The 72,089-nt window shown below is 37.8% G+C and overlaps 3 protein-coding genes across 10 annotated transcripts in view; 1 reads left to right on the forward strand and 2 right to left on the reverse strand.

Annotated features, from left to right (window-relative positions):
* Nucleotides 1–323: 323 nt before the first annotated feature.
* On the reverse strand, nt 324–26,466 carry LOC106868685 (alpha-L-fucosidase). Of its 3 annotated transcripts, none has more exons than XM_014914071.3 (8): nt 26,429–26,466; nt 17,598–17,704; nt 15,522–15,649; nt 12,951–13,084; nt 7,615–7,712; nt 5,169–5,301; nt 2,648–2,818; nt 324–1,737 (listed from the first exon to the last, which is right to left on the reverse strand). In XM_014914071.3, exons 1-8 carry the CDS (start codon nt 26,458–26,460, stop codon nt 1,485–1,487), a joined length of 1,056 nt encoding a protein of 351 aa, XP_014769557.1. In that variant the 5' UTR covers nt 26,461–26,466; the 3' UTR covers nt 324–1,484. The 3 variants fall into 3 exon arrangements, with proteins under 3 accessions (XP_014769557.1, XP_014769556.1, XP_089202854.1); XM_014914070.3 differs by having other exon boundaries at nt 26,092–26,466; XM_089346728.1 differs by having other exon boundaries at nt 24,466–26,466.
* A 6,963-nt stretch (nt 26,467–33,429) lies between these two features.
* LOC106868686 (bcl-2 homologous antagonist/killer) lies at nt 33,430–54,022 on the reverse strand. 5 transcript variants are annotated; one of them, XM_089346588.1, is made up of 6 exons: nt 53,309–54,016; nt 52,168–52,453; nt 48,557–48,741; nt 40,040–40,180; nt 37,228–37,390; nt 33,430–34,309 (listed from the first exon to the last, which is right to left on the reverse strand). In XM_089346588.1, the coding sequence occupies exons 3-6, from the start codon at nt 48,685–48,687 to the stop codon at nt 34,208–34,210; spliced, it is 537 nt and encodes a 178-aa protein (XP_089202714.1). In that variant the 5' UTR covers nt 48,688–48,741; nt 52,168–52,453; nt 53,309–54,016; the 3' UTR covers nt 33,430–34,207. The 5 variants fall into 5 exon arrangements, with proteins under 5 accessions (XP_089202714.1, XP_089202711.1, XP_089202713.1 ...); XM_089346585.1 differs by having other exon boundaries at nt 33,430–34,741; XM_089346587.1 differs by lacking the exon at nt 52,168–52,453 and having other exon boundaries at nt 53,309–54,022.
* A 4,982-nt stretch (nt 54,023–59,004) lies between these two features.
* Nucleotides 59,005–72,089, forward strand: part of LOC106868688 (uncharacterized) — a 19,141-nt gene continuing 6,056 nt past the window's right edge. Inside the window, exons 1-2 of one of the 2 annotated variants that reach the window (XM_014914075.3) lie at nt 59,005–61,111; nt 68,695–68,801. In XM_014914075.3, the coding sequence (XP_014769561.1) occupies nt 60,975–61,111; nt 68,695–68,801 (244 nt within the window). In that variant the 5' untranslated portion in view covers nt 59,005–60,974. Of the gene's footprint in view, nt 61,112–68,694; nt 68,802–68,864; nt 68,978–72,089 lie in introns of both variants that reach the window. The other variant, XM_014914074.3, reaches the window with a different exon arrangement.

Raw genomic sequence — 72,089 nt, forward strand, 5'->3', positions numbered from 1 at the left:
TGGTGTCACGTAAAAGTACCTTCTGTATGTTGGGCCTTATAGAGGCAATGAAGCCCAGTGTATAAGTATTATAGTTCTTTATTTCAAACACGAAATTACAGCTGTAGATTTTATCATTTATGAATCAGCACTATCATTAGTTTAACAAGAACATTACAATCTCACTGAAATAATTAATAAACACATTGAAAAAAAAAAAATAAATAAATAAACAGAATAAAAATGTATAAAACATATACAAAATATGGACCAAAAGTAGTAGAAATCATATAACTTTTGGAACTATAAGTGGTGTTGAAATAATAACAAAAATGTATATAAAATTACTTTCAAAATAATATTTAATTGATAAGAAGGCAGTGAGCTGGCAGAAACATTAGCACACCGGGTGAAATGCTTAGCGGTATTTTGTCTGTCTTTACATTCTGAGTGCAATTTCTGCCGAGGTTGACATTGCCTTTCATCCTTTCGGGGTCGATAAATTAAGTACCAGTTGTGTACTAGGGGCAATCTAATCAACTCCCCCTGCTCCACTCACAAAAAATTTCAGGCCTTGTACCAAGAGTAGAAAAGAATATTTAATTGATAAGGAATTTATACAGCAGGTAATTTTTTTTTTGTTTTAGAAATAATACTGAAGAGTTATCCCAGGCAAGAGTAACAGAATTGATAGAGTGCCAAACTAATAATAACCTTGTAGTATTTACTTATGATCCTGTATGTTTTGAGTTCAAAATTCTACACCTGCTTCCCTTAAAATTATCTCCTGATGCCTATGTTAGATATTACTACTACTACAACCACCACTTAGCTGGCAGATTCATTAAAGTGTTGGAAGCATTCCTTCCAGCTCTTTATGTTCTGAATTCCCATTCTGCTTAGGTCATCCTTGATTTTCATCCTATGTATATATATTATATTTATATATAAAACCTAAGACAAGATGAAGTTTAGCTGAACACAAAAAAATGTTCATCATATATTTATATTTATATATATACAGAAGTTAAAAAGTTTGCAAAAATTTTTTGTTACATTTAATCAGTTAAGTAGTTAACTTACAAAATAATTTGCCAACAATGTATCTTTCCATTATTAAGATTTGTTTATATTTGCATATACATATATATTCTTTTCTGCTCTAGGCACAAGGCTCGAAATTTTGAGGGAGGGGGGCCAGTTGATTAGATTGACACTAGTATGCAACTGGTACTTAATTTATCAACCCCGAAAGGATGAAAGGTAAAGTTGACCTTGGCGGAATTTGAACTCAGAACGTAAAGACAGATGAAATACCACTAAGCATTTTGCCCAGTGTGCTAAAATTTCTGCCAGCTCACCGCCTTATATACATGTACATTTATACACACATGTGTGTGTACACACATGTGTGTGTACACACACATACATTCATTATGTAAGGCACACATACATGTTTATTTGTATAATACACGGTTAGCTTAAGGAATGTAATTCAATCTTCTTTAAAATTTAGCTCCCATGAATTTAAATACCCAAGCTCTTTTGCTTGGCATTTGATTAATTTGAATATTTGGAATCATTAACAGGATACCAAATGTTGTCTCTTTGATTACAATATTTCCACTATAGCCCAGTAAAGAGACACTGATAGATGGCAAGTAGTCAACTGATCCAAGATGGATGAGGTTTCCTTTTGGTCTGTCTAAGACAATAGCATAGACAGCTGTACCATTGCTGGCTTTATTGGATGTATACCTAGAAGAGACAAAAAAGACAGAATTTTAACTGATATTTTTGATTAAACATAAACAGAAATAATATTCAGAACAAGTAGTTTAGCCAACAAATTTAGTCAATGATGATTTTTAAAACTGACATATTTCAACATAAATAGATTTTATGTTAGTTTCAACAAATGATAGTTTTACTTATTAAGTGAATAGACATAAATGTGGCTGTGTGATTGAGAAGTTTGCTTCCCAGTGACATGGTTTAAGGTTCAGTCCTACTGCATGGCACTTTGGGCAAGTGCTTTCTATTATAGTTCTGAGCAAACTTGTCAGTGGACTTAGTAGATGGAAACTGAAAGAGACCATCGTACATATATGTGCGTATAATTTACCTTTTACTTATTTCAGTCATTAGACTGTGGCTATGCTGTAGTAATATGTAAATGCATGTGCGTGTGTGTGTGTGTGTGTGCGCGTGCATGTGCATGATTGTATGTGTGGGGTTTAATGCCTCCTTGACTCGACATCACATCACAATTGAATACAAGTGTCAGCATTACACAAGAGGTGTCATTTGTTTCCGTTCTGTGAAAATATGTCTGGCTATGGGAAAATATTACCTTACTTGGAAACAGGTGAGGGTAGCTGATGAAGGGCATCCAGCTGCAGAAAATTTGCCTCAGTGAATTCTGTCTGACCCATGTGAGCATGAAAACATGGATGCTGAAATGATGATGATAACTATCTACTTACTGAATTGTAGTACAAATGCCTAAACATTAAACATTCTACAGATACATTTAGGCTTAAAGTAATCCTTGAGAAAACTCTGTATAACAATGTGTGTGTCTGTGAGAGAGAGAGATGTTGGCCTTCATATTGCATGTACAGTCTATATGGTCAATACAAGGAATAAACAAACTGCTATAACTTACCATACTCTTGGAGTAATTGTATCATTTTGGTGAAGCCAAGGTTTGGAAGAGTAGATTGCCTCACCATTGAGCTTTAACCATTGTCCAAATTGTAACAAACGTTCCTCAAAGATTGGTGAAATACGGCCATCATGAGTTGGTCCAACATTTACAAGCAAATTGCCACCACAACTGAGAAACAAAAATTAAACAGATTCTTGTAATTTTTTCTAAAATCTAGAATTGTTAAAAAAATAAAATGAGTACACTCCAACATTTCCTTGACCTTTGACCCAACCTCACACATCCACACTCCTTTGTCTGGTCAAACTTGTCCTCTCACTTAACTGCTTCTCATTCACAGGTGATTTTTACCAGCAAATCTCGGGAGTTGTCATGGGAACGAGAATGGGCCCTATGTATGCAAACCAGTTCGTTGGCTATGTTGAGGCCCAAATATTCTCAAGTTTCACTGGTCCCACTCTCGAACTATACAGTCATTATATTGACAACTGTATCACACCTACTTCCTCCCACCCACTTCCCCTCTTCACTCCTACCACCTTCTCCCTTCATCGTCACCCCTCCCTTGTTACTCCACTCTTACACATTCCAACCCCACCATCCCTTACACCCAACCCTTGCTTCCCCCACACCCCAATACCACACCACACCAGCCCGCACACACTAGCACTGACTACTTCCCAGCACCCACGCTAGCACTGACCACTTCCCAGCACCCACACCATAATCCATACACCTACAAATGCACACACGCACACATCAAGGTCACCAGTCTGCTTCCACATGCACATACACGGTCTCACATACACACACACGTGCACCTTTGTTTTGGGATCACCACTACTTTATTATCTCTCCTTCTTCCTAGCTCTCCTGTGTGTCCCCTCTGTCTGGCATTTGCCATGATACATCGCTAGCCACTAAACCTTTTTTATTTTCTCTCCCTGTTTATTTCTGTGTTCCATTCTGCTGAAGAGCGTAGGCTCGAAACATATAAGACTTTCTCACTTCCCAAACATTAAACTAATACATGTTTGTTGTTTACACACCTGTCTTCGTCTTTTGTTTTTTTTGTAAATTCTCATTATATATATATATCATCATCATCGTTTAACGTCCGCTTTCCATGCTAGCATGGGTTGGACGATTTGACTGAGGACTGGTGAAACCGGATGGTAACACCAGGCTCCAGTCTGATTTGGCAGAGTTTCTACAGCTGGATGCCCTTCCTAACGCCAACCACTCAGAGAGTGTAGTGGGTGCTTTTACGTGTCACCCGCACGAAAACGGCCACGCTCGAAATGGTGTCTTTTATGTGCCACCCGCACAAGCCAGTCCAGGGGCACTGGCAACGATCTCGCTCGAAAATCCTACGGGAGCCAGTCAGGCGGTACTGGCAACGGCCACGCTCAAAATGGTGCATCTCATGTGCCACCCGCACAAGAACCAGTCCAGGGGCACTGGCAACGATCTTACTTGGCTTGCCGGGTCTTCTCACCCACAGCACATTTCCAAAGGTCTCGGTCAGTAGTCATCGCCTCGGTGAGGCCCAATGTACGAAGGTCTTGCCTCACCACCTCAGCCCAGGTCTTCCTGGGCCTACCTCTTCCACGGGTTCCCTCAACTGTTAGGGTGTGGCACTTTTTCACGCAGCTATCCTCATCCATTCTCACCACATGTCCATACCAGCGCAATCGTCTCTCTTGCACGCCACAACTGATGCTTCTAATGTTCAGCTTTTCTCTCATTAGAAGCATATATATATATATATATATATATATATATATGTGTGTGTATATATGTGTTTTTATATTATTAATAAATTCATAAACTCATCAATAATATACTCAGGAAATCAATATTTAATATTTTGAAAGACATACATCCAACATGACACGGCAACATAATAAATTTTAAATTTTAAATATAAATATACGAAATATAAATATCAATATATATAAAAATCTGAATATAGATAAATATATGTCTGAATATATATGCGTATAAAAATTTATGTGTAATTAAGCATGAATATTGTAAAGTCTAAAATATAAAATATAAAGGAACCTAAAATTTAAAGAGTTAAATATCTTACGATCGTTTCGCGGATATTACTATAATCACAAAGTGATCTAAAGATCATCTTATTAACAGTAATTCCGCTCTTCAGAGATGCATTAAGAACCAATAGTATATATATATAATATTAAAACATTAGAAATATTTTTAATTTTTAATATTAGAATGTATTTATCGCCAAATCAGATTGGAGACTGGTGTAGCCATCTGGTTCACCAGTCCTCAGTCAAATCATCCAACCCATGCTAGCATGGAAAGCAGATGTTAAACGATGATGATGATGATGAGTATATACATTCATATAAAAAACTTGTTCCCATGTAGTTCCAATTTATCCATTTCATATAAAATCTGATTTATTTCATGTAGAACTTAATATATAAATATTTCATGCAGAATCAAATATTTTTTTTAAGCTAATTACATTAATTTTACCTACCTGACAGTTTCAGCAAGTTCAGCAATCAATTTATCAACTGTCAGTAAATCTTGAAGCCTTAAGTTGCGTCTGTAACCCCAAGAATATCGGTCGATTGTCATGGCATTTTCCCACTTCTTCTTTACAAGAACACCTGCAAAGAAATGTAGAACAAAATGATAATCCAAAAAGATACAAAGCTGATGTAGAACATAATGATAATCCAAAAAGATACAAAGCTAATTGTTGCCCTTGAATAAACTCATATCAAACCTGATCAAATAGCCCTATGATCAAGGGCTTTCCTTCCAAGACCATCCTTTCTTTTATCATTCTAAGGAAACATTGTCAAATGTAAAATTAGAAATATAATATTTCTAAATCTCTCAGAGAGATTTAAGCAGTAGTGGAGCGATAAAGTTGTAGTATATTGTCAACTTAATGTGACAATCCCAATAAGGGAATACACTACTGCCGTTTAGCCCTAGGAAGCTGGAGGAGTTTGTCTCCCTCTCGCAAACATAAGGACACAGTAATTGTGTCAAGGCCGACAGGAAGCGGTCCAGCTTCCTAGGGCTAAACGGCAGTAGTGTATTCCCTTATTGGGATTGTCACATTAAGTTGACAATATACTACAACTTTAATTGTCAAATGTGTCTCTTTTCCAAAATGGAAGGTGTAATTTGAGGAAAATTTGACTGTTATTTATAGCAGGTCGTGCAACCATTTAAAGATCCTCTTTTTGGCTCAGGGGTTTCTAAAGCCAGTTTGTTTTCACCTTTTAGAATACTCTAAAGTTAACCTATTGTACACTATTTGGAGAGCTAGATGATGGCCACCTAAGACATTTGATACTTTTCATGTATATTTTTAAAACTAGGACATTAAAAAAATATAAAAACATAAAATAAATTGGTTCAATGGTAGAACATCTGTCATGTTTATAGATGTAGGTTTGAGTCCCACTGGCACCTTTTGACTTTTTCTATCCAAAAGTTTTTTTAACCCAATACCTATATGCTATTATTTATAACTTTATCTATTTTGAGTTCTACTATTATGAACGAATTATCTCAGGTCTCTAGGAGTTTCTAAATTCACGTGATGCAAACAACATACAATTCTTGCTAGTAAAAACGAATTTTCTAAAATAGACAGAGAAATCTAAAGGATTGCTTTGGTCTAATGGTAGAACGTCCATCAAATTTACAGATTCAAGTCCTACAAGCAACCTTTGACTTCTATCAAAAGGGTTTCTTTCCACCTGATATTTGCACACTATTATTCATAACTTTATCTACTTTGAGTTCCCCCATAAAAAAAATAAAATGAAACTGTGTCATCTTTATCTGAGTTCTAACTAGAGATAAAGGAAAAGCTATAAGTCGAAATTAACAGATGTTATTGTAAGGGATGTTGTACAACAGAATGCAGAGATACAATCTTTGGTGATGCAACAGTACCAACAGTAATAAGGATTTCTAACAGGCACAAGCATGGTTGTGTCATAAGAAGTTTGTTTCCTAATCACCTGGTTCTGGGTTCAGTCCCATTGTATGGCACCTGGGGTGTTTTCTACTTTAAGCCTTGGGCTAACCAAAGCACTGTGAGTGGATTTGGTAGACAGAAACTGAAAGAAGCCCATTGTTTGTAACTGGTGTCGATATGTTTTCATCTCTATAACTTGGTGATTCAGCAAAAGAGACTGACATACTAAGTACTAAGCTTAAAAAAACAATAAGTCCTGAGGTTAATTCGTTCAACTAAAAATTTTTCAAGGCAGTGCACTAGCATGGCTGCAGCCAAATGGTTGAAACAAAAGATATGCATAAGACCACAAATTTGGGGAGCAGATTTATTTGATTAAACTGACTCCAGTACTTGAATGGTACTTTATTTTCTCACCCACCACCTCCACAGAAAGTTAAATGTTGAGCTTCATAGAATTTGAACTAAGCATGTAAGGAGCTGATATGTTGTTCAATTCTGCCAATCTAATCAATTCTCACATAAAGACAAGGCCACAAATTTTGGAGGAAGAGGAGGTGTGAAGCTGATTTCATTGACTTCATTACTTAATTACTGGAATGAGATGATGATTTGGCATGGTTGACTGCTTAGGTTGATGGTATGTTTTGGCACTCGAGGCAAACATGCACATGTGTGCAGAAATATACAAATACAGATAGAAAAAGTGAGTGTATGTGTGTGTGCATGAGAGAGAGACAGAGACAGACAGAGAGAAAGAGAGAGAGAAACATTACAATTTACTAATTGAACCTGATTGACATGAACCCTTTCTCTCTCATACACATAGACATGCCCAGAGAGAGAGGAAGAGAGACAGAGAGGAGGGGAAGAGAACAAGAGAAACATTAAAACTTGATGTCAAATACATTAGCATTGAATCAGCAACATCAAATAGGCTATGCCAAAACGGCTGTGCCAAATTGTTGTATACCCTTACCTGGATTGTATCTGTCATTACAGTTGAGAAATCCACCATGTTTGCATCGAACATTTTTACCCCATCGGTCATTCACACATACTGTGTCTTTCACAGGACTAAAAAGTAAGTGAATGAATAAATAAATATATAAATAAAAGGAAAAACACACAAGTATTCTTATTAACTTAATCGACTGTCAAGTGATAATACATTTTCAAAACTTCTGATTTTGATGTCTTATTAAAAATCCATTTTGGCCATCTTACTCCACTCTTGATACAGGTATTTCTCATCAACTGAACCTCTACTTTATTCATCCCTGACTATAATCACTTCTACCTCAATCTGTAACCATAGGTTACTACTCTCCCCTCACACTCTTATGAAATTACCCTATCTCCCTACCCTGATCCCTTGTTTGTATCTTCTCTCATACTTACCATCATTTGTCTTGAGATGCCTTGGCATCTCGTCAAAACCATCTTTATCTTCTTTCCAGCTACACCATTATACAATGCGAGGTAGCCATGGACCTCCTGTATAGCAAGCCACCTGGGTTTGTACCTCTATCATTCTTTAGCCATCAACAGCTAGCATAAAACCATCTCTCCATTTTCACCACTACCCCCACTTCATAGAGGGAGCTTTTACCGGCTTTCCTGTTCTTTTCTTTCCTTACAAGTTACTTGGCAACCCCACAAGTGCCAACAGGAGGAGAAAAGCAACTAGTACATACTGTAAACTGATTGGGATTAGGGTGGGCATCCAGCCATAGAAACCATGCCAAAGCTGGCATCAGATCCCAGCGTAGCCCTGCAGCTCACTACTCACTAGACCCTGTCAAACTGCCCAACTCATGCCAGAATGGAAAATGGATGTTAAATAATGATGATGATGATGATAACAACAATGACAACGATGATAATGATGATGATGATGATGATGATATTTTCTACATGAAGGACACCTAGTGAAGTTTCCTCCAAGACTCTTAGTGTACTGAGTAAAAAATGAACTTTTAATCAATTAAAATCAAACCTATAATGACAGGGATTCATTAGCATTAATGACAATTCTATAAAATATGAGATACTTTTAATCAAATGATTATATACTTCTTCTACCTCTAAAGTACCATGTACTAACATAACTATAAAATATAGTTATGACTCATATACATCCATTGTATTTGTACAGTTTGAAATGTAAACATGTATTCTACAATCAATACTAGGTTAATGCTAACCTAATTTAATGCCATTGTGTAATTTATAGATTGTAATTGTAGCTATATTTGTATTCCTTCAACTGCTTGAGCAAACTGAACAAAGGTCACCAATCTTGGTGTTGGAGAATATGGAAGCTGATTCATAAATCAAAGCTTGTAAATAAGATCTAAGGGCACATCACAAACATAGATACAAATGGGTTTTAATGTTGAATCCCATTACTAAATATTCAGCAACAAATGAAATATAGATTATAATTTTCCAGGAAATCTTAGAAAGTATATTTATATATACTCTACTTTTTGATCTTCAATCACCATCAGGTGACTTATTCCAGACCCAATTTGAACAAGGAAATTTATTTTCTACGACACTGGCACATGCATTGCCTTCATGGATAAGTACATTACTACTACCCTTAGATTACAAACAGAAATTCTTGTTCAAATTTGACACTATATATACACAGGGTGTTCAAGTTAAATTTGACAGTTTGCACAAAAAGGAAAAGAAAACACAATATCTCATTCAAAAATAAAAGTATTTAAAAAGCTCAAAAACATCAACTAAATTATTGTTGGGAGATAACAATTTACTCAAAGTAGTCACCCTCAGCTTCTACAACAGCCTCAAGACAGCTCCAGAACCTAGTGCATGCATTCTTCACTGTGTCATTGGGAAGATCTTTGAACTTGGCCACCAGTTCAACCTTAGTATTGAAGGCAGAGCAGTTAGTGCCTTTCTCAATGGTGCCACCCCACACTTAGTAATCCAAGTGACAACAGTTGGGGGAACTAGGTCAGAAATTGGGGGCTGGTAAAGTTGCAGAAATTCTCTGACAACTTCTGACTCTTTCTAGGTATGACAAGGAGCCAAATCTGGCTGCCACGCATATGGCTTCCCAGCAGCAACTCTCTCCAGCAACTTCACGTTGCCATCTGAATTGAGCCTAAGGACGATGTCACCCTCACAGGAAACACATCCAAAGAGCATCACAGTTGGAAGGAACTTGGTTTTCATGATACATGGAACATCATATAGATAGTAGGAAAACCACCCTTTCTGGGTGTTGTACAACTGGTCCTGGTAGAAGTTCTTTTTACCTAAGAAGAACCAGATCATCCTTAGCTCAACAGTATGCATCAGCTTTTTCAGGAGCTTCTTTATCTTGGCTATCAGAATTTTCCCTTGCACCTTTTATATGAATGGCAAAGGTCTTCATTCACTGTCAGCTTCATAGAGGTGCAACGATATCAAAGGAAGGCAAACTAGGAAGATAGTTTTTGTATGTGGCAGATGCTCAGGAGCAATAAACACTGAAAATGTGCAGAGAACAACTTCTGCCACATTCCAGGGAGAAAAACTAGAAGTAGTTGATAGCTTCCGCTATCTAGGTGACCAAGTTTGTAGCGGGGGAGGGTGCGCTGAAAGTGTAGCTGCTAGAAGAGAATAGCCTGGGCAAAGTTCAGAGAGCTCTTACCTCTGCTGGTGACAAAGGGCCTCTCGCTCAGAGTAAAAGGTAGACTGTATGACGCATGTATATGAACAGCCATGCTACATGGCAGTGAAACATGGGCCGTGATTGCTGAGGACATGCGTAAGCTCGCAAGGAATGAAGCCAGTGTGCTCCGATGGATGTGTAATGTCAGTGTGCATACTCGACAGAGTGTAAGTACCTTGAGAGAAAAGTTGGACCTAAGTAACATCAGTTGTGGTGTGCAGGAGAGACGATTGCGCTGGTATGGTCACATGGCAAGAATGGATGAGGATAGCTGTGTGAAAAAGTGCCACACCCTAGCAGTTGAGGGAACCTGTGGAAAAGGTAGACCCAAAAAGACCGGGAATGAGGTGGTGAAGCACGACCTTCGAACATTAGGCCTCACCGAGGCAATGACTAGTGACCGAGACCTTTGGAAATATGCTGTGCGTGAGAAGACCCAGCAAGACAAGTGAGACCATAAATCGTGGCCTTTACCAACCCACTTATGTGTACCTTTCCTTCTATGGACACAAAACTCTGCTTGCGAGGACCTGTTGAGGCAAGTGAAATCGAAATCGAACCAAATCTGACGACGGGCACCTTCATTGGACACTAAACTCTGCTTGCGAAGATCTGTTGGGGCAAGTGAAATCGAAATTGAACCAAATTCAATGACTGGCACCTGTGCCAGTGGAGCGCTAGTAGCACCATCCAAGCAGGATCACTGCCAGAGCAGTTGTCTGGCTTCCGTGCCGGTGGCATGTAATAAGCATTATTTGGCACGTGAACAAAACATTCAAGTGAGGTCGTTGCCAGTGCCGCTGGACTGACTCCTGTGCAGGTGGCACGTAAAAAACACCATTTGAGCGTGGCCGTTGCCAGTACTGCCAGACTGGCCCTTGTGCCGATGGCATGAAAAAGCACCCACTACACTCTCGGAGTTGTTGGCATTAGGAAGGGCATCCAGCTGTAGAAACTCTGCCAGATCAGATTGGAGCCTGGTGCAGCCATCTGGCTCGCCAGTCCTCAGTGAAATCGCCCAACCCATGCTAGCATTCACAAGGTTTTGGTCAGCCTGAGGCTATAGAGAAGACACCTGCCCAAAGTGCCATGCAGTGGGAATGAACCCAGAAGATTGTGGTTAAGAAGCAAACTTCTTAGCATGCAGCCATACCTCTGTGTCTGTGCATGTATACATACATAAGTATGCACATATGTATGTATGTATGTATGTATGTATGTATGCATGCATGCATGTATGTATAGGGGTGTCACCAGGACTAAGTAGTCAGTCTCCTCCTATTCATCATAGTTCCCCAAGTTATAACAGAGGAGTTGGCTACCCTTGGGAACTACTATATGTTGATGATCTCATTCTTATATCAGAATCTGTAGAAATTGGAAAAGAAATTCCAGGTGTGGAAGCAAAGCCTGGAATCAAAAGGCCTTGATTTAACCAAGCAAAGTCTGAAGTTGTAGTTAGCAAGAGAACAGATAAGACTCTCTTCCTACCAGGTAAAAGTCTCTGCTCAATATGTAGAAAGTATGTTGGAAGGAATTACATACAATGTGCCCAGTGAAAGGTTAACAGAGAAAGTAGTCTGTATATGTGGCAGATGCACAGGAACAATAAACACTAAGAAAACAAGAATTAGATTTTCTCAAATGTTCTATTATCTAAGTGACCTAATTAGCAGTGGAATACAATGTTCTGAAAATATAGCTGTTAGAATGAGAACAATGGAAAAAGTTCAGAAAGCTATTATCTATGTTGGCAAAAAAATTTCTCTGTGTGTGTGTGTGTAAAAGGCAGATTATATGATGCTTGTGTATGAACAGCTATGCTACATGGTAGTAAGATGTAAGGACAGGAGAGGAATGAAGCTAGTATGCTCCACTGAATGTGCAATATCAGTGTGCATGTAGATGTCATAGTTCAATATTATGTCAACTGGTCATAGCCCAACATCTTATCTGCTTTCAGTAATTTGATACGTTTTCAAATGTTATAGTCCAATATCATTATTGTCATTTTGCCTCTATATCTACTACATATTTATGAATATGCCCGTAAGTCTGTTCTGGATTTGCTTAAAAGCAATGAAGAAAGACTCGCAAAACCATGTACATTATTATTCACCATCTACTTTGAAATTCATTTCCTTCTATACAGCATCAATGTGCTTGAGCTAAATTCTGAAATATCTTTACTCAAATACTATCTTACATGTACACACACACAATCACTCATATATCACATCACATACTCTCTCTCACATGAACCTTAGGTGATAGCTGTTATCTGTCATCTAGATATAAACCACCATCTGGGCTTTGAGTGCTTTTAGTCCATTCTATTGCAAGTTTTGGAAGCTGTGAACATGGTCATGGAATCCTGTCCTCCTTCCCCTGGATAGTTCATGCAAAAAAACTAAAACTGCAACTTGTAAAATCTCACAAATACACGCACTTTGTTCTTTCTCTCTCTCTCACTCATGCTTACATACACACATGTACATGTACTATTAGATTTTGTATAAATTGTAAATTAATATAGATATAGATTGTTTAAAGTATCAAGATATGATTTAAAAAAAATTTCAATGCTTAACTATTAAACTAAATCAGAATAAACTGAAACAAACCTTTCATTATATAACCAAGCCAGGAATTGTGTTGAATTCCAATAAGTATCATCACATTCCCAGTCACCATCAGACCAAATCACTTCTGGTTTGTATTGCTTAACAATTTCATAAAGCTCTGGTATAGCTTTTGTCTATCAGTCAAAAACAGAATAAAGATTTATATGTTTTTATGGAACATGCAAGCCTTTCCAAATAGGCCACAACATAGAGAACATTACAAAATTAGAAAAAGGAGTTTCAAATCCAGCATGTGCACAGAACCAAGTTTTTTGTTTTTAGGTAAATGCTATAAGTCATAGTTGAATCCTACCATCAGTATTCTTGAGAGGGGGAGAGAGTGGGGAGGCAGAATGGGAAACAAGCATATTTTTTCTATGGAGAAACTTGGTTTTGGATAGTTTTATGGTGAACTCCAGTCTTCTCTGAAAATATGCCTGGTCCTGCAGTTATCAGTACAAAATAGTCACATATTAACCAATATATATATATATATATATATATATATATATTTTCAACAAGACACTTTATTTCATGTTGCTCCAGTCCACTCAGCTGGCAAAAACGAGTAGTATCTGCATTTCAAAAGGCCAGCCTTATCGTACTCTGTGTCAAGCTGAATCTCTTTGAGAACTATGTTAGAGTGTACACATGTTTGTGGAGTGCTCAGCCACTTGCATATAATTTCATGAGCAGGCTGTTATATTGATCGGATCAGCTGGAGCCCTCATCATTGTAACCGATGGAATGCATGTGATTGTATTTTGTACTGATAACAATTAAAATTTCTTCCATCAAAAAGAAACGTTGCTATGTACCTCTGAATGTGTATGGACTTCTACACACATGTCAGTATTTCACTATTATTATTACTGCCAATATCTGTACAATTGTGTTGATATGTATAACTGTTCATGTAAATCATTTCATTTACCCAGCAAATAAGATGCTTAATAGGCTTCAGTCATACATTTGGCCATCATCATTATCATCATCCTTGTTTAATAGTCACTTTTCCATGATTGCAAGAGTCAGATAAGATTTCTTGAGGTAGAATTTATAGACAGATGCCTTTCCTGCAGCTAACCCTCACCTGTTTCAAAATAAAGTGATACTTCCCAATGACCAGACGCATTTTCATATCATTGTAATTATTGTCTCAACATTTAACATCCATTTTCCATGCTGACGTGGGTTGGACAGCTTGATAGAAACTGGCAAAGCCAGGGACTGCACCAAGTTCCATCGTCTGTCTTGGCTTGGTTTCCATGGCTAGATGTCCTTCCTAATGCCAACCACCCAACAGAGGGTACTGGGTGTTTTTTACATTGCACCATCACCAGTGCTTTTTATGAGGTACCAGCATCCACACCAATGCTTTTTACAGAAGATTGGAAATGAAGCACACTGCATGCCAGTGACTTTCGTTTACAGATATCACTTGTCAAGGAATAGAGACAATAACACACACATATACACATAGATAGATATACATACATTGACTTATTTCAGTTTCCCATCAAGTGGATTGATTATCCAGGGCTATAGTAGAAGACACTTGCCCAAGATGCTGCATAGTGGGACTGAACCCAAAACCTCATGATTGGGAAGCAAACTTACTACACAGTCATATATGCACCTATTTGATATCCAAATAAATTTCTCAAAGAACGAAATTCGGATCTAGTTCAAAACGGGGGCACCAGTTTTCATTTATGTTTTATGTAGTGTTTTTGGTACCGAAAGACTTTCAAACTTCGTATACTTATCTATTTTGTGTTATAGAACAAAAAAAAATTTTTGTATTCGAATTAATTTCATGTAAAAAATTGTCTTATTTCGATAATTTCAACCAATCACTGACAAGTATTCAGCTGTTTACAGTTACTCCTTTGGCAGTTTAAGTGGTGTAAAGCGTATTTAATCTCCATTACTTCTGACATTTTGCAGAGAGGCAACACACGTGTGTTCGTTTTCCCTAACCCTAACCCACTTGCTCCTTCCCTCAAAAACCAAGCCTTGTGCCTATAATAGAAAGGTTTATTAGCTACTGCCAATATGCTTCAGCCATTTTTTGACAAGGAAATAATAATTTTATCACCACCAGAATCGTTTGAGAATCGTTTGTTTACGTAGTCAGCACTTAATGTATTCGGCTGAATGGACGTCAGTCATTGGTTGAAATTACAGAAATACAACTTTAACATGAAATAAATTGCAATATAATAATTTTTCTTAAGAAGACTAAGAGAAAAAGATGTTTTATATGACACATTCTACCAGTGTCCCAAATTTCAAAGTGTTTCGTTAAGAAAATACTGGTGCCCCCGTTTTGAACTAGATCCCGAAATTTATTTGCTCAGTAATTATTGATAAAAGATTTAGTGTTTCAAATTTTAGTAGTTTCTGAAATAACCAGAAAACAAGCAACCAAACAAATATGATAAAACTGTAGTACCTAGTTTTTTGCTGGTTGGATATGTTGGATGGAAGAGGAGAGGAACAATAATAATAATAGTGGTGCATAATAATTTGCATAAACAATTTGATAAAGTATATGTCTATATGTACCTTAGCAAATTCATGTGTTGTAAAGTTGGAAGCTTTATCTTGCAAATAGAGTGGATGAAACCATTCTAATAATGAATGGTATAAGCCAAAATGAATGGAAGTCTCTTTGATAGCTACAGCTAATTCACCTGAAATTTAAAAATCAAGTCATAAGACATTCTACTGCAATGAAAAGAATTACAGAACTTTATACAAAACAGTTTGGTCATGATTCATAGTTGCATGGCCATGTGGTTAAGAAACTCAGTTTGCTACCATGCGGTTTCAGGTTCAGTGCAACTGTATAGCACTTTCGGCAAATATCTTCTACTATAGTTCTGGGCCAAACCATGCCTTGTGAGTAAATTTGATGGACAGGAACTGCATGGAAGACCATGTCTCTGTAGGGGGAGGGGTATGTGCGTGTGTGTGTCTATCACTCTACCACTTGACAACTGGTGTTGGTTTGTTTACATCCCAAAGACTTAGCAATCTGGCATAACCCTTTAGCATTCAGATTTCTTTGACCAATGAAATGCTTATTTATTCAGTTTTGAATAAATCACAATTTATTTTGTAGCTTCAAAATTTCAATGGTGTGCATGTATATTTTTAGAATGACATTGTAGGGTAGGTGTGAGAGGTTGGATCTAGTCAGTTTTAGCATAAAACAGGTATAATATTTGAATCGGATATGGCTGGTTAAATACGAAAGGGTTAAGAGACTGATACAACAAGTACAGATTTTTAAAAAAAGCTAAGTACTGAGGTAGATTCATTGGACTAAATCCTTCAAGGTGGTATCCTAGTATGGCTGCAGTCCAATGACTAAAACAAGTGAAACATTGAACTTGGAATATAGGCATGCTTTCCATCTCCACACAATTCTTGTTATCAGAAATCTCTCTTAGTATGTATGGTAGAACTAATATCATCTAATATTTACATACAAATATTTTATTTATCAAGTACAAGGTCAGTTTTTTGTGAAGGAGGACATAAGGTTGGCAACTGAATGAATTATGGTATATTATATTTGTACATATTTTATTGATCAAAAGTAAAGTAAACACTCATGGAAATAGAACCTAAAATCAAGAAATATAAAACTATATACAGCAATATAGTTAGTTTGGTTCTATTGTTATTGTTGTTGTTTAACCCTAAGCCAGTATGAAACCAAACAGAACTTTCATTAAAGGTGTTCTAGGTATGAACACCTCATCTTTTATCATCATCATCATCGTCGTTTAACGTCCGCCCTCCATGCTAGCATGGGTTGGACTATTTGACTGAGGACTGGTGAAACCAGATGGCTACACCAGGCTCCAATCTGATTTGGCAGAGTTTCTACAGCTGGATGACCTTCCTAACGCCAACCACTCCAAGAGTGTAGTGGGTGCTTTTATGTGCCACCGGCACGAAGGCCAGTCAGGTGGTACTGGCAACGGCCACGCTCAAAATGGTGTATTTTACGGGCCACCCACACAAGAGCCAGTCCAGCGGAACTGGCAACGATCTCGCTCGAAAGTCCTTTACATATGCCATGGGCACAAATGCCAGAAAGGTGACGCTGGGCACAGGTGCCATGCATAATGTATTTATGACTAACTTATCCAACATGTCTTTCCACTTTTAAAATGTAAAGTAATATTTTCCCAGGACCACAAATGTTTTCACAGAAGATTGGAAAGAACATCAGTTGCATGAAAGAGACACTTGTTTACAAATATCATGTAATGTTAAGACAAAGAGACAGTAACACACACACATACAATGGGCTCCTTTCAGTTTCCATCTGCCAAATCTACTTCCAAGGCCTTGGTCAGCCCTGGAACTATAGTAGAATATACTTGCCCAAAGTGCCATGCAGTGGAACTGAACCCAAAACCATGTGATTGGGAAGCAAACTTCTTACCACACAGCTACACCTACACCTCATTAGCTATATACAGAATATAAGTATACTTTTTGCTTTCTGGATTTAACAAATAAATTAAACATTTTCAAAAGTACTTAAATGATAATGAGGTCAAATAAGAATTCCAACAGTCAATAATTTACATACGAATACTAATAAAAAAGTAACTTACATACCTACAAGATCTCTGTGAGGTCCAACAGCCATTGAATTCCAATTCCATGACACTTTTGATGGCCAATTTGTGAAACCTTCATGATGTTTGCTTGTTAGTACTACATATCTGTAATATAACATAAATTTGTGGTGAGTTTTAATAGTAAACAAGATTTGATTTTGTTTTACTAGACACAAAACTATGTTTTAGGAGAGAAATATAACTGATCAGATTCACTATAGAGTATTATTAGAACTTATTCTATTACTGAGGATATGTCTTTGTGACGATTTGATCTGCTAGAAATAGCAGTTAAATATCCTTCAAATCACATCCTACCATCTTAAAAAATAAGGACACATTGGATATTGTAGTTATAGATCTGAGTTACAAAAAGATGGGGTCTATTAGGCTAGAATAGCTGTGGGTATTGGTCTGTTCTTTCAGGGCTGATCTGGGACTGACCAACAACTTTAGTGAGATGGAAGTTAAAACTGAGCCAAGTGGAATTTAAGCTCAGAATAAAGAGGCTCAAAATTAAACATTGTAAGGATCAACTGTCTTGACACATGATACAATTTTAATATAATTTAGTTATGTTAATAAGTGCAGGTATGGCTGTGTGGAAAGAAGTTTGCTTGCCAACCACATGGTTTTAGGTTCAGTCTCACTGCATGGTACTTTAGGCAAGTGTCTTCTATTACAACCCTGGGCCAACTAAAGCCTTGTAGGTGGATTTGATAGATGGAAACTGAAAGAAGTTTGTTGCGCGCGCGCGCGTGTTACTCTGTTACTTGTTTCAGTCATTTATTTGACAGCAGCCATGCTGGAGTGTGTATATATTACTATCACCTTTCTTTAACATTGTATGACAGTTGTAAATAAGTGTCACTGTCATGCAAGCAGTGTCCTTTGTTTCCAATCTTCTGTGAGAATATGTCTTGTCAAGGGGAAATATTGACTTACTTAGAAAAAGGTGAGGGTTGGTGACATGTTGTAAATACATTATGCATAAATATAAAAGATGAGGTGGTCATGGCTAGAACACCTTCAATCAAAGTTCTGTTTAGTCAATACTGACTTAGGGTTAGACAACAACAATAGAACCAAACTGTAAGAAATTTAGCTCAACAAGTTCCATCTGACACTTGTGAGTAAGGACTGGTGGATGTTAAGATGATGATAATAAGGAAGGGAAGTTCTAGATTTGAAATGCTTTAAAATCAGGAGATATAGTGAAACCATTTAAGATAAATGTTATTTAATCCTTAACTCTTTAGCATTCAAACTGGCCATATCTGGCCCAAATATTCTACCTGTATTATGTGTAGGCCAGCTAGATCCAACCTTTCATAACTACTCTATAATGTCAGTCTAAAAATAAATAGTGACATCATCAAAACCTTGAAGCTATGAGAAACAATGTGAATAAGTATTACATTTGACAGAATAATCTGAATGCTAAAGGGGTAAAGGTTATTTTATTTATTTTTTTTTTTTTGCTATAGAACAAAAGGAACTCATATCATACGAGAAAAATAATGTAGATAACAAATTCAACCCAAAACACCGAAATGTTTCACAAAGCTTGTTCCTCTTCAGACATCACTTTCACCTCTGACCCACATCCAACCACAACAAACATATGGACAGATTCCCAAATCTCTTAACTTATCTGCCCACCATCATCGTCATCACACTAACAAATCAATCAACAAAGCAAAAACAACTTTACAATAAAATAATTGTAGAAGCCTCTATGAAACACATTCCATAAGGCAAGATAAAAAACATAACCCAGTTTATGGAATGAAACTCCTAACCAGATATAATCAAGGGACATAATATACTAATACCATACAACTGAAAAAATAAGCAAAAAACTCAGCATCAAACAAGCAAACTAGAAAATAACACCACCCAACAAAAAGCAGAAAATTGGTCACTGCCATCACCATCATCATTTAATATGCAGTATCCATGCTAGCAAAGGTTAGATAGTCTTGAGTCTGAGAACAGCATCATGTGCCAATGTCTACTTTGGCATGTTTCCTATGGCTGGATATTCTTCCTAACACCAACCACTTTACAGAGTGTATTGGGCATTTTTTTTCATGGTACCAATGCTAGTGATAATTGCCTAGTAACTTGCAAGACTAATGCCCTAAAGTGACTCTTGTAACTGAGAGAGAACCAGCATAAACCATAAACAAAAGAAGCAACAAGTTAGCAACATCAAATTATAACATCAACTACTCATATCAATGCTGTCAAATTCTCAAAATTTTTGTAGGTGTCAGTCAGTGGCCCGGGAACAAAATTTGCTTGGGGGGTGCAAACTCAGTTTCAAAATTTGGCACTACTGGAGAAGTGTGGATCCGAGTTCTGGGAGTGTGCATGTCACAAATTTGCGCATGTGCCCGTGTTAGTCGTAAGTAGTCAAATTTAGCACACAGGTAAAAAACGAGACGCTCGCTACTTGCTGTAAATGGAGGGTGGGTTATCCATCTAATACAAGAAGAAAATTGCAGATTAATTGAATAAAATTGAATGAAAAATAACAAAATGACATTTCATTGAAAAGTAAACCATTCTGAAAGATAGTTCAGAATGTTTCCAAAACATTCATCTCCAGCTTTTCCCATATTTTATTAAGGGTTAGGGATTAGGGTTAGGGTTTAAAGTTAGGGGAGGTGAATGTTTTTTCAGTATTCAATGATTATTTTTCACTTTTATATTCAACTTATCTGCAATTTTCTTTTTGTATTACATGGATAACCTCACTCCTTTTACAGCAAGTAGCACGCGTCCGAACATTCAAATGTCAGTTTATCAAGAAAGAAATAATGAAGCTATAAGTAGTGTTAAAATGGAAGCCGAGTTTTTGCATCATTCCATAATTCACACGTATATGAAAAAAACTGTATCAACATATTCCAAAAGTTTTCCTACGCTCACACGTTTTGTTAATGTTTTCATCGTATATTTTGTTAGTGTTTTCATCGTATATTTTTTTATGTACATGCATTATGGTACAATGTGTAAGACGGTGCTGTGTCATTGTGGTATGGAGCCAGGTCTTCAAACGGCGAAGTGCACTGAATGTTCTTTCGCTTGATGCAACAGATACAGGTGAAGACAAGACAAGCTGCATTAACGCCAACACTTGTAGCATACTAGAACGAAAAATAGCATCAGACGCTCTCCATTTTTCAACTATGTCATTAAATGATTTAGACAAATTTTCCCTTTCCGTCCATAGGCCAGCCAGAAGTTTGATTTGAGATGACAGTAAGAGTAAATCAAAAGAAGCAGGTAGAAGCAGGTGCATTTTCAAAGTTAAATACTCCACATTTGACTGCTGACAATAGCAACTCCTCTTGCTCAGAGCATACACGTATTCCCTGTTGCTGAAACCGGTGAGTCAATTCATTTTCGATGACAGCCACTATAGGGAAAAATTGCCGACGCCAGTCATCGGTGACAGAAAGAGCAGCTTCTTCAGTAGTTGTTGTGTGCCTAAAGCGCAGTGATGTATTTTTAGATTGCGAAATGTTGGGCATTTTCACCAAGTCAGAAGAGGATACTTCATCAAAATATTTTTCAAAAACCTTCTCACTTCTCATTTTTGAAAGAGAGTTTTTCAACTTTTCAATCAATTTCAAGCAATCACTGGCTGTCGTGCCTGGACGCTGTAAGCTACGTGCCACTGGCTCACATACCCCAAATATATCCCCAGCGATTTTAATGCCGAACAAAATGGAAGCTTTGCCAGATTGCTTTAGCAGCCCTTTAACAGTAGCCTTTGTTGTTGCTCTTAACGAGAAGTCATTAAGAAAGTCAAGCAAAACAATTTTGAATATTCTTATAATTGTTTTCTGCTTGTTTCAGTGCTGTTGCTCTAATGCACCACCGAGTTGGACACACTGCTTGCAACACAAAGATTTGTCCATTGTGCTTTTCTTTTTGGTGACTCTTTTACAAGAATGGCACATTGATGAACAAAGTTCAGTGCATCAGCTACAAAGGTAACCTTAAAACTAACTTCTTGGAGGACAAGGTCTAGAGAGTGGTTTCCACTGTGTACAAAATATGTACCTGGGAACAAATTTTTCAATCGCATTTGTACACCTGAAATGTTTCCACTCATGGTACTTGCACCATCAAATGAAAAACAGCATAACTTTGAGCCAAGTGAAATGTTTAGGTGACAAAAAACATCTAGAATAATCTTAGTCAGTGTCTTCGAAGAGCAGTCAAGGGGATTATAAAAACCTAGAAAATCCTCATTGACATTCAGGTCTTCAGAAACGTACCGGACAGTGATTGATACTTGTTCCATGCCAGGGCAATTAGTGGTACCATCACATATAATGCCAATAAATCTGGAATTTTCTACTTTTATTTTGATCTCGTAAAATGTTATGAGCATATGCCTATAAAATTTCATTTTGAATTGTATCAGAGAGGAAATTGTTCCGATGCTTAAACCACTGGCATACTTCTGCACTGCATTCTTCAGCAAGTTCCCTTACAAGATTTACGAAGTTTCCCATAAGATTTTGAATTTCTGTTGAATACAACATGGCAGATGATTAAAAAGGGCAGACACAAGAAAGAAAAAATGGTCCAGATGGGCTATATGTAATCTGAACCTTTCCCCACTTTTTTTTTTTTAACGGAATCCCCATAGGCTATGGAGATTCCGATTCTGAAAATTTTTTTTCAAAAATCTCAATTTCAAAATTTCGACCCCCCCCCCCGGTTTTTATATAGATCCACAGGGTAAATCTAACCCTAATTCAAACCCTAACCCTAACCCTGACCGTAACCCTGACCCTAACCCTAGCCCTAACACTAGTTTTGTGAGATTTGGCTGTTATTTCTAGCATGTAAATAGCCTGCTTGGTGGTGGTGGTGGGGAATTGAAATTTTTCAAACAATTATTTTCAGAATCGGAATCTCCATAGCCTAAAACGTGGGATTCCGTAAAAAAAAAAAATAATAAATAAGGGGGGAAAGGTTCAGATTATTTAGGGGGTGCAAATTTTGATCTTGCACCCCCTGAAAATTCTAGGGGGTGCGGGTGCACCCGCTGCACCCCCTGTTCCCGGGCCCTTGGAAGTGGACACAATTATATTAATTCTAAAACCTAACAAAATCTTAACTCAATAGCATTCTCACAAACCCATCCTCTGCCTTTTTGAAGATTTCAAAAATTTGAGAAAGACTCGTTCTTAACATAATCAACCCACAAATTCCTCCTCACCATTTACTAGTGGGACCAGTGTAAAGTTTACAGAATGAAAAAAATTAAAAGCACCTATTTAAGAAAGAAAGGATGATTTGCATTTTTATAGCATTTTTAGTTTAGCTTTCTTTAAATATACTTGACGTTTGTCTACATTAATTTCCTCACATCTCCGTCAGTGTTGTCTTTCTCTTTGTTTTATTATCTTCTTGCTGTTCCTCTCTGATCTGTGCTTCATATATGCACATCCTTTCCCAGGCAGTGTACAACTGTGTTTCTTGTGATTCTATAATTTAGGCTAAATTAATCTTTATAAACAAATATAAATTTTTTAAGTGAGCAGATGATAAATAATACCACTTATGCAAATGCGTTAAGTAATGGTTGCTATAACTGCCTCTCCTATCCATCTCTATCTACCTTTCTTTAACCTCATCATTATCTGCTAAATATTGTATCCTAAACATATCTCTTTATCTCTTCACCTTTCCTTTCTACTAACTTTTTAACCATGTAATAAGTATTCCTTTCCCAACCCACTGCATGTCATTAACACTTCTCTTCCCCCTTTTTCTCTCATTCTTAGCCTCTACCTTCAGCTGACCATGTAACACATTTGGCCTAAGTATACTAATATTTCTCTACTTCTTCCTCTCTTCTTTCTTCACTTCTCCCTCACCCCTCTCTCACTAAAGTATAACAGGTGAACAAACAAGCAGATTATTATATCTATATATATAAAAATGAGAATGTGTGTCTGTCTGTCTGTCTGTCTGTCTGTGTGAATCCCTAAAACTCGAGAACTACGCAACCAATTTCATTCAAATTTTACACATGCCTTACTTAGGGTTCCAGTTGTGTTTTAGTCAAAAAAAAATGTTTAACTTCTTGCAGAGTTCGAGCACACGGCAACATAATATTTCTTCCACTATTTAAGTATTGTGTCAAAAGTGAAACAAAAACACTCATGTCAAATACTTTCACTTTAAAAATGAAACTATTCCACTAACTGAAACAATCACATTTCGATACTGTAATGACAGATACTTTCAGAGAGAGAGAGAAAGAGAGAGAGAGAGAGAGATGTATATGTATACATATAGATGTATATGTACACCATTTCGATACTGTAATGACAGATACTTTCAGAGAGAGAGAGAGAGAGAGAGAGAGAAAAAGAGAGAGAGAGAGAGAGAGAGATGTATATGTATACATATAGATGTATATGTATAGATATATATATAGATCTATATGCATACATGTATATGTATACATATGTGTAGATGTATATATATATATATATATATATATATATAGATGTACATGTAATATGTACACATATATACATATATACATGCATACAGATATCTATACATATATACACCCATCACACACACATACACATGCACACAAACACACACATTAGTCATTTGTTTTCTTATCCAAAACTACGTCAAAAGTACTGAATGGACCATTATAAAATTTGGAAATTATATTCTTTGCATAACGGCCATAACTCCCATGAAAATTCATATATTTTTGATGTTGATGAAATTTTAACCCCAACATAACAGATGAGCATTATTTGTAATTCAACGGTACAACAGTGTAAGACTACCCTTTCAGATATACTTACATTGTGATTTCTGCAAAGTGGTGCATAAATTGTCAAGTAAATGAGACGCATCTTTGCCTCCACTGATTCACTTGCAAAGTGTTGAGTAAAATTATTTCGTTGCAGACCTCCGGCCATTTTGTTCTGTTGTTAATTCTGTAGATGACCTCAAACACAAAGTCTTTCCCAACTTTAAACAAAACTACCAAAATCACAATTGGCTATGTGAAAGAGCAATATTAGCTCCGAAAAACGTAGCTGTTACAAAAATTAATCAACACCTGATGCATTCTCTTCCCGGCAATCTTCAAATTTACAAGTCTGTTGATACAGTTCCACATACAAATGAAGTGGTGAACTATCCTCCTGAATTTCTCAATTCGTTGGAGCCTCCAGGACTACCTCCCCACATATCATCACTTAAAGTTGGAACGCCTGTTATGCTGCTCCGCAATCTGGAACCACCAAGACTTTGCAATGGAACACGACTCGTGATAAAGAAAATGATGTCACACGTTATCGAGGCTACCATTCTTTCTGGATGTGCAAAAGGGGATGACGCCTTTATTCCAAGAATTCCTCTTACTCCATCAGGAGCAGACATTCCTTTTACATTCAGAAGACTACAATTCCCCCTTCGTGTGACTTTTGCCATGTCCATAAACAAATCTCAGGGTCAAACACTGTCTGTAGCTGGTCTTCTCTTGGAAGAGCCCTGCTTCTCACATGGACAACTGTATGTTGGCTGCTCAAGAGTGGGCAGCAAAAAAAAACCTATTTGTATATGCTCCACAAGGGAAAACAAGGAACATTGTTTACAACGAGGTGTTATAATCACAACAGCAAGAAAGTATGTACATGATCACCTTTTACGAAACTTCATTGACTTTCATATATTTATATTGATATACATATATATACGTGTGTTTGGGTGCGTGTGTGTATATACATCTCTATGTATAAAGATGATGCGTAGTCTAGACGGCGTTTTTAGATTTCATTATTCTCTTTAACCCGGGCAACGCCGAGTATTTCTGGTAGTAGATAATATGGATTCAACCTTTTGCCAAATTTTTGTAGGAGAGTGTTGCATATCAAACATTGATGACGAATGACCAGGTCTACGTATTATTCCACCTCTCAATAAAAGGTTACAGAGAATGATCTTCAACTCAAAAGAAATCATGATCATCAGGTGTGGGACCTCAGAACCAATAAAGACATCCTCCCTGATCAAATTCCCACCTGAATGCTGAAGGTATATTGTGTGAAACTGGCTATGCCCCTGTGATCCCTGTTTCCCCTGTGCTTTACTGGAGCTGGTTTTCCAAACCAATGGAAGATTGCCTCTATAACTCCTAAATATATTAGTGAGAGACTCTATATCTGATCTATTTCATGATGTAGTATTCCACAAATGACAGTAAAGCTATAGGCTAAACAAGCAATTCATCTCTAAAAATTCATTCAGCTTCTGACCAAACATGTTACAATGTGATAGACTGTATACAACAAGGAATGAAGCCAAATGACTTATATAGATTTTTTTTAAAGAGTACATTTACAACAGTAGTAAGGAAGTGAGGTTTAAACGAATGACTTTAGAAATATTTCTGATGAAGTGCAAAAAAGAGAAAGAAAAAATACTTGGCTCCAGCAGCTTCAAATAAGTTTGCCCATTCTTTAGCATTGAAAAATTCCGTGGTAAATTTCGGCGCAAAATCTGGATAAGTAAAGTCAGGAGGATAATTCTTGTTCATAAAATCAACATAATAAGGGGTTTTACTTCCTTTCCAGTACCACCAAAACCACTCGGAACCATAGCTCGGTACGGAGAAAACGCCCCAGTGAAGAAATATACCAAACTTCGCTTCGTCGTACCATGAAGGAAGAATTCTTTTATCTAAAGATTCCCAGTTAGGTTGATATTCGGCATCAGTTTGTTGTAAAAGAAAAGAGAGGATAAACAACAAATAAAACCCACACAACATCCTTGCCGCAGTCGCCATTATTCATGTGATCAAAATATAATCGAGAATAATCTCCCTTGAACAACTATTTTTATTTGCATATTTATTTTCTGCACTAATTCTTTTATTTGACCTCATGACATACTTGTTAATTAGGGTGGGAAAATAGCTGGAGCCAGAAGTATAGCCAGGTTCTAAAGTTAGCAGGTGCGCCGTGACACATACCAAACAACTTTTAACACATTTCTCATATTACGCGAACTATTTCATTAGTTATAATGTAACTCTATTCTACAATTGAGAAGTAGCGAAGCCTGGATTGGCAGCCGAACACAACCAGTTTGCTGCTGAGAAAGGTGTCACAGTATATAACATCCTAGATGACGGGGCCCTACTACCGTGGAACGAGAAAACTGTCATGCCATTTGGCTTTTTATCATCCCCTCTCCTTAGCTTTGTTGGCTCGAGCTGGGAGAGGAAGCCTGCAGTGTCTAGGCCATGGTTTATGATCTCACCGAGAGCAGCATAGCATGGAAGGTGGTCAGCACTATAATGGCATGAGGAGTGCAGACCTAAAGAATCCACAGTGGATCCTAAGCGGCATTTGTGAGGTTCGGAGGCCACGCCTCAGAGAAAGACCGACGTGCAAATATTTGCTATCCAGCTGAGTGTCAGTTGAGAGTGATGGCACTGAATTTAATCAGGCACCGCTATGGGGATGAGAGGCCAGTGGAAATATAATAGACGTTGCTGGTCAAGAAAGTACACCAGCCTGTTCGAGATGATGTTGTACTGGATAGCGTCCCATTTGTCTTGTGGGGGAACCGGACATCTACAAAGGGGAGAGGGGGTGGAGGTCCACAAAGGGGAGAAGGGGGATGGAAGTACACATGACAGAGCCCAAGAAGGTCCATGTCGTCACGTAGGCCACTCGGCACTCCTCGATCACAGCTGGTTCATCTGTGTTGCGGAGATCCCGTTGATGAGGACATGGCAAAATTTTGCCAACGAGAGAAATGCCGGTAGGGTCAGTGAGACCCGGGACTGGAGGCCGAGACCGCCATATCTGACGATATCTGTTGTCACTCAGTGTCATCAAACCGGATGTTGCATATCTCCTCAGCGGCCTGTTGGGTACAAGTGTGGTTGTAGCAAAGGGTACCGAGAGAGGTATATAGAAACTTTGGTAAGGTGAAGCAGTTCCTTAACAGAAAGAATGCTGAATGGACAAGGATCAGGCTCAGTCTGTTTGTCAGAGTTTCGAATTGGCGTAGCCTGGACCTGAGAGTGGAGCAAATGGTAGGCTAGGATCAGCAAACACCGTCCTTCTTCCTGAGAACGATTAGCCAAGCTGAAAAGAAGAGTCCTCGAGAATAAGGGTCTTGCATGCCGTTAATGAACTTGCTGGTGAGAACCGCAGTTACGCTCAACAGGCAGCACTTAGCTTTGGCAGTAAGGGGAGTCAGGAAGTCTTTGAGGTGGCTAGGTCGGAGACCATCGGCACCTCTGTTGCTACTGGCAGGGCAAGACTTCGGAGCAGAGAGGATGTCTTTCTTAATATCCACATATAGCGGCTAAGGGTCGGGTGGGGGTATGGATCAGAGGTCTGTAGACGGCTCAGGATGTTTAAGCTGGAGAGCAGCCAAAACCTTCTCGGTAGGATAGAAGACGATGTCATCAGAGGTTACTACTCTGACAGCAGCCAGAACAACCCCCTAGATGAATTGGCATTTACTCGTTTGTGTAAACGCTTTCAGTTGAGTCAGGAGTTGAAGACTGTGGGTGCGTGAACAAGCAGAGTGCGGCATTCTCGGACACACTGGGTATGGGCATCTGCCAAAAGGCCGAAATATTGACCCGCATCGATGTTGAGGAGGCTGAAGGTGAGTAGAGCGAAATAAAACAATCGTTACCAATCACTGGGTCAACAAGAGTCCAGGGCTTTTTTAATAGAGAATCTGAGGGCATAGGCCGCCAGCACCAGGACTGCTTTCAGAATCTTAAGAGCGATCTACCAAAGCTTCCCAAACTGGTCGATGTTGACCAGTGAGGGTTGGGCTTCGAGCATGCACGCTGTTTTGCCTGAGAGTGTTGCAGATGACCGCAGCCGAGAGGAAGAGGCAGCTGAGAGCGCATTTGAGGTCTGTCGTGTGAAGCCAACATAAGAGAGATGACGGAAGCAGCCACAACCCGAACAACTCCTGATTCTCTTCTACATATCGATGGTAGCACCCTGCGGGGATGGGAGTGAAGCGTACAATCAGGCACTAGAGTACTGTTCGGCAAGGTGGGTGTAGTAATTTTTTTTAGGGTCGAGACAGTGATTGGTATCTAGAAGATGGGTGACAGATGAAGTTATAATGCTGATGAGGCGATGGTTGCGGGATTGAACAAACTAAGGGCTTGAGTTGTGTAGAAAAATGTGTAAAATGTAGAAGTGGTTGTTGTGTTTGTGCGTGTATGTTAGTGTGTGCGCGTGTGTGTGTGCGTGTGTGTCGGAGTGTATGAAAGGAGAAAGATGAAACTAAGAAAAAGGGAAATTTGAAATATGTGAAAATAAATAGATATAAGTACAATGAAGAGATAGATAGACAGATAGATAGAGAGAGAGAGAGACAGAGAGAGAGGGGGGGAGAAATCTGAAGGAAAAGAAATTTGAGATGTTTGAAATCTACAGCCCTTTCTCTTTCTTTCTTTTTTCTCGTGTCAATCACTATATGTAACCTGTCTATCCACTAGTATGTATGTTTACATATATATATTTATATATCGTAGCGGATCATATATCAGAAAAAGAAGCACACTCTAAAGTTAGAGCAATAATATCTTTACAGGAAGTTAATTATACAGTCGGTCATAGAGTGACCGATGGTTTCACATCCATAAAAGGCTTAGCCTTGTAGACGACTCATCAGACTTCGATGGCCGCGGACATATAACCTCTCTTCAAACGTGAAGTAGAAAACCGCTATGGTCAGTCAATTTGTAAACAAAAAAATATCATACATTGTCTCAGCCATAAACGGGATGTGTTATCGCCCTTAGATCAGTCCATTCATTAAATTTTTATTGCCCTAATCGACAAACGGGGAATCTGAAACCTCCAGCAGGTAGCGTTTAAAAGGGTCTTCGGCTCAAGCAAGACTAAGGATCCTTGCCTGCTCTGCGATACAAAGCTTGTATTATCTGCTCCCGTTTACATAGGACCCTGATTGCTTTATGAGCCTCCATTTAATTTCATATGTAGTTCTTTTATCCTTAAGGCGCCACACATGGTAAGTCAAGTACATGACATAAGGTCTTTCTGGAACCCTAAAAGAGGACCTGTGGTTGTACAGGCGTTGCTTAATAGCAGTTCCAACCAAACCAATATATCTCCAAGCTTGAGTACTGGTTGTGTTATCGCCTCTGGTTTCTTCCGTTGGCCACAGGCCTGATGTTGCTGTTGTTGCTACTATCACTACCGTCAGTATTGTTATTACAGGGCGTGGGTCTAGTGATACCAGTTGCTGTTGCTGGAGTAGTAATCATTCCCAGTCGCAGTATTAGTGTTGCCTGCTTTGTTGTGGCTGCCATTGGTGTGATTTCTGGGTGTGTGACTGGTAGTTCTGCTGGTGCTGGCATGGCTGTCATCTTCGGTCATGGTACTGGTATTGGTGCTGCAGTCGTAGTTGTTGGTTTTGGTGTCTCTGCTGCTGCTGCCTCCACCATTGCCATTGTTGTCGCTAATTAAATGCTGGGTCATAGAACAATCAGATCCTATATAAATGGGAGCAGACAATACAAGCCTTGTATAGCTTAGTGGGCAAGGATTCCTAAAGACTCACTTGAAACACCTTCAAGCAGTACCTCTGCAACCATAAATCCTCATTTAGGATCTCAGAAAGACATTATGTCACATCCTTGGCCAGCCATGTATGGCACCTGAAGGATGAAGGGACTTCACATGCAAGATCTTATAAAAGCTGGGTTCCTACATCTGTGGGAGCAAACATTGCAAGCTGTGCATAGTGGAATGAGTGAGGATATTAAAGAGCTCCCTCATCCTGGGGAGCATCTTAAATTCCAGGATGGAAGTCTACAGATCTTGTTTACACTTCAGGTGATTCCTACTGAAATCCTGGGACCTACAAGCTAACTGGGTGGATTCCGGATAGTGATCTAAGGGAGACAATCCCTTAAGCTTATCCTTTCTTTGTCTGTGTGTTCAAAACCTAGCCATAATACCTTTTTTCCCTCCAATCTGAAGAGAGGTTATAGGCCACTAGAGTCTGATAATACATGTGTAAAGCCAAGTACATGACATAATGTGCTTTATGGATGTGAAACCCTGGGTAACCCTATGAACTGGCTATAATTAACATTCTCTAACATAGATAAATAAATATGAGTGCGTGTGTAATGATTTACATGTGCAGCAAGGAGTCAGCAGAAAGTAACAACTGTATGCACCAAATAAATGAAAGAAGAAATATTATTGTTAGTTGAAATGGTCCATTATTTTCATCATTACAATGTAAAATACAATTTTTTTCAAGCTGTTGTACCACACAGATTAATTGTAGTTCTGTTATCAATTCTGTTGGTAGTTAACTTCATCTATGAATGACTGCAAGAAGACAGATAGCAAAATGAAAGAAAGTGTAAGAGAGTCTACCTCTCTGAGTTGAAAAGTAGAGAGGGTAAAAGTTGTATTTTCCTGGATGACAAGCCATAAATGAAGGTAGAAAAAAAGTGAGCAAATCAATTTTGGGTTCTGTATTTATATTTTTTTAAACTAAATTAGGTCAGGCTAAACAAAGAATTTTCCATCTATCTTGTCCGAACTCTATTTAACCTAACAATGTTCACTTAAACAATAGAACTCCTTTAAATGTGTCAGTTGGCTATAATAAATTTCTAAGTGCCAAGACCAAAAACAATAGGAAGGAATTGTAGAAAAATCTTGATTCAGTTTTGAATCTTGGCCAAGAATCTAGGAAGCTATTTGTTACATATGTATATATGATATACTTTGTGTGTGTGTGTGTATCTTTTATCTGTTACTTGTTTCAATCATTAGACTGCAGCCATTCTGGGACACCGCCCTGAAGAACTTGAATCAAACAAATCAACCCCAATATTTATTTTTTTTAAATCCCCAATGCAAATTCTATCGATCTCTTTTGCCAAACCACTTAAGTTATGGGAACGTAAACAATCAATACCAGTTGTCAAGTGGGACCCTTCCCCAATTGCTAGATGTCCTTTAAATTTGAAATCTTAATTGTTGATATGACATGGTATGTCATAAGTGTCTGTATATTGTCTTTATCGTCATTTGGGTTATAAAATAAACAGTTTAATCAATGGAATACAGTGTCTGCAAGTTAATGAGTACCTATTGCTATATATACCTATTGCTATATATACCTTATTGCTATATATATATATATATATATATATATACACGCATATACAAAGGCTTCTTTCAACCAAATCCACTCACAAGGCTTTGGTTAGCCTGGCATTATAGTACAAGACACTTGTCCAAGGTGCCACACAGTGGGACTGAACCTAGAACCAAGTGGTTGGGAAGCAAACTTCTTACCTCATAGCCATATATATATATATATATATATATATATATATATATATATATATATATATATATATATATATATATATATATATATATATATATATATATATATATATATATATATATATATATATATATATATATATATATATATATATATATATATATATATATATATATATATATATATATATATATATATATACATTGTTACAAAAATGTTTTACTTGGAAAGAAAAAGTGGATTTTCATTTAGGCCTATTGATTTGAACCTGAATCTACAGAATTCCCTTTTAGCGTACCACAGCATTTTCTCGCGGAGAGACAAGAATTGACAGCTGAGACATTCAACACAAGCCAAATTATGTATTCTCCACTTGACTCTTTTAACCCCTCCAAACAAACAATAGCTGATAGGAAATACGGAAGATACCAACTGCAGTTCCCATTGTTTTCAGAGTGGCATGTCTCTCTTTCTTACCATGTTATGATAATTGTAAATACAGACAGTCCACTAGCTAAAGTCAGTTAGTCAAAGGAGTTGGCGAAAGAGACGACCTCGAAATAGTTGGTAAGGTGAAGATGACAAGAGGCAACTATGATATCTATAACTTTCACTGTCTCTATCACCCTTTAAAGGTTTATTACTCCAACTAATGACATAAACAGTAACCAACAACACAAGAAGAAAACGGTTAGAGCAACTTCCCTTTTGTTTTGATCGACTTTTGAGGATTTGTAATGAAACAAGGAAATCCACCTGTCTTTAAGAACTGATATATATTCAACTATTTGTAACAGCTCTGTGCTTGAACTCTGATATTTTGTGACGGCTTGTGTTTTGGACTCAGATGATTATAACAGCTTTGAGCTGCCTTCGGTCTGTGTATTTTATGCCATTCATTTAATACACATCTAAAATCCTATGGGTTGTTGTTTTATTTGCTGTTGCCTTTGTCTAACCCATAACCAATCTTATACACACACACACACATATATATAAGCACTTCAATTAATCAATGTTCCTCATCATGTCACCCTCCCCTACACCATATCATCTGCTGCAGCCCTCCTCCCTCCATCACTTTTCTTGCTTGCGACCTAGAAACCTCTCACCTGTTAACCATTCTTCACCCATTAATACTTTTCTCCACACCTTCATGTTACAGTAGTCATCGTTTTCCCTCCCCCAGACCGCCAAATTATTCCCCCTCATGCACTAAGCTTGTTTATCTCTACTCTGTTCCTTCAAGGCAGTGGTCTAATGACTAAAACAGGTAAAAGATAGAAGTTTAATGAAAAAAAAAATGAGCAAAAATGGAAGAAGAGGCATAAATTCCTTTTTTTCATTTTACAATGTTAAAATCTCTACAGTTGTCTAAATTTGAACTGTTTACAACAACAACAAAAAAAAAAAAGAAACAAAAATGATGAAACAATTGATAAAATATTATTTATTATAACATGGAATGCTTTACACTTTTTTATATAAGTTTGAAATGAAATTTTATTACTATTATTGAAATTACAATAGTTAGGCAGTCTGTGGCTATCTGATAAATCAATTTGTTTTCGTTTTAATTTCTTGTTGAAATATAAATGGAATGAATTTTAAGGCAATGTAAAGACATATATAATGTGTTAAGGTAACATAAAGTGATATCTAATTTAACAAATGAAAAGCTGACTACAGATAGCTTCTAACCATCTAGAGAGGAAAGTTGAAAAACCTTTATATATTCCAGGTGCAAAGGCCTATCTTCAGAAAGATAGAGTCAGAGAAATGTGTCAATGAAGACTCTGCTATTTGAATAGCTGAATGGGCTGTAACCTCGTTTCAGTCCAGTGATTGTGCTAACAGCAGCTGACACAAGTGTTGTTGACAATGGAGGTAAAATATCATTGTAGTAGCTGGTGATGGCATTGGTGGTACATGTCCTTTTAGCAGTCATTGACAAGGTGGTGGCTGACAATAGCAACAATCACATTGCAGCAATAAAAAGCGTTATATAATATATTTTAAGATGAAATAAACCGAGATATGAATTTAAAAGATTACATGGTATAAACTTGATTATAATAATAAAACTTGATTATAATAAAACTGTTATATTTATTCCACCCAGTTCAGGATTTTAAAAAAATGTGCAATATAAAATATAATTATGGTTTTAAAAACAGAATATCACATGAGAACTCTAATGAATTTTGTTTATGATTTTCTCAATGCAAAAAAGCCGACTATTAATGTAGCAGCTACACCTGCAACTATAATCCATGGCAAGTTCTGAGTTGATTTTTGAACAATTGCAGTCTGCAAAATTTGAAAGAGAAATTAATTTTAATTATCATTATAAGCAAGAATATATAATAATGTTTGGATATTATAAAGTAATTTTAGTTTGAGATGCTGGTGCCATGTAAAAAGCACTTAGCTCATTCTGCTGGATGGCTGGAAGGGCATCCACTCGTAAAAACCCTGCCAAAACAGACACAGAAGTCTGGTGCAGTCTCCCACCTGACCAGCTCCTGTCAAACTGTCCAACCAAAGCCAGCATGGAAGACAGACGTTAAACAACAACGATGATGGCAGCGATGGCGACGACAATAGAATGAAGTAGAAAAAATTGCTTCTTCATGTAGATCTTAAGTTGTCATTTAGCTTTAGACCAGCCTTGATCAAACTGACTCCATAACTGGTACTCCATACAGCACATTTCCAAAGGTCTCGGTCAGTAGTCATCGCCTCGGTAAAAAAACAAAAAACACAAAATAATGTAGTTCAGGTAGACTGTCTGAAGAGGAGAAAGACTTGTCATCATTTTAATGTTATTGAACTTGGGTAAGATATTGTTTTAAACAGATTTAGCTGCTATTGCTCATAGGTTGAGTAACTGCATGGAGTCTGGATTGCTGGTCAAGCAATTCTCTTTAATGAAATACTGAAATAGATGCAGCATGGAATACCAGATCAATAAGTATTGAGTTAAAAAATGCTATATGCATTTTATTTTGAATTTGGGCAGTACATTTGATGTACTGCCCAGGCACCACAACACTTATGAATGTTACATATGACAAACTGGAGATTTTTCATATTCAGAAATGTTGAAACATGGAATAAACTACCTACATCAGTTGATAGCTGTCAGTACAGTGTACCCTTCAAAAGTTCCATGTTGATTGAAATTTACAAATATTACTCCTTTTATTTTTATGGCTCTGTTAATGTTCATTTTTCTGTCTTTTTGTATTTTATTCTGTGTACTGTGGATGCATTTTTGACTTTCATAACTTGACTTATTACTACTTATAATTCTCTCTTTTACGTTTTCCAACTGAGTGAACTTGAAATCTGTATACAATAAACTCATTTTATATCATGCCAAGATTCTGTATCTCACAAACAAACACACTGCATAAATCTTACAATGTAGTCTCTGATGTGATGAAGAAAATAATATTTGGCATGCAGAATTTGGAGATTACTGTCTGGTATTTGATGAAAAAATTCTATGCCATAGTTCATCTCATGCTGAACTGACATGGGCTATCACATCAGTCATAGCCTATGCCAAACAACAATAACAACTAAATAAGGATCAACATATTTCTACACATTTAAAAAATAACCTCAATTGTATTTAAAAAATAGAAAGAGGAAGAAATTAGTTGAAGTAGAGAGAAATGTTAAGAGTTAAAATTAAGACAATTTGTTAAATTTTCACATGCAAAATGTGTAGAAGGAATGGTTGTCCACTTAATGGTGCAATACTACATCTGCAATCATATATATATATATGCTAGATATTAATATGTACAAATGGTTATGCAGGTATATGAAAATACCTCATGGTGACAACTGCTCCTTGAACAGTTACAGGCTACCCTTTGGCAAGGCAAAGCAGCCATTCAGCCATCCTGCCAGGAAAATAGTGAAGTCATGGGACAGCAGTATGGTGAATAGTGAAGAGGTAGTGGGAGAGCACAACAGAGCTCTTATATTGATGCCAAACAGAAGAATTCTAGGATTACCAAGCTCTATCAAAAGAGTAACTGCAATTCATCCATGATCATGTAATCAGCTAATGAAAGATTCACTATGACTCAAGCGTCCAATTCAAATTCATAATAATGGGATTGGATGGCAACAGAGAGTGATGGTAATCCATGAAAGCAGTGAAAAAAAAAAGTACAATTCAGAAACTGGGAATCCTTCTTTCTTTCTTTTTTTTTCTTTTTTTTTTTTGTGGGTGAGTATTTTTCAATAAATTTTCATGCTGCTTCAGCATAAATAATTCTGAAATTTTTTATTTTCACAAACCATTGCAAATCATGTATTGTTAAGTGTCTTTTCCAATAATAACAACTCAACTGTTAAGGGGTACTTACTTGACTGCAATATAAACTGATTTCAATAGATATTATATCCAACCACAACAACATTTCATCTCATGACCTTTATGCTATGTATAGTAAAACATAGCAGAAAAATCATGTTGAACATTGTCAGAAAAATAAGGCATAACTGCATAGGTAAAAATGATATTGTGTAGACTTCATACTTTTCTCAAGGGCATCGTAATATATTTGATATGGTTTCAAATGGAAATCAAGTCTACTTTCTTCACTCGTGAGGTAATATTTCAATTCATAAGGAGATATAACCATACATAAGGCAATACTTGTACTTATGAGGCAATATACCCTCTCATGAAGAAACACCCACTTATACCCACTGATGATGCAATATTCCTACTCATGTGGCAATATCTGATAAAGTCTTGTCAACAATCAGAAAGTGAAGATTACAAAAACTTTTGCACATGAAGTAAATATAGTCATAATTTAAAATTATCAAAACATTTAGAACTTTAAGCCTCCAGGAAAGTTAGCCAGTATTCCATTAGTTTGTAGCACTAAACTCACATCCTTCTATAGATAAACTCCTGCCAATCTCAGTTAATGAGGTATTCGGTGTGATATAGAGAATGCTGAAGACTGCACCTTACTTCTAAATTCAACAATATTTCTAAGACGCTTACAGTAGACTTTCTGCTGAAAGAAGACTATAAAAATCAATCCTAAAACTGAGTAAATTCTATGACTACAAGCATAGACAATGACTATATTTGATTTGGAAGTTCACTATATTAAAAAGATAGAGGTAGAGATAATGAGGCTAGATTTGAAATTATTTATCAGTTTAGCAATAATGTAAAATAAACTTACCCATCCACCTTGATTATATATCCATCGTGCAAGACTAATTCCCACAAAATTCGAAATACACAGCAGAATTTTTTGAAATATTTCTTTCGTAAATCGACGTAGCAGATAGTACGCAAAGCAGAACAATACCAGTATTCTGCCTTGATTTGAGCAATCAATTAGGCTTTATAGGAAGATGAAAATAGAGAAAATATAATATCAGGGTTTAAAACGGATTTCATTTGATATCATATAACATTTTAAAAGTGTAAAAAAAAAAGCAATTTTATGATAGATATTTTATTCCCCCTGCCTTTTGTAATGACAGCATTTTGAGGAATAAATAAAATGTTTCAAACTTTATGGATAAGCTTGATATATTTAGAATCATATTCTATAAACTTAGTAAGTGGTATAATCACTAGCTATGTTGAAAATTTCTCATATGTCTTGATAGTGGTAAACAAATATTTTGTAGTATGAAAATTGTATTTTTATAGAAAACGAAGGCAAAAAAATCAGGTTAAAAAAGATATTCCCAACTGTGTTCTCCAACTAATTCAAGCAAACCATAGTAGATTGATAAGCAAATGTTTGTAGAGTTATCAGCTAGCAGACTTGGTCAGCAGTAGTAATGGATCTTAATGTAGCAATGCTTTCTCTCTAGATATAATGATGATTTCTTTTGACCACGAGCAAGAAGCAAGAACAATTTTTACAGGAGAGTGACAATAATCAGTTTAATAATCCTATTATAATAATGGTAAAATAGTAATGGAATGTTTTGAACAATGTCATTTCTAACATTTCTGTATTGCTTTAGGTCTTTTTTTGCTCATATAAAAAGGGAAGATATAGGCTCAAGCATACACACACATATGCACTCACACACATATGCATTTCACCCCCACACAGTTCATCTTCCAGCTTTGAAATTTTATTTTCATGACATTTGTCAACCAAAGGTTATGGTAGAAGACACTTGCTTTTCCTCACCCCACTCCAGATTCCACATTGTAGGATTGAACCCAGAACCATATAGCTGTAAAGCAAACTTAACTATATAGCAATGCCTATGCCCATTTATAGCATTACAATTACTTGAACTCCAGTACTCATTGATTTCTTTTGTTTAATTAAAAGGTCCTAGTGGAAGCATAATGGCATAGTGAGGCTCTCATGCCTTTAACATGTGCATTTATTGTATAAACGAAGAGAAATGGTTTTGAGTAGAGAATGAAACTTCATAGTAACTGTTAGAGATAGACAATAATTTCTTAACCAAGAATCGAAACCTCAGTTTTCATATTTGTTTCCACTGTTCTTGGAACTTGTACTAAGAATTTATTTGTTTAGCCTGTTATACTTGCCACTGTCTTAGGTGATACAGAGTTTAGTTTAGGTAAGTGCATTCAGTTTCAATGTTAGTGACCTAGTTTAACTTGGTCACAAGTGTAAATTTGAGATACCTATAGAAAAACATTCTCTTTCCTCTGCAACTTCTAGACAGTTTACTTCTGTCATTTATGGCAACCTCACATGAAACTTGCATCATTTACCTTCCTTCTTCCACATAAATTTAGTGGCAGACTGATTTAAGCACTGGACAACAGATTCTCAACCAAAATTGACTGTCCACTAAACAATTTCTGGAGTTTCTTTCCAACTCGTCACAGTTGTGTAACTACATAATGGTTGAGTAAAATCTCTATGTTACCACTAACTCATGATGAGTTATGTAACTGTTACTTAACTTTTCTTGTTGGGAATATATCTCTTGCTATATACATCTCACTGCTGCAACCGCCAAAACATTTTTTTTTTTGGTCCAACCTATAACAACGTGACAAAGTAAATGTTAACCAGTGATGAGAAAATCTATATCCAAACACAATAAACTATCTCACATCTTCACTCTATGATAGCTAAAGTTTTCCACAAGCAAATGACTATATATGTATAAAACAACCACAAGACATATTTTCTAATGAAGTAGTAGCAGTTATAGAATATTTGAAATAGTACTGGGGGAAAAAGGCAAGTTTTTTATAGAAAATATTAATAGGCGCAGGTGTGACTGTGTAATAAGAAGCTTACTTCCCAACCACATGATTCCAGGTTCAGTCCCATTGTGTGGCACCTTGGGGAAGTGTTATCTACTATAGCCTCAGGCTAACCAAAGCCTTGTGAGCGGATTTGGTAGACGGGAAACTGAAAGAAGCCCATTGTATGTCTCTGTTTGTCCCCCTACCATTGCTTAACAACTGATGCTGGTGTGTTTATGTCCCTGAAACTTAGTGGTTTGGCAAAAGAGACTAATAGAATAAGTACTAGGCTTACATAAGATAAGTCCTGGGGTCAATTTCTTTGACTTGTAGTGACGTCATTTGGCGCCAAAATACAGTCGCCATTACTGCGCTTTCATCCACGTATGCGCAGGGAATAGTTCCGGAAGGAACACGGGAAGAGTCTCATGTGCATGCGTGGAATTCAACATCTAAACGTTCCCGCTAAATTCATTCTCTTTCTCGGTCGGCCGGCCATGAGCATGGACGGGTCAAGCTGTCTCTCCAGCATTCCAACTCTGGGGACAGCTCATTCCAACATTCCAACGTCTCAGCAACCAAGCCTATTTCCTCCATAAATAAATATTGTTGTGTTGATAGATCAGAGTTCTGCGTTCCGTTATTATTTAGAATTTAATATAGGAAAGTGGGTGTACACCTAATGGTGTATAACCACTTCCCTATAGACTAAAACCCTTGAAGGTGGTGCTCTAGCACGGCCGCTGTCAAATGACTGAAACAAATAAAAGAATAAAGAATAAACTTACTCAACAATGTTCATAAATTGTATAACTAATGAATCACTTTTTATATCTAATAGATTAGCCATGACCTCAAATGCTTCTTTATTTTCTTCATTCACTTTATCTCCAATTTCAGCCAGCTGCTTCCCAACTAATACATACTTTCTGCAAAATACAAATGATTTTTGAAAGCTCAGTTGATAAATAAATAAATAAGTAAAAAGATAAAAAAGAAAGAACTTTTCCTATAAAGATTCACTGTTGTGTGATATTTAGTATCAAGAAGAAACTAAAGTGAATTATTCCAAATATAATAATAATCCTTTCTATTACAGGCACAAGGCCTGAAATTTGGGGGCGGGGGATAATCAATTACATTGACCCTAGTACTGAACTGGCACTTAATTTATCAACCCTAAAAGGATGAAAGGTAAAGTTGATCGCAGTGGAATTTGAACTCAGTACGTAGCGACGGGCGAAATACCGTTAAGCATTTTGTCCAATGTGCTAACGATTCTGCCAGCTCACTGCCTTTTCTAAATATAATAAATAATGCAGACAAAAAATGTGAACATTGCCAATGATAAGATGGACAAGATGATAAAATGCATCAAGTATATGAATTAAACTAAGTAAGTACTCACTTGAAATGATTATTCTACCCAAAGTTATATTATCACCAATTTTAACCCAAATATTATTTTAGATGAAGAATGAATATACACACGCACACACATATGTACTACAAGCACTGCTACCAGACTTCATCACATCTGCCAGTCTCTAAACCAGAGCCATCTTAAGGCAGGGGCCTCATGGGTCCAGAGGTTCAGTTCTGATCTATGTATGCTACTGCATACATAGATCAGAACTGGATTTCTGGACCCAAATGCATATGTAACATTTGCTTTCCAGAATTGGATATTACAGATTAACAAATTAAATCCATAGACAACCATTCTTCATATCACATCTGTAATCTCTATGATAGATTATACTAGCACTATAACCCAGCTTTGCTCGGGATTAAGTTAGGATTACCTGAGTAATACCATCAATTGAGGCAAATTTGGCACCCGAACGTAAGTTTTGTAAGAGGAATAGAGAGGCCTATCTTCTCCCGCAGAGATGTGAGAGTCAGATCTCTCCTTTCGAAAACATGAACAGTTTCGTAACATTGTTTACAAAATAATAGCTGATCGTTTGCGAAGGAGCGTGTCTACAGTCAACACTTACGATTTTTGCTCTGGTAACTTCTGCTCTCTCCCATGTTCACGCACGACCAGCTATATGTCACTATAAGTAGAGCAATGCATTCAGCAAATTTGGAAATTAGTTGTGGAGAAACGGAGAATATCGTTTATATTGTGTGTATATATATATATATATATACACATACGGGCAACACACACACGTACGTACACCTATTGCATACGTGTTTTGTACGCATACATGTTCGTGTGTGTGTGTGTGACTGAAGCCATTCACACATACATAACAACCCCTGTCTGTCTGTTTTTGTCTGTCAGTCACTCACTAAAAAGACAAAATTTTAAAAATCTGTTATCTCTCTCTTTACACCGTAGCTAGAAGGGGACCTAACTCATGTTTGCAAATGCTGATGTATTTCTCCGACTTGAAAATTGTTAGAAGTTATGGTTTAAAATTATTTTTAGTGCAAAAATTCACCCCTTAGAAAGCAAAAAATAAAAAAATAAATGGCCGATTCCGGACATTTTCAACTATGAGGAATCCATTAGTGCGACTCCCAGATTGCTATTTTGTAAGGTGTGGATTTCTATAGATGCAGCACACATACACACACTCGCAAACTCAGCTTTACAATATGTACTGATAGTTCATTTAGGCCGGTAAGCAATGAATTAAGGGAGTTTTGGCTGAAATTTCTTGCAGGTTGAGCAACTGCTTTGAAGCTCCTTCGTTGGCTAGAAAAGAGAATTGTTTTGAGTATGGAGCATTATATAATAACAGATTCTATAGTAAGTACAGGCAAAAAATCTAATTGTTAGTTTACAAACACTCATCTACCATTAAACACATCTGGAGAAATATGTGACACTACATGCTAGATATGTGTAAATTTTGAAGATTAGTTTGAATGGAAAATACTTAGGTATTTTAATAAGAGAGACCACAAAAGGAGTGATATAAATACAAATGTGAGAAATTTTAAGTAAAAAAGCTCAACAACCCACCAAAAAGGAAATGTTGGCTGACTAATCTGATGTTTGTTAAAGTTTTTACAAGCAAAACATCTGTTATTGCAAAATTCAAGTTGATAGAGTGTATAGTTTGGAGATCACTCCAGGTTAAAATGCTACTTCTCTGCATTGAGAGGTCATAGTTCCGGTACTACAGACATGTAGTTAGAATGTTACAGGAAATGCAAGATAGACTCTATAAGCTAAGCCCACTAGCAGGAGACTTATGAGTAGACCAAGTACAAAAACAAATATCCACAGTATCAGTTTATCACATTCAGAAATCGATCTGAAAAATCTAATGTGGTGGTTTCTGATAGGACCATATAGGGGAAGTGCCTGAGAACTTTCCTGTATCCGTAAGATCAAAGTTGTGGCCAGAGCAGGTCTCATAGCTCTGTGTCTGGAGAGAAATGCGTTGATGCTGTACCTCAAGATGGATGAAAGAGACCAACTGAATGTGGCCAAGATGGAGCAGCAGATAAAAGAAGCCTTTACAGAAGGATCATATGTTGCATCTGCCAAGCTGGGAACAGTCAGGCGGACAGGGGAACAGATAGACGTGTACACAGCAGAGGTTCGGAGACTGGCCATGCCATCTGGTTTTATCAGAGAGGGACTAGAATGGGTGGCATGATTGGCTTTCATAAATAGCTTCCCTAACGACATATCGGTGTGACTGCAAACAACTGGCAGGCAGTGAGAAAATGGTGATAAGTGAGCTCATTGCTCAAGCCCACATGTCAACACAAAACACCAGGAGGAATGCAGTGGCAATGGCAGCTATGGAAGCCCACAATGTTATGCAATGATCAGTAAAGAATGAAGAGAGAAAAACTGCCATGGAGCAGCAGTGACTGTTTATGGGCTGGTGTTTCAAGTACCACAGACCACACAAGACAAAGGACTGTGTGGAGACGAAGCCTGCACGCATTTGCTACTGGTGCAGGCAGACAGGGCATATTGCTTGAAAGTGCAACAAGGGAAAAGGCCATGGGGAAGTTGTTGCCTCTCAAACTTCCCTCATAGACAAGTAGAGGCTCTCATGCAGTTGCTGCCAGTAGTTGAAGTCCTGGTCGGAAGAAAGGTTTGCAGAGCCCTTGTAGATACAGTTAGTACAACGTCTATTGTGACCCCAAGGGTGACAAAAAAATGGCAAGTGATGAGTAGTGTTTGGGCTGTTGATAGCAGCAAAATTGGATGAAATGGTAGCAGTGAAGTGGAGATAGCGGTGCGGGGCACAACACTGAGGCTGCAGGTGATTGTGATCGACCATGTGGTAGATGGAATGGATGAAGGTGTCAGTGTCAGTGGAGACATGGTTTCATTTGGTGGTACAGGGGCATCATGCACTCTAAGTCTGCAACATGAGATGGGGCACAGCTCCATGGGGGATTGTACTGCTTACACCATTGAAGATAAAAATTTTCAAGCAGTATTTGATGGTCAGCGGTGGACGGTAGAGTGTCGTGGGAAAGGGAAGCCCCCAACATTGAAGAACAAGCTAAGCTGTTATCAGTATACTTTGAAAGGAGGTGCCAGAAATGAGTTTGAAGGAGAGGTAGAGAGATGGACCAAAGAGGGTATCCTTATCCCTTGGAAGGAGGAAGTGAAGAGTGGAGTGCTTCCACTAATGGCAGTGGTGCAGTCAATGAAGGGCAAAACCAGGCCAGTACTGGACTTTTGAGAGATGAATGGCCATGTATTGTGCCCTACGGACAGCAATGTGGCTGATGTCTGTGGGGAAACATTGCAAGAATGGAGATGGATGATAAGGGTGGCAACAATTGTTGACTTGAAGTTGGCATATCTGCAGCTTCATGTGAGTGAGAAACTGTGGTGGTATCAGCTGGTGTGATATAAGGGCCAGACATACTGTTTGACTTAGGCTGGGTTTTGGGTTGAATTCCACGCCAAAGATCATGGCAAAAGGGCTCAAATCTATCCTGGGAAAGGTGGACAAGGTAAAAAAGGCTACCAATTCCTATATAGATGACATCCTAGAAGACAAGACTGTAGCATCTACCGCAGAGGCCAATAAGTCACCTAAAGAAGTTCAGGCTGACTGCAAAACCACCAGAGCCAATGGTTGGAAGAGCTGCACTGGAGCTCAAGCTTCAAAGAGACAAAACAGTAGTGTTGATGTTTCAGAGGGGAAATGAGATTCTGGAACTAGGTAGCAGCATCAACGGACAAGAACTATTCTCAATGACAAGAACTATTCTCAATGTGATGGTAGCAATGATGCAGAACCTAGAGAGGGTATGAGCAGAAGACCTAGTAAGAGGAAGCTGCTATGTGCCCAAATTGGAGAACAGGATGCTAGCAGTATAGTGATACAGTTTATCCTGGAAATTGGAGGTGTCAAACTGGAGGACACAGCCTGGCTCTGCAAAGCAGATGTTTACAATCACATCAATGTGGCTGAGTTGGATGCAGTGCTGAAGGGGGTGAATGTGACCCTGAGATGGAGGCTGTGCTCTATCAAAATCTGAACTGATTCAATCACAGTGCTTGGATGGGTAGTAAAGCGTTTGTTAGTAAAGTGCTACCTAAGGGTTCTGGGAGAACTAGCTGCCGAATTTGGTTTGAAGCTGAGTGTGATCTTTATGCCTCAGAAAGGAATAAGACAGACATTCTAACCAGGCTGAAAAAGGCCTGGTTGGTGGTGCCGGAAGATTCGGAGTGGGGGATAGCTGCAGTGTGTCGGCTAGGTGACTCAGAACTAAGGAAACTACATGCCATGTATCATATAGGTGTGGATAGAACCCTGTGTCTTGTCAGGAGGGTTGACTCTGACATTACTAGGCAGAGCATTCAAAAGGTGGTCAGGAGTTGTGATAGGTGTCAATCAATCGACTCTCTCTGGGTGTGAATGAACCACAAAACATCTCAGTAGAGTACAACTGGAGACAATTGGCAGTGGATGTGACACACTACCAGCAGGGGACATAGCTCTCGATGGTTGAATGTGGACTGGGTTGGATAGCCATATGGAGGGAAATGAAGATAGGCACTGCAGATGAGGTTGCACATAATCTGAATGAGATATTCCAGGAGTGGGGCTTGTGGACGAATTGCTGATGGACAATGGCACCGCATTTCATTCGGAGATGCTTGATAGGTGGAATGTGCATTGCTTCTTCAGAGCGGCGTACAGGCCAAGTGGAAGAGGGATTGTGGAAAAACACCATCACACGATCAAGGCCATGGCAGAGAGAGAACACATCTCACTACTGAAAGCGGTATTTTGGTACAATATTTTTGTCCTGAGGAATCTGTACTACACAGGGTGATATTAAAGTATGAATGGCAGCATCTGTGTACAACATCATTACATACTGTGGAAGAGAGAGAGAACCTACCTTCGTACAGGTAGGTGATGAAGTCTGAGTGAAGTCCCCAAAGGCACACTGCACTTTGCAGTAGAACAGAGAGACAGTGATGGTTGTTAATTCAAAAAATAATATCTCTGTGGATGGAATGCTACTCACCTTTTGGATGTTCACAGAACTGTTGCTTCATTGAGCGACAAAGGTGGAGGAGACGAAATGAGCAGTGCTTCAGCTCTGTAGAGATCACAGCAAGTGAGACATCCACCCAGGTGGATGGTAGATTTCAACCTGAATTGAAGTGAGTAGGTGATCTTTGAGATCAGGGGAGCATGTGGGCGTGAGGTAAATGGAAGGAAAGGGTCAGTGATGTCAATTACCAAGGGGCCTTAACAGAAGACAAAGAGGGAGTGAGGATGTGGGTAGAGGTAGGACCAGTATGAGTCCTTTTTCACCTCAAGCAGTTGTCGTGGATGGACATGTGTGAGACAGAGCTTTAGCAGTAGGCTGAAGCAATAAGTAGAAAGAGTAGGGTGTGTCTTGGATCAAACACAGCTGGACATCTGACACAGAGGTAGGTGAACTGTATTTTGTTCCTCACATTACAGCTCTCTTATATTATAGGACTCTAATCCCATGATACTCCGAGGAATTGTGGGTGGACAAGATGGATGGATGGAAGTTAATTACATCTTTGCAATAAATGTGACTCTATTCTCTAATCATTCCATTAGTAGATGTTCCATTGTCATTCTTAAACTAGCTTTAAAATAATAACCTTAATTTAATATTTACTTTAAAAAAATATTTCTATGTATGCCATGTATTTCAGAGAAAATCAACAAAGAAATTTTTTAAATATTAATTTTTTTTTTAAAGTCCAGGGGGAAGGCAGCAGCCCCACCTCATGTAATATATTACACACACACACAAACGCACACACGCACGCACACACACACACACACACACACAGGAGTTGAACAAAATAATGGAAGCACCTTAAAATTTCAAACAAATTTATTTTAATATGGGGTAGGACCACGTTTGGCAGTAATTACAGCTTGAATTCTACCAGGTATGGACTCGTACAAAGTTTGAATTGTTTCCAAAGGAATTTTTGTCCATTCTTCAACTAAAACAGTCTCCAGTTCTTGTAGTGATGATGGTGGAGGATATCGACTCCTTACTTGTTTTTCTAAAATGCACCATAAATGTTCAATAATATTGAGATCTGGGGACTGTGGTGGCCAGATAAGATGTTCAACTTCTCTAGAATGCTCTTGTGCCATTCAGTAACAACTTTAGCTGGTTGAATTGGTACATTATCATGATCAGATAAAATGCTTAAATAGTCTTGACTAATAATTCTGCCATAAAGGGAAACCATTGGGACAGCGGATTTCCAAGATATAGCCCCTCAGATCATCACAGATCCTCCTCTATGTTTAACAGCTGGAAGAAAGCAGTCTGGGTCAAATGCTTCTTTTGGATGTCTCCACACGTATACTTGACCGGTGATCAGAAATAAGGAAAAGGATGACTCGTCCGAGAAAATAATATAAGAATAGCCTGGGTAAAGTTCAAAGAGCTCTTACCTCTGCTGGTGACAAAGGGCCTCTCGCTCAAAGTAAAAGGTAGACTGTATGATGCATGTGTACGAACAACCATGCTACATGGCAGTGAAACATGGGCCGTGACTGCTGGGGACATGCGTAAGCCAGTATGCTCTACTGGATGTGTAATGTCAGTGTGCATACTCGACAGAGTGTAAGTACCTTGAGAGAAAAGTTGGACCTTAGAAGCATCAGATGTGTGCAAGAGAGACGACTGCACTGGTATAGTCACATGGCGAGAATGGATGAGGATAACTGTGTGAAAAAGTGCCACACCCTAGCGGTTGAGAGAACCTGTGGAAGAGGCAGACCTAGGAAGACCTAGGATGAGGTGGTGAAGCACGAACTTTGAACATTATGCCTCACCGAGGGTAATGACTAGTGACCAAGACCTTTGGAAATATGCAGTGCATGAGAAAACCCGGCAAGCTAAGTGAGAACATAACCCAAGGCCTATGCCAGGGGTGTAACCAGCCCACTTATGCATACCTTCCCTTCATTGGACACTAAACTCTACTTGCGAACACCTGTTGAGGCAAGTGAAATTGGAATTGAAATCAAATCAAATTCACAAATTCGATGACTGGCACCCATGCCAGTAGAGTGCTAAGAGCACCATCCAAGCATGATTGCTGGCAGAGCAGCTGACTGGCTTACATGCCACTGGCACGTAAAAAGCACCATTCGAATGTGTTCGTTACCAGTGTTATCTTACTGGCACGTGAGAAAACATTCGAGTGAGATCATTGTCAGTGCTGCTGGACTGGCTCCTGTGCAGGTAGCACGTAAAAATCACCACTTGAGCGTGGCCGTTGCCAGTACCACCTGACTGGCCCTCATGCTGGTGGCACATTAAAGCACCCACTACACTCTTGGAGTGGCTGGTATTAGGAAAGGCATCCAGCTGTAGAAACTCTGCCAGATCAGATTGGAGCCTAGTACAGCCATCTGGTTCACCAGTCCTCAGTCAAATCATCCAACCCATGCTAGCATGGAAAGCGGACATTAAACGATGATGATGATGATGATGATGATGATGGGGAGGGACAGTACACACACATGTATATATCTATGTGTATGTCTTTGTGTGTGCGTGTGTGTGTGTGTGTTTGTTTGTTTGTCCCTCGCCACCACTTGACCACCAATGTTTTTTTTTAAATCCCCATAACTAAACAGTTTAAAAAAAGAGACCAATAGACTAAGTACCAAGCTTTAAAAATAATTACTGTGGTTGATTTGTTTGATTAAAAGCCTTCAAGGCAGTGCCCCAACATGCTTTTCTACATCCAGATATTCTTTCTGATTGAAACAAGTAAAAGATAAAAGCTGGAATATACTAAATAGTTCCTTCATGGATAAACATAATGGACTTACGCATCAACTTCATCCTCACAAATAATATTCTCGGCTTCAGAATGAAGTTCCTTATTTTCTAACTTTGTTTTCTCCTGGACAAAACCTAGAAATACAGCTTTAGCCTGCTGAGCAATTATTAAGTAAGCCATGCTTTTTTTCCCTGTATTTCTAAAGATTTTTCAAATTCAAAGACCAAATATTCTCTGAAATGAAACAAATAAATAATTATTAAGGATATGAATATGAAGCAACAAATTATTACAGTAATATTATTCTTTTGATCATATTTTCTACTCCAATACTTTTAAGGCAAATGATCTACATATTAGTAAACTGAAATAACTGTAAATCATTGGCATTGGCAGTGTCATTATCATTAAGTGCTGATCTCTAACTGTGGAGGGAACCTGTGGTAGAGGTAGACCCAGGAAGACATGGGATGAGGTGGTGAAGCATAATCTTTGAACGTTGGGCCTCACAGAGGCTATGTATCGAGTAGGAATAGTCTAATGAGATCGCATATGCCTCTGCTAACATCATATGACCCGATGTTCACATCGAAAGTACCCTCTGTATTGGTAGTCTTGACCCACTTGCATTCTCACTGAAGAGTAAAGTCTTTCTAGCATGGAAGATTATGACCTTATCTTGTGTACTAATTTCTATAAATTCGCTCGCGAAGGTGAGGGCTTTATCTGCGGTATCCGATCCTCATGGCTGGCCCGACCCAAAGAACACTAGAAATAGCAGCTGCTTCTCCCAACACCTAGACGATCGCTTGGCACATCCTCTCCTCACAACAACCCTGTTCAAAAAGGGCACAAAATCCCGATCGAGGCTCCCTCAGCCCTTCTTCCTCTTCCGGTCAGTTCACGGTTCCGGTCAGCAGTCAGCTCCCCAGTTGCTGACGTCATACCACATGCCACCCTGATCTTAAAGATCACGTCCGCCCCTACTCCACTTCGAAGTCCGCCATCCAACCTGGCGGGCGCCTTACGCGTCGAGATCTTCTCAAGCCAGGTGCCTCGTCTCCCACTCCGCACTCTTCATCCGACGAAGTGGCTATCCTGCACAGGTCCAGCACGTGACGTGGCATTCCATCCACGGATACACTGTTTCTGGAATTGTGCAGAGTGCCTTTGGCGGCTTGACCCAAACTTTCTCCGCTCGGCCAATACGCCGCTCTGAATAATCGTCACACCTTCCACCGGTCGAGCATCTCCCCCAACGCTTCAGAACGAAACGCCGCCCCATTGTTCATTAGCAGTTCTTCCACGGGACCCCTCTCCAAGAATATCCCATTCAAAATCTGGGCGACCTCATCAGCAATGCCTGTCCTCAACTCCCTCCAAATGGCCAGCCGGCCCGGCCCACAGTCGACCATGGTGAGATACATTCCCTGACAGTAGTGCGTCACATCCACAGCTAGTCTCCTCCAGTTGCGCTCTACTGAGAGGTTCCCTTGCTCATGCCCACCTGGGGCGGGGTCAATGGACTGGCATCTATCACAGTTCCCAACCACTTTCTTCACGCTTCTACTAGTGACGTCAGCATCAATCATCTTCGCTAGATACAGGATCCTATCCACCCCCAAGTGGTGCATAGCATGTAGCTTCTTCAATTTGGAGTCACCCAGCCGACACGCTGCTGCTATCCCTTTCCTTGCTTCCTCCGGTTCCTCCAGCCACGCCCTTTTCACCCTGGTCAGTGCGTCAACCCTGTTTCTCTCCGAAGGCACGAAAACCACATTCAGCTTCAGTCCGAACTCGGCAATCAGCTCTCCTAGAACTCCTAGGCGGAATTTCACCAACATCTCCGCGGCACCTTTTGTCCGGACTCTCTTCTCACTGGTAATCACTGTTCCTACCCAGCTGACCACGGTGGCCGAATCTGTCCGGATCTCGATCGAGCGCAGCCCCCATCTCAGGGCCAAGTTCACCCTTTTCAGCACCGCGTCTAGTTCAGCGACATTGATGTGGTTGAAGTCGTCCGCTTTCCATAGCCAGGCTGCATCTTCCACCTCAGCACCTTCAATCTCCAACACAACCCCTATCGTTATACTGCTAGCATCACACCAAACTGAGGACACAAGCTCCTCCACCCAGCCTAGCCAGCATTCAGGGACATGTTTCTGAGTCTTTGCTCGTCATCAGCCTGAAGTAGCTTGCCAGCTGGATAGAGAAGCCTGTTTACCTCTCTGAGAGATTTAGAAATATTATATTTCTAATTTTGCTGATCAGTGAATAAACTTCACTCTGATTATATAAGTCTGCGAGAGGTAAACAGGCTTCTCTATCCAGCTGGCAAGCTACTTCAGGCTGATGACGAGCAAAGACTCAGAAACATGTCCCTGAATGCTGGCTAGGCTGGGTGGAGGAGCTTGTGTTCCCCTCGCAGACTTAAGGACACAGTAATTGTGTCAAGGCCGACAGGAAGCGGTCCAGCTTCCTAGGGCTAAACGGCAGTAGTGTATTCCCTTATTGGGATTGTCACATTAAGTTGACAATATACTACAACTATATATATACTCTTACTCATTTACTTGTTTCAGTCATTTGACTGTGGCCATGCTGGAGCACCACCTTTAGTCGAGCAAATCGACCCCGGAACTTATTCTTTGTAAGCCTAGTACTTATTCTATCGGTCTATTTTGCCGAACCGCTAAGTGACGGAGACATAAAAACACCAGCATCGGTTGTCAAGCAATGCTAGGGAGACACAGACACACAAACACACACAAATATATACATATACAGTTGAAAACACTTGCCCAAGATGCCACGCAGTGGGACTGAACCCGGAACCATGTGGTTGGTAAGCAAGCTACTTACCACAAAGCCACTACTGTTTTCTACTATAGCCTCGGGCCGACTAAAGGCCTTGTGAGTGAATTTGGTAGACGGAAACTGAAAGAAGTCCGTCGTATATATGTATATGTTTGTGTGTGTGTGTGTGTGTGTATGTTTGTGTGTCTGTGTCTCCCGAGCATTGCTTGGCAACCGATGCTGGTGTTTTTATGTCTCCGTCACTGTAGGTCTTGTCAAAATTTATAAAGTGCTTTTTTTTTTCTACAATCTGAAACTTGAAAGGGCATTTACAAAAAATACACCCATTCCAGTATTTTTTTTCTTTTTGGTCGATTTTCATTTCCGGGTCAAGATGTAAACATTAACCGGCTAATGTTTAAAACCTGACTCGGAAACGAAAATCAGAAAAACGTAGTGCAACTAGTATGAAAAAAAAATGTGTAGGAAACTTATATGGAAAAAAAAATGCGCGCAAAGCAAAGGAAGGATGAGGAGAGGTCCTTGGAAAATTCACAAGATCCGAGTTTTTCCCTCATAACGTTTAGGAAAAAGGGTTGTTTTTTTGTTTTGTTTTTTCAATGAAATGTTATATAAATACCTTTCAAACGGCATACATTACGATTATAAAGAAATTTGTGGGTAAAAATCTTTTCGGAAAATTCACAAGATCAGAGTTTTTCCCTCATAACTCTGTGTGTATGTGTGTGCGTCAAGTTGTAAACATTATCCTAAGTTTTTTTGTTGTGTAAGGCTGGAACAATGTGAGAAGGTAAGAAGTGAACTACAAAAGGAAAAGAAAACAAAACAAGGTTGCAATTTTACCTTGTATCTCCATACTTCGGGATTATGACCTCTTTTTCAGACATTAAGAAAAATCGATGGAGAGGGAGGAAGGTGACATGTGTTGACTAGTGTTAATATAGCAATCAATCTGCTTCGTGTAGTTCCTTCCTGTTGTTAGGGGCTGGTTTCAATTTGTTAATAAGGAGGGCCTCCATGTTTCTTAGATTGCACCTGTTGCGTTGGGTGACCATCATGATCGCTACTTTAAAATCCCAGTTTACCAACGCCCGAAACTCTCGAACTTTGAGTCACTCTGTTACTTCTGCTAAATATTAATAAATATATATAATTATCTTTAGAAAGGTTCATCAACATAATCGCCATAGAAAATTTCATTAAAAAAAAAAATACCCATTTTTCTTTTAAGTTATGAGTAAAGAAAGCCATCTCGTGTGAGGTTTTCGAAACTCCTCAACCCACCCTCGGAAAACATTTTTCACAACAAATTTCGATATAATCGGAATTTTCATCACCTGAAGCGTATTTGTAGAACATTTCATTGAAAAATATCTAATCTTTTGGAAGTTATGAGACAACAAAGTCTTGGGTGGGGGGCACAAGTGTAGGTATAACTCAATTAGAATATTTTGAAAAAATAAGGAAACTGATAGTTAACCTTTATTTTGGACAGGGTAGAGATGGACTATATGTAATCTGAACCTCCCCCCCCCCTTATTTATTAATTTTTTTACGGAATCCCACGTTTTAGTCTATGGAGATTCCGATTCTGAAAAATAAAATTTTGAAAAATTTCAATTCCCCGCCCCCCACCAAGCAGGCTATTTACATGCTAGAAATAACAGCCAAATCTCACAAAACTAGTGTTAGGGTTAGGTTTAGGGTCAGGGTTAGGGTTAGGGTTTGAGTTAGGGTTAGGTTTACCCTGTGGATCTATATAAAAACCGGGGGGGGGGGGATCGAAATTTTGAAATTGAGATTTTTGAAAAATTTTTTTCCAGAATCGGATTCTCCATGGTCTGAAACATAGGATTCCGTAAAAAAAAACAAAATTTAAAAGGGGGGGGGTTACTCCATCTCCACCTTGGACAGTATACTATTAAAAGTTAATAATTATCACTTTCAAAATATTGTACAATAATAGGAAATTCATGAAACTTACATGGTAGTTATTTCAACGTTGTGTAAACTTTTTCACTTACTATACATGAAAGAAACAGGATATTAATATGCCATACAGATTTCTTGATTCCGGAATCGAGCTGAACACGCGCACCACACACACACACAGACAAACAAGAACAATTATTTCCTGCTAAAATCGAGGGATCTTTTTTAAAACGGGGGCCACATTTTTCATTAACGAAACACTTTGAAACTTGGAACACTGGTAGAATGTGTCATATAAAACATCTTTTTCTCTTAGTCTTCTTAAAAAAAAAAGAAATCCATAAGTTATTCCATGTGAAAGTTGTCGTATTTCTGTAATTTCAACCAATCACTGACGTCCATTCAGCCGATATACATTAAGTGCCGACTACATAAACAAACGATTCTGAAACAATTAACCCTAACCCTAGGGTTAGGGTTAGGGTTAAAGCAAATTTAAAATGAAAAAAGCAAATAAAACGAAGGTATGGAGATTAAATACGCTTTACATCGCTTAATCACCCAAAAGAGTAAATATAAACAACTGAATACTTGTCAGTGATTGGTTGAAATTATCGAAATAAGACAATTTTTTACATGAAATAAATTCGAATACAAAAATATTTTTCTGTTCTATAACACAAAATAGATAAGTATACGAAGTTTGAAAGTCTTTCAGTACCAAAAACACTACGTAAAACATTTGTAGTAACGCCTGCGCATGCGTAGAATTAAAGAAGCAAGCGTTTCCCGCTCAATTCATTCTCTTTCTCGCTGGCCAGCGATTGAGCATGGACGTGTGTTTAAGCTGTCTCTCTCTACACTAGACAGCTCGCTCTTTTACGGTCGGCCGACCATGAACAGTAAAGATGTGTTTATATGTTTACCACCTAAATAAAGTGTTGTTTGAGTTGTTTAGTCTGGAGTTCAGCGTTCCGTCTATTTCTTTAATTTTGTAGTTGGAAGTCAGGTATACAATCTAAAGATGTATAACCCACTTTCTTATACATTAATGAAAAATGTGGCCCCCGTTTTAAAATAGATCCAAATCGAGTCTGGTGTGAAACTAAATAAACTGTTTTTTTTTTTTTTCATATATGGTGGTGTCGAGAAGTAAACGTGCTTCAGATACACTAGTTTATTAATTACGAACGTAACTGAGATGAAATATGTCATAAATAACAGTAACAAACGAAATATACACCGCCGATAGTTATGTTGACAAATAACGGCAGTTATTTTATTCGGCTGAATACACGTCATTGGTTAGTTGAAATTATCGAAATACGATAACTTAACACGAAATAACTTCGTAAAGAGAAACTTTTTCTCAACAACGCTACGAGTAAAAGATGTTCAAAATGACACATTCTACCAGTATCTGAAATTTGAAAGTATTTAGTTAAAAAAGAATTAGTTTATCGACTTGCCAATCAAAAGGAAAGGATCCCATATATGTAATCCCCGACATCTAAAACTTAGGAATTCTAAGAAATGCATTTTCCAAGGTGAGGTGCGAAGTGTATGCGTATTTGTGTACGTTATGTATATATGTGTATTTATGTGAGTACGTATGTACTGTATGTATAGTCAGTAATTCCCCAAACTTTTTTAGGCTGCTGTTACTTGGCACCCAGGTCACATACCTAGCACCCCCTCATCCTCCCCACCACAAATTTAGACCACTTTCTACTGCAAATTCAAAACAACTGTATTTCACAAATAAAACTTAGGTAAATTTTCAGATTACCACCCGCACGATCTTCACTAGGGTGTTAGGGTTAGGGTTTTAGGGTTAGTTTTACGGTTAGGGTTTGGGTTTAGGGTTAGGGACGGAATTCCCTAACCGTAACCGTAACCCTGACCCTAAAACCCTAGTGAAAATCGTGCGGGTGTTAATCAGAAAAAATACCAAAACTTAAGCCTAATTAACCTATTAATGTTTTTTTTTTACATCTGCAGCAGAGTTTGTACCTAAATAGGTCAGCTCCTGTCCATTTGAAGTCCGCCTGACATGGCCTTAGGTCGAAGGTTAAAGAGAGATGATCAATCACTTTTTGACAGGACAAAGAAAAACCTGTTTTCGCTCCTGTTGATCGTGGTGGTTTGAACGACCGAGAATTCTTAGATTCGGTTTCGAATCTAGGCCTGGAGATGGAAGTGTCAATTTTTGCACATCTATCACCCTATTATCATCCCACTTTCCATCGCCCCCTCCAAGGGGACAGTACTGCCCACTTTGGGAACCACTGATGTAAGAGCATGAGTGTGTGCGTGCGGATGTGTTTACTCTTTAAATATGTCTAGAAGGCGACGTACTGATAGAATTGTTAGCACACTAGGCAAAATGCTTCGCAGCATTTCTTCTGGCTTTATATTCTGAGTTCCAATGCTTCCAAGATCGATTTTGCCTTTCATCCTTTCGCCAGTTGAGCACTTATTTTACTTACCCCGAAATTGGTGGCCTCGTGCCTATAGTAGAAATGACGACAGATGTCAGCGATAGGTAGCGCACACGAGTTGAAATTTCTGTTTTGATGGGGACTTCTCAGCCTTTTTTCACACATCTTTTCACTCATCTTTTTTTTTTTTAGCAAAAACAAGTTTAAAAAAACTGTTTCTCGCTTGTCCAGGTGGTCTTTCATTCTCAGTATTCTCGTTAGCTACATGGTCTTTGTGCATCCTGTGGTTATGTACGGTGGCCGGGAACAAAATTTGCTTAGGGGGTGCAAACCTAGGTCCAAAAATTTTTATGAACAAGGTGGATTTTTCCAATCTTGATATCAAAACAAACATACATACATACACACACACACACACACAGACATACACACATAGACACACACACACACACACACACACAAAATATGGAGGTACGCTGGATAAGTGCTGGGATCTCTCTGATTTGGCGGACACCATTTGTTTCTTAACGAAACACTTTCAAACTTGGGATACTGGTAGAATGTGTCATATAAAACATCTTTTCCTCTTAGCCTTGTTAAGAAAAATTTCTATATTCCAAGTTATTTCATGTTAAAAGTTGTCGTATTTCGGTAATTTCAACCAATCACTGACTTCTATTGAGGTAAAAACAATTACTGCTGTGGTTTGTCAACAACACGTTCTCGCGGTGTAATGGGGGTCTTTTCCCTTGAATAAAATTAGTGCTGTTGTTTGTCAACAACAACTATCTGTGGTACTGTTATTTATGACATCGTTCGTGTGTTTGTACTGGTTTTAGCTTTAGGGTTTTAGGGTTAGGGTTAAGGTTATGAGTATTTTTGCCAAATTTGGTAAAAATCTGTTCAACAATTCTTCGGTAATTTTCTATGTACTGTGTACTCAGTAGCGCATTTTCTAAATGATGGTAGAGTTTGATTTGAGGAAGATTTGGCTGCTATTTCTAGGAAGAAATGTTTGGAAGCCCTTTCTTTCAACTATTTTGTTGGCTTGATTCCCTTATTAGCTATTATTCAATCAACTGAAACAAGTAGAATAGTATAATTCAAGCATATTGGCAGTAGCTAATAAACCTTTCTATTATAGGCACAAGGCCTGGTTTTTGAGGGAAGGAGTAAGTCAATTATATTAATCCCAGTGCATAACTGGTGCTTAATTCAAAAGGATTACCAGGGAATAACGATATATACACCGCCACAAATTATTGTTGACAAAGAACAGCAGTAACTATATTCAGCTGAATAGACATCAGTGATTGGTTGAAATTACCGAAATGCAACAATTTTTAACATGAAATAACTTCAAATATAAATTTTTTTCTCTGTTCTATAAGACAAAATATACAAGTATACGAAGTTTTAAAGTGTTTCGGTAGAAAACACACTAAATAAAAAATGTTGTCCGCCAAATCAGAAAGATTCTAACATAGAAACGTAAAAACACACACAACTACACATACGTGATCTGTAACAACAACATACACACATCAACATTACAGATATAAGATTTAGTTTGTGTGTTTCTTATGTAAACACGCGCACGCATTGCTATTTTATAACTGTCTTCCGTGCTCCCTTCCTCTCTTTCTCTTCATTGCTTCCGTTCTCTATTCCTTTCTCTCCCTTTCCCTCTTCTCTCTCGCTCTCTCAAACGCACGCACGCGCACGTACACACAAGCATTCACTACAATATAACTAGATCTTACTTTACTACATGTTCGTCAATGTTTTGTAAATATACAAACTACGAAGCTTATGTGGACAGGACAACACATTGAAAATCAGTGAACTTCATTAGAAATGTGAAAACGGCGATCTTACGTTACCAGTTCCAAAGCTGACACTTAAACCACGTGTGTGTTTATTTACATCACATCGGTCTTTTCCGTAAAAGGGTTTTAGGGTTAGGGTGAGGGACAGAATTCCCTATCTAACCCTAAAACTCTTTTACGGAAAAGGCCGATGTGATGTAAATAAACACACGTGTTTTAAGTGACAGCTTTGGAACTGATAACGTAAGATCGCCATGAAAACTACCCACCCTGCCATCTGTTTTAACTTTTTGTTGTTTTGTTTAATATATACATAGATTATGCCTTCAAAAAAGAGAGCTTGCTGGGGAAAGAAAGCAACCGGTTTAAAAAGACAGCAACAGACTGCAGCAATTCACCACATTCCAGAAGCTACTTTGAACATAATGCAAAATGGTGCATCAACATCTACTGCTCAATTTGATAGAATTCTGGCAGAACTGTGTAGCAATAGATCGCCAGCAATTCTTTCATCAGAAATTGCCGTCCTAGCTCCTGCGAAAAGGGATTACCCTGCTATGTATAATCAGGGCAGCACAAAAAGTTGTTTTGCACAAGCATTTGCATAGCCAATTAGACGGATGAAATTTACGTACGCTTAATAATGTTACGCAAAACAGCCTTCAGACATTCCCTATTAATTGCATCGTCGTTTGAATTATGAACATATTTACATCATAGGGGTTTTTACGTTGTAAGGCTTTCTTTTTTTAGTTGATTTTCACCTAGCAAGACTTATCGTAGATGGCGTAATAAGTCACACCCGGACAAAGTCGGGTTATACTGCTAGTAAACCAATAAATTAGAAGTTAACAGCTTTTAAATTTTGCAAATTTCTAGTAAGTTTAGCCGATCGTAAGCCAGATTCATGCCTCTTTCCATTGTAACAAGCCAATCATGGAAACTCTTTTTTTGTCTGCGAGAAAGCACTTGTTGACAAATATATTCTATTCATTGACATGGTGGTAAGATGTGCTAAAAATAACATCTAAATAGGCCTTAAATCACGCACCCTTAATTTTTTTGTTTTTGTTTTTGCATAATCGTATGAATGAATTCCCGCGTGTAAAATACAAATTCACAAAAATTTTCTGAAAATTCCCAAAAAATAATAAATTTATGAGGAGCTATATGGCATGCGTAAAATAGAATTCTGCCAGTATTTCATTTGTTTACAGTTGACAACACGTGCTGTCACGCACAAGATGACAGCTTTCAAACCTTATTTCCTGACTGGGTAAAAATTATTAAACTATAAACCTATATAACTTTTTTTAAAATTTTATGGGAAAAAGTGACATATTTCCTGAGATTCAGCTTTGAAATGTGAAACTAACGGTTTAAGAAATACTCCCTAATTTAAATTTTATGAATAGAATTAACCTAGTGTTTTCATAATCCAGCTATCTGGGTACTCGCGTATCCGCGCTAGCTAGTCGTGACTAGTCGATCCTACAACGACAAGCTAGAGCGGATACGCAAAACATATATGAGGGTTTTTTTTAAAAACAAAGTAAATTTTTTTTTTTTGTTGAATCTTCCCCATCTTACTCTTAAAACGTCGTTTTACGTTCTTCCAGGGTGTATTTTGGTGTCATATCTATTTCAGTAATCCCATTGTTCGCACTCCAACAATCAGAATATACAGTCGTCCCTGGTTCGATGATGTGATGTAAATAAACACACGTGGAAAAAGTGATAGCTTTGGCACTGGTATCGTAAGATCGCCAAAAACTGTAGTGTTTGTGAAGAGAGGTCACCGGAGATTGTGAGACCTAGTAAACATTTGTACCATTTTTTTTAAAAGGTTTGTTATTGTTATTTAGACTCATGTTAGTTCTGACTGAACTAAAACCTTTTAGTCATGACAATATCGTCATTTTTAAGACGGTAGGACATGATTCGGGGGACATGTAACTGTTATTTCTGGCAGGTCGACCAATCACAGAGTTTTCAGTTCATCGAAATAGTAAGTTTTGAGTGTATATTTATAAAATATTTGGCAACTTCTGACAAAAGGGAAAGAAGTTCACACAGAAATTCCAAATTGAAATATTTTTATTAACCCACTCTATTTGTCAATAACAAAAATAAATCTAGAGAATCTTAGATAAAGCTGACATTCTTCTTCTTGCCCTTAACCCCCCAACGCGGAGTATAGGCCACTTATAATTGAATTCCATGTCGCATAATTTCTCGCTTCTGTACTTTACCATGAATGTCCCCCTTTCTTCTAGTTCCTTTTGTGTTGATCTACGCCACGAGTTCATAGGCCTACCCCTCTTTCTATATCCATCCGGATTCCACTGTAAAGCACTTTTCGCTGCATTTTGGTGTGTCCTTTCTAATCGTGCTACCAATCCACTTCCACTTTTTCTTAAATATTTGCTCCCTAATCGAAACTTGATTCGTTCTTTGCCATAGCTCCATATTGCTTATGTGTTCGGGCCATCTGATTTTAAGTATACTACGCAAGCACCTGTTGATGAATGATTGTATTTGCTTATTTGACTTAACTGTTGTACTCCATGTCTCAGCCCCATACAATAACACCGCTTTTACGTAAGTAAATATCGTTAATCGTTGTCATAAAAGCAAAGCATTCCACCAATATTCAATATAATACACACGTGCGCCAAAAAGAATCAAATAAATGTAAAGCAACTTGTTGGCACTCCGTCGCTTTCGACGTCGAGGGTTCCAGATAATCCGATCAACAGAACAGCCTGCTCGTGAAATTAACGTGCAAGTGGCTGAGCACTCCACAGACACGTGTACCCTTAACGTAGTTCTCGGGGATATTCAGCGTGACACAGTGTGACAAGGCTGATCCTTTGAACTACAGGCACAACAGAAACAAGAAGTAAGAGTGAGAGAAAGTTGTGGTGGAAGAGTACAGCAGGGTTCGCCACCATCCCCTGCCGGAGCCTCGTGGAGCTTTTTTTAGGTGTTTTCGCTCTATAAACACTCACAACGCCCGGTCTGGGAATCGAAACCGCGATCCTATGACCGCGAGTCCGCTGCCCTAACCCTAGAATACTATAAATATAAATCTATAAAATGCTGAGTTGGTTAAATAGCGAAATCATCTTAAGTTGCAGGGGTTCTGTTAATGACGAGCGTATGAAAAGAAGCTATGTTATTAGTGGGTGGATTACAAGCGAACTGAGATTATAAAGTATTTTGTTTTTATATAAAATTACACTACATCAGTTTTCACGACTTCCACGAGAAAATTTAAATGCAAGTTACAAATATTTGCATAGGACAAAATTTGTTGCAACACCGCTTATTCCATATAGCATTGTAGCTATATAACATTGTTTTGAGAGTCGTCCTTCCTTTCGATTAGGCTCAACTTTTGGAGAACCAAACCAATATCAGACTAAATTTACGTATTACCCTTCTGATGTCCAGATTTGTCGCAGTGGCCTTCCGCTCAGCATGTCGCCTTTTGAATACTTCTCGACCCCTGACCTCCAAACGTGACACACAGTACACGAGTGTAAGGAATTTCCTCGTAACACAATCAAAAACCAAGGACAAGTAAGTAATAACGTGTGTGTGTACATAAACTTTTTCCTTGAAATTTCTATACTTTTATTTTCAACATATGTGTATTGAAGGACACCGAAACATAGTGAGTGTGTGTGTGTGTGTGTGTATATATATATATATATATATATATATATATATATCTTTATATATATGTATACCAAAATATTGCGTTGACCTATCCCTTTAGGTGCTCAACTTCACATAAAATTTCTTCCTTTCACTTCAATTTTATCAAGATACTGAGACATGGAAATCTTTCTGAATTGATGGGCACCACCTTTCATTTATGTTTTATGTAGTATTTTTGGTACCGATAAAAATTTTTGTATTCGAAGTTATTTCATGTAAAAAATTGTTGTATTTCGGTACTTTCAACCAATCACTGACGTCTATTGAGGTGAAAACTATTACTGCTGTGAATTGTGAACACCAAGTTGTTCGGTGTAATGGGATCTTTTCCCTTGAATAAAATTAATGCCGTCGTTTGTCAACAACTATCAGCGGTACTGTTATTTATAACATCGTTCGTGCGTTTGTACTGGTTTTAGCTTTAGGGTTCGGGTTTTAGAGTTAGGGTTATGATTATTTTTGCCCTAACCCTAAAACCCAAAACCTAAGCCTAAAACCTTTTACCCTTACTAGGGAATAACTATTTAATTACCAAGGGATAACTATCTTGACACCGGCAAAAAGTATTGTTTACAAAAACAGCAGTAACTGCATTCAGCTGAATAGACGTCATTGATTGGTTGAAATTACAGAAATACGACAATTTTAACATGAAATAACTTGCAATATTGAAATTTTTGTTAAGAAGGCTAAGAGAAAAATATGTTTTATATGACACATTCTACCAGTATCCCAAGTTTGAAAGTGTTTCGTTAAGAAAACCAGTGGTGCCCGTCAATTCAGAAATATCCGAGGCCCGTTGAAAAGAAAATTTTGGAAGTCGTTCCCTTGTTTTTTAACTTCCTTTTTCTCTTTGACTACACACACACACGTTTTGTTTTTATGTCGAGTTATAATGCTTAAGTAATGTCAGCTTTATCTAAGAATTGTCTAGTTTTATTTGTGTTATTGACAAAGAGAGCCTGTTAATAAAATTAAACTTAAAAATTACTCAATACTTTTTTTGGAGTACATATTTTGATACTTTTTATAAGACGGTGGCAGGGATTTCAAAGTTTCGACTTGTTGATCTTTGTCGGACGTTTTGACGAATGCTGAGAGGCCGAAACTTCGAAATCACTATCACTTTTTGTATATTGTGTTTGTGTACACACGCACACACACACACACGCACGCGCGCGTGCACACTCACACACATCTTGTTTCAGACATTTGACTGCAGCCATACTGGGGCACCACATTGAAGGGTTTTAGTCGAACAAATCAATCCCTGGAGTTTTTTTTTTAAAGCTTAGTACTTATTCTATTAGGGTTTTTTTGCCGAACTGTTGTGTGCACATAAAAAAGAACTTATTTATTAACAGAAAAGTATGCTGTTGAATGAAAAGTTTTTTCAAATACCCCTCCTCCATCCTTCACTTCTGTTTATAATTTTAAAGTATTAGAGATCCTGATAAGGTCATTCCTTTGATTTATCCACTGTGATTTAAAAAAAGGTATGTAAAAGATAATTTATTTTAATAGCATACTTCCCTGTTAGTATGTTTTTCCATTCACAGACTGCTTTGTGTGGTGGTAGTGGTGTTTAGAAATTTAATTTTCAAAATTTTTCATCTAAATCTCCCTTAAATCACACACTTTTTTTTTTTTTTTTTTTATCTGAAAAGGCTTCTCCCATTGTTTTTAAGGACATAGTACAACAACAAAAAAATTGGTCAAAATCAGTTCAGATAGTGAGGGGGTCAAAATGGAGAAATTGCAACTTATGTGGGTGTCCTTATCTGAAACTCCACTATTTACGTATTATATTTGACTAATTTGAGTGTTAAAGGGTTAAGTGATTAATAGATGTTTGAAGTAAATTCGGTTAATAAAGCCTCTCCTATGAAACTAACATTTGACCCTAGACAGAATCATAATGGATGTATATGTCTTTACCTCATTTTTATTGTGAAATACTTAGATTATATGTCCGAGTCAGATTACATTTATGTTCTTTTTCTTTTCTTTTTTTTTTTTACATTATATTTCTCTTCCTCTTTCCTTTCTTAAATATTATAATTATTAACTATTAATTGGTGAACTCTATGAAAATGTATCATATTTTCCCTAAAATTCTGGTTGGCCTGGTGTAATTTTATAAATATTAGTACAAAGTAATAATGCATACAGCCATCCCACTGTTCAGTACCTCTCTGTCAGCCCTTACACCCATTGATCATTTTCTCTTTCCCTTCACATACATTTTCTTATCATATTGACACCACTTAACATATTAGCTCTTTTCATTTCTTTTTTGTTGTTGTTTGTTCTCTCTCTCTCAGTATAATTATTAATCGAATTAAATATTAACCAGTAAACTCGATGAAAGTGTCTTATTTTCTTCCAAATTTATGTCTAGACATGGAGTCATATTGTATTTCAGTATCTCTATAACTATGAGTTAATGATGCATTTAACCGTCATTTATGACTATATTCACTCCCTGCCTCTACTACGTGACCTCGGAATTCCTGGAGAAGGGAGAGCACTCAGTATGATCTAAAAATAAATGTACGTTTATGTCAGGTCAGAGACCTAGTAACTAGAGGCCTTTTACTAATAATCATATAAGCTCATACAACCTGTGTCTGTCGGCAACTAAACCAGGAACCCAACAGTCATTCACTTAGTGTGTGTGTGTGTATATATATATATATATATATATGTGCATATACATGTGTATGTAAAAGAACATTTACATTTGAGTGTGTAGAAGTGTTCAGATTAATGTCTGGGTGCGCAGTAAAACCACTTTGAGAGGAAAAATTCCCAAATCATGCCCCTACTGATTTGTGGGCAATCTTTTTATTGGAAAAGTGTAGGAAAAGCTCTCTCATAAAATCTGCCATTGAAATAGTTCCCAGTCACTTTACTCCTGTTTGTCACTGGATATTTAATTGTAGTCTCACTAAGAGGGACTTAAGCTAACTGGCTAATATGTATTTAATTATAGATACTCACTGGGTGGAGTATGTGTCATACAAACACACATTGCAATAATCCATTAATGTACAGGTCTACATTAGGTACTAGGGTGGAGTGAAAAAAAAAAAAAAATGTGGAAATTGAAAATGCCTGAGGGCTAAAATGTTATGTTTGATTACTAGAAAAATGCTATATTTTCTTCGAGATCGATCAAGGGCATTTACTCCCTCAAGCCCCCTAAACTCCAAAAATGGGGGACTTTTGTAAATTTTTTACAATAGCAGAGTTTGGGGTATTTGAGGGAGTAAATGCCCATGACTGATCTAAGCAAAAATTTTGCATTTTTCTAGTAATCAAATACAGCAACATTTTAGCCTCCAGACATTTTCAATTTCCACAATTTTTTTTGTTTTCACTCCACCCTAAAAGGTGCTGGTATGTCTGTGTAGTTAAAAAGCTCACTTTCCAACTATGTGGTTTTGGGTTCAATCCCATTGCACAGCACCTCGGGCAAGTGTTTTCTATTATAGCCCCACCCCAACTTGACCAATGCCATGTGAGTGGATTTCATAGACAGAAACTGTGGAAGCCTGTCATGTGTGTTTTTGTGTTTGTCCCCACTACTGCTGGATACCCAGTATTGAGTTGTTTATGTTCCTGTAACTTAGCAGTTTGGCCAATGTAACTAATAGAATAAGTATCCGACTTCAGAAAAATAAGTATAGGGGTCAATTTGCTTGACTAAACCCTTTAAGGTAGTACCCCAGCATGGTCACCGTCCACTGAATGAAACAGATAAAAGCATGTTTCACCTTATCTTCCTTTTTGTTTTTAAGAAAGCCTTTTGATGATGGAACAGTGTCGGAATATCTATGCTTAACCACTTGGAAGCACATAGTCACAAATCTGCACATCATAGGCAATGAGTGTCTTTATCTTTTACTTGTTTCAGTCATTTGACTGTGGCCATTCTGGAGCACCATCTTGAAGGGTTTTAGTTGAATAAATCGCCCCTCCCCACCCCCAGTACTAATTTTTTTTTTTGAAACCTTATTCTATCATCATTTGCTGAACTGCTAAGTTATGGAGATGTAAACACACCAACACCAGTTGACAAGCAGTCGTAGAGGACAAACAGATGTAAAGACACATACACATCTATTTCTATATATACGATGGGCTTCTTTCAGTTTCCATCTACCAGATCCACTCACAAGACTTTGGTCAGCCTGAGGCGATAATAGAAGACACTTGCCCATGGTGCTATGCAGTGAGACTGAACCTGATCCCATGTGGTTAGGAAGCAAGCTTCTTACCACACAGCCATGCCTGTTCTGGAACTGACTTATTTGGGTGACGTTTTTTGTGTTTGAGCCGCCCTGTTTATCTAGTTTCCGAGGAAGATGCTAGAGAAAGGTTGTCTGTCTAATTTCAGCTGCTTAATTTACTGTGGCAAAGGAAAAAGGTAATAATTCCCACAGGCAACCTTCAACTTTTTCTATCCAAAGGGATTTTCTACCCAATATTTACAAAGTATTATTCATAGCTCTATCTACTTTGAGCTCCACTGTTAGAAACAGATTATTAATGATTATATTGTTTCCCACCTTCTTCATTCATTAGGTACCAAAGTTTATACCTTCTAGGTAATATGCTTAGTTCCTGACTATCTTTCCCCACCCTCTCTCTTGCTCTCTCTCACCTAAGCTGTTTCCTTTATTCTAATATCTGTTGGTTAGAAAGAAACAAATAGATGGAAGGTGACAATTTGCAGGGATCAGCCAGAAATCTTAACTTTTTTTTTTTAAAAACACATTTACAAATAAATGCTTCTTATTTTACTTCAATCAATTTTTTCATTCTCCCTTTTTCTTTTGGGTGTCGGCTCTTTTGCTTTTCACATGAAACATGAAAACAACAGGTAAACTTTGGTAAAGTGGGTGATTTTCTTTTTTTTTTTTTTTTTTTTCAGTCAGGGAAAATTATCTGCGGACAAGTTTGGGAGTTATTTAATATGAAGGCAGCTCGCTGTCCTGTGATACTTTAAAAATTGTTCACATATATATATATATATATATATATATGGAAATGTGCTGTGTGAGAAGACCCGGCAAGCCAAGTAAGCTCGTTGCCAGTGCCCCTGGACTGGTTCTTGTGCGGGTAGCACATGAGATGCACCATTTTGAGCGTGGCCATTGCCAGTACCGCCTGACTGGCTCCCATAGGATTTTCGAGCGAGATCGTTGCCAGTGCCCCTGGACTGGCTTGTGCGGGTGGCACATAAGACACCATTTCGAGCGTGGCCGTTTTCGTGCAGGTGACATGTAAAAGCACCCACTACACTCTGAGTGGTTGGTGTTAGGAAGGGCATCCAGCTGTAGAAACTCTGCCAAATTAGATTGGAGCCTGGTGTTGCCATCCGGTTTCACCAGTCCTCAGTCAAATCGTCCAACCCATGCTAGCATGGAAGGCGGACGTTAAACGATGATGATGATATATATATATTTTAGTAACAGTTTGATTCAACTCCATATGACTTAAATTTTCATGGGCATGTAGACTACATCCCATTTCATCATATTCGACCCTTCTAATATCCCATGTGAGGGACACGTCCTACACACCCTTGAAATTTTGTTACACAGAGCTTAGTCAGACTGCTATTAAAAATATATATAACTGCTGCCAAAAGTGTTGAGTGCCACTTTTGTTGATCCACTCATTCATGTACTAAATATATAATATAGAAAAACTGGCACAGCCAAGCACTTGGAAAACTTTCACAATTCCTGGGAAAACTTTGGGGACTAAGTATACTCTTTGAGAGCTGAGATGTTTGGATTCAATAAAACGAAATATAGTGATTGGCTTCATGATGATAATGTTGTGCTTAGCCATCTGCTAGAAATGAAAGACTTAAGCTTGCAAAGTCAATTGCAAAATCTGTATGGTTGGGAAGTTTATTTTATGTTCAATCCTATTGCATGTCACCTTGGGCAAACGTTTTTTACTATGGTACCACCAAAGTGTTGTGAGTGGATTTTGTAGATGGAAACAAAAATAAGTCCATGTGTGTGTGTGCATGTCCTTTTCTTGACATCATATGATTGTTATAAATGAGTCATATTATACAAGTAGTGTCATTAATTTCTAATATGCTGCAAGAATTTGTCAAGCTATGCTCAGAAACCCGTGAAGATTGGCAGCAGGAAGGGCATGTAGCTGCAGATCTGCCTTAATAAACTGTGTCCATCTAATTCATGCAACTATTGAAAAGTGGACCTGAAAATGATGAGGAGGTAACTGTGCAATGAGAGTCGAGGAAAATTCAAAACAAGTGGTAGTCAGATATCTCCCAGAAATTCAAATTCTGTACAATAGAAGACCTTAAATATGTTTCTTTGTGTGTGTGTGCGTACACACACACACACACACACACACACACATACATATCATCATTTTACATCTGCTATCCTTAGGTTGGACAGTTTGAGAGGGTTGGAGGACCACATCTTGCTCCATTGTGTCAGTTTTTGTATGGTTTCTACAACTGGATGCTCTTCTTAATGTTAACTCCTTTATAGAGTTTACTGGGTGCAGTTTTGTGATATTAGCACTAACAAGATCACCATGCAATCAGAAAGTTAAAGAGTATGCAAGGTGTTGAGAGGTTAAAGTATGATAGTCAGGAACAGGTTTGTTGTTGTAGAGGAGATACCCTACATTATCTATGGGTGGGTGAGAGTATTTGGGGTGGAACATGGTGATGGTGAGTTGTCAGTGTATCCTCAGAAAATATGAAAGCAGAAACCATGGGGATAGAAGTTCAAGAAAAGTGTGTGTGTGTGTGTATACTTGTTGAACTTAAACTGGATTGTAGAAAGAAGAGTTAAAGTGAAATATCCAATTTATTTATGTATTATATTTATTCATTCAGTTATAATTAAATGCCTGCAAATCCAATTATGTAATATGCATTATATAACAGGCATGGCTATATCATTTTTCTCATCCATGTCTATACATTGTTTAATTGTCACATGCATGTTGTTGAAACAATTTTAAACTATGGAAGAAAGTAATGCCAGCTACTCCATTCTTTACTTATTTTACACACACACATTAATATATGCAAATAAAGTGTGTGTGGTGGAAGTCGAGTTAACTTGTGCCTGAGTACAACTACTTCTTGATACATGATAAATTTCTTGGATGTAACCATGGAAATCAGCAAAGAGAGGACAATTACTAACCGTTGCCCAGTTCTGAAATTTAGCAAACTTTGTTTAAACTGCCTTTTCTATGTTTCTTAGAGTATTGACTATTAAGGCTGAAACTACTGCCATCTATTGAATGTATGTAGTATTATACACTTGACTACGTTACTGCAATTATTCACAGCTATTTAAAACCATATTTCATTGTACTATTAGTGTTTAATATTTATTTTTATTGCTGATGCTGTTAACTCTTAGGATTACAATATATTTCATTGATCGAGATGGAGACCGTATTGCTGTGACTGCCAGTATTGATGAAACACTTCTTGATGTGGCTCTGAGGAATGATATTGACCTTGAAGGTATTTATCTATCGATTCAATTTGCAGCAAAAGCTATTTTTCTTCCCCCTTTTTGTGTTTCAGGGTAACCATATATTTTGTGACCAGTGATGGCAACAAAATTGCAACAGAGGCCAAAGTAAATAGCACTTTGTTGGACTCTATTATTGACAACGACCTTGATTTTGATGGCTTCGGTTAGTGGTTTTCTATTTCTCTGCAGGAATATTTCATCTTCTCTCTAAATTCTCTCTTCTGTCTCAGTTTAATTTACCAAAATGTATTGCTTTATAGACATTTATTCTTTGTAACATAGTGGGATTTGAAAACTGCCATATTCTCTTATGGAGCTGTATTATTGAGTTTATTCTTCTTTTATACGAACAATATGGCCAGATGGTTAAGAAATTTGCTTCACAACCATAATATCCCAAGTTCAGTCTCACTGCATAGTATCTTGGGAAAATGTTGTTTTCTGTAACTTTCAAGTGATCCATGAGTGAAAATGAATAAGCAAAAACTGTATAGAAACTTAACCAGTGGATTGTACCTGTAATTTAAGAAAGCTTTATCTCACTCTGTCACCATGATTAAATCTGAAAATTATATATAGGGTACACGTGACTGTGGAATACTCAGCCATTTGCACATTAATTCAGGAGCAGGTAATTCAGTGCTCAAACAACTGAATCCTCACTGTCAAATAATGGAGTTCTACCTTCACTATTTCTCTTTGCTTACTTGTGTTGTGTTCAAGTAGGAATAAGTAGAATTCAGTCTTGTCTAGGACACAGTGCACTGCCAATGGTAAGATATAAATACTTAGTTCTTTAACTGGGAGGTGAATAACTTATTTAATTGGTTATTACAACATCACTAAGGAATAATAATATGGGGTTATTCTGGTAAGTGTTTTCAGTGTTTAAATATTGTATAAAAATTCTCCATAAACCTCTTGTAAAAACTCTACATAAGTTTTAGATGATTACCATATTTGATGGCATGAAAGACGCATGAACATTAGATATACCCCAATTTCTGCAGGAAAAAAGTTTTCATGCATTAACTCTTTAGCATTCAAGTCACTCTGTCAAATGTAATGCTCATTCATCCATAATGTTTGAATTAATTATCCATTATCTTGTAGCTTTGAGATTTCAATAATGTGATTGTTTATTTTTCAAATAATATTGTAGTGTAGGTGTGTGAGTGAAGGTATATGGCTTAGTGATTAAGGTATTCAGCTCATGATCATAAAGTTGTGAGTTCGATGACTGGTAGTACACTGTGTCCTTGAGCAAGATACTTTATTTCATGTTGCTTCAGTCCACTAAGCTGGAAAAAAATTGTAGTACCTATATTTCAAAAGGTCTGCCTTGTCACATCCTGTCATGCTGAATCTCCCTCAGAATTACATTAATGGTATGTGTGTCTGTGGAGTGCTCAGCCACTTGCACATTAATTTCATGATCAAGTTGTTCCGCTGATCGGATCCCTTGTTGTCGTAACCAATGGAGTGCCAGTTAGTTTGTAGGTATGTATGAGATCAGATCTATCCAGTTTTAACATAGAACAAATAGGATACTTGAGCTGGATATGACCAATTTAAATGCTGAAGGGTTAAAGCATGTATTATAGGCCCAGCTTCATATATAGGACCTAGAATGATGTTTTGAGACAATGTTTTTGAAAAAAAGTGTTTTATATGCTATCAAATATGGTAGTTGGCATAAGATTTAGATTAATATACTATTTGATGGCAGTGTTTCACATCTATAAACGATATCATACAAGTAAACAGATTTCAAAAAGCATCATATTCTTTTTCACTTGTGATAATTTAATGTGCAAAGTGGGTTTATATTTCACTGCATATATTCTAATATTTTTTAATAAACCAGAATTTTTTATTAGTGCTGTGATATACAGGACTGATAAATATCATGGTGTGGATAATGTTCAGCACATTTTGACAAATAGCTCTTTGTAGTTCATTCTAAGCTTGCATGTTCATTCCTGCATGACAGTTTATCTCTTAATGTGTCAACTGTTTTTCTCCAAGGAAATTTAGTTTGAATTGGCAGAGCTTAAAAAAAGAAAACAATAAGTGCGGGAAAAGCCTGTTAAAATTTATCCAATGGAAAATTATATGCTTAACAAACCTTGAAATAAATACTCCAAACTCGATTCTAGTCACTACCTCCTGCAAACATGAAAATGTTCACCAATGAGGGAACCTGTAAGTGCTTTCCTAACATGTTAGAGATAACTACTAAAGCTCCATCAAATCACTCCCAACCTTCTGAAGAAAAAATAGCACTTGCATACGATAATATAGTTTGTGATGCAATGTCTGATAATGAGTTTATTGTAGCTGCTCAACCAGAGCTGGCCAGGGGTTAAGAACAACACTAAAACCATAGGTACTGAGACATAAACTTACATCTGTTTCCAACTTACATCTGTTTCCAACTTACATCTGTTTCCAACTTGCATCTGTTTCCAACTTGCATCTGTTTCCAACTTACATCTGTTTCCAACTTACATCTGTTTCCAACTAACATCTGTTTCCAACTCACATCTGTTTCCAACTAACCAACCTGACTACACATTCAGTTCCAACTTTGGCACAAAACCTGGTTCTTATGTTTATGTACTGTTCACTATTTCTGTGCAGAAAATTAACCATCATGTTATTCTCTTTAAAATTCCCATCCCACGATTACCTCTCTCCAACTTTATATTGCTTTCTTAATTCTTTCAATCGTATTTAATCCTTTTCATTATCTTATATCCAATATCAGATTCTTTAAGCAATAATCTACAAGTTCCCCTAAATCCCCAATTCCAATTTTCTTCATAAATTAATTCATCAAAATGAAGGAGGCAAACATCCCTGAGCTTTGTGTGCTCTCATAGACTGGTATTATTGAAATGCAATTTATGTTCTGCTCGAATATCTCTGAGTAGGTGTCTTTTGGGAAAATGTGAATTGGAAGAGAATTCCAAAAGTTGGCATTCTAGAAAGGAAGGACTGGTTAATGCAGGGTCTTTGAAATGAGACATTTTGAATAAATAAGAGCATGCAAGATGAATGAAAGTAGTGTGCAGTTTTGTTTAGAGAAGCTGGGGCTTTTGAAATAGAGATTAGTGTGTTGGTGAGTGAATATTTGCCTATCATACAGATGTTTGTGTGTGCTTTAGAATGTTTGTATAACTGCAACGCCATCCCTGGTGCTGAAGTTATTGGTCTTACTAGATAGTTTTGTAGAGGGTCAGCAGTTGGTTGAAGCTAAAGTATTTTCCAAG

Source organism: Octopus bimaculoides, chromosome 2, assembly GCF_046866305.1.
Source record: "Octopus bimaculoides isolate indiv1 chromosome 2, ASM4686630v1, whole genome shotgun sequence".
Classification (NCBI taxonomy): Eukaryota; Metazoa; Mollusca; class Cephalopoda; order Octopoda; family Octopodidae; genus Octopus; species Octopus bimaculoides.

Bases quoted from the DNA above. Each gene is read 5' to 3' on its own strand.
- LOC106868685 (XM_014914070.3), bottom strand. From the start codon at position 26,453: ATGGCGACTGCGGCAAGGATGTTGTGTGGGTTTTATTTGTTGTTTATC. The intron at 15,650-17,597 runs GTATGTAAGTTA...TTTAAATTTCAG, and splicing joins ACCTCACAGAGATCTTGTAG to GTGAATTAGCTGTAGCTATC. The intron at 1,738-2,647 runs GTAAGTTATAGC...TGTCTCTTCTAG, and splicing joins ACAATTACTCCAAGAGTATG to GTATACATCCAATAAAGCCA.
- LOC106868686 (XM_089346584.1), bottom strand. From the start codon at position 48,687: ATGGCTTACTTAATAATTGCTCAGCAGGCTAAAGCTGTATTTCTAGGT. The intron at 40,181-48,556 runs GTAAGTCCATTA...TGTATTTTGCAG, and splicing joins TGTGAGGATGAAGTTGATGC to AAAGTATGTATTAGTTGGGA. The intron at 34,742-37,227 runs GTAAGTTTATTT...TTTTTTACCGAG, and splicing joins TATATAATCAAGGTGGATGG to GCGATGACTACTGACCGAGA.